The following is a 67,034-nucleotide window of genomic DNA, read 5'->3' as shown; positions in this document are numbered from 1 at the left end:
TACAACAGCCTGAACTTCCCGAGTGGAAGTGGGAATGCGTAACTATGGACTTCATAACCAAGTTACCCAAAACCAGGAAAGGAAACGATACAATATGGGTCATAGTTGATAGGCTGACTAAATCAGCTCATTTTCTACCCATCAAGGAGACGTATAGCTCCGATATATTAGCCCAACTTTATGTTGATAAGATTGTAGCCTTACACGGCATACCTGTGTCTATTATCTCCGACAGGGATACTAGATACACATCGCACTTCTGGAAGAGTTTCCAGCAATCTTTGGGCACGCGTTTAAACTTTAGTACGGCTTACCATCCACAGACGGACGGTCAAAGTGAGCGTACTATCCAAACGCTAGAAGACATGCTTCGTGCATGCGCGATCGATTTAGGTGGTAACTGGGATAAAAACCTACCCTGATCGAATTCTCCTACAATAATAGCTACCACACCAGCATAAAGGCTGCGCCTTTTGAGGCATTATATGGTAGGAAATGTAGATCGCCTGTTTGTTGGGCGGAAGTAGGAGAGGTCCAATTGTCGGGACCAGAGATTGTTTTCCAGACAACGGACAAGATTGTCCAGATACGGGAACGTCTCAAGGCTGCCCGCGATAGGCAGAAAAGCTACGCTGATCCAAAGCGTAAGGATTTTCACTTCGAAGTGGGTGAAAAGGTATTACTTAAGGTATCACCCTGGAAGGGGGTGATGCGTTTCGGCAAGAAGGGCAAGCTGAGTCCGAGATACATAGGGCCTTTTGAGGTCATTGAACGAGTCGGATCGGTTGCCTATAAACTGAACTTGCCTGAAGAGCTCAATGGAATTCACAATGTGTTCCACATCTGCAATCTCAAAAAGTGCTTCGCCGACGAATCGTTGGTGATTCCACACACAGATGTGCATATAGATGAGAGCTTAAAGTTTATAGAAAAACCTGTGTCGATTGAAGATCGACAGGTAAAGAAGCTTCGCAGAAAGCACGTACCGATTGTAAAAGTCAAATGGGATGCTCGTAGAGGTCCTGAATATACGTGGGAAGTCGAAGCTACAATGAAAGAAAAATACCCCTATTTATTTGAGTAAATCTCGGGTCGAGATTTATTTTAAGGGGGTGAGGATGTAACACCTCGAAATTTTGTGTCCAATGATGTGTTAACACGTGTCATTTGTTTACACGTGGCATCTATAATAAATAAAGGACTAATTTTGACAAACCTTGAAAGTATATGAAATTCGAGGGTTATAAATGTCAACAAGGGTAAATATACTGTATAGTATCCCTAAATAATGCTTAAACCTTCAAACGAATAAATTATAGATTGTACAAAAACAAAACGCGGAAGAAAGTGAGAGATTACAAACTACAGGGGTTAACTGTGTCAACATGTTTAATAATACCTCTGAGTGACCCTTTAACGTCCCAAAGACTTTGTAACGGTATTATACCCTCACTAAAATAATATATATGAATTTTGCGAAGTTTCGATATGAGACGAGAAAGTTATGATCGAATTCGTAGAAGAAGGGTTAAAAGCGTCAATAGTGAAAGTTAAGGCTTTCAGAATAATTAATAAATAAACCGGGGACTTAATAATGCGGGTAATTAACACGAGGCCCCTATCGGTAAATAACCGAGGGCCAAACCGCAAAGTTACCCCTTCAAATCCGAAAGGTCAGGCAAATCATTACGAAAGATTTCGTTAATAATGGCCCGATTCTGTAATCATTATAAAAGATTTGAAAAATTCAGAAAATATAACCTCACGCGACCCGCGTAAGGTTTAGACATAAGTCGAGGCGGGCCGCGAGCCTCCACACTAACTCGCCTGATTTCTTAACCTTTAGGCGACCCGCATTAGAAAGCATGGGAACTCCCATGCGGGCCGCGTAAAGTGCCCAGATGCAGAATGGTTGTAGTTTCTTGACTTTTGGAGCTTGTGAACGATCATGCACATAATTATGGGGCATGGGCACCCTATGCTCGACCCATAACACTTAGGGAACACCTACCATCACCTCTGGTCTGATTGTAAGAGTTGTAATGATCAAAGATGCTTGGCATTGGCTATAAATAGCCACCTTAAGCTCATATCATTCACACAACTCAAACAACTTCCATCTGATTATTCTAAGTGCTCCCAAGTGTTCTTCTTTGCTCCATATTCAAGTCCTAACTTCTGTAAGTTGCCTTGATCATTCATACTTCAGTTTATGCTTAGTATTTAGCTAAAAACCAAACCGTCGTAAGTACGGTTTGACTTTAAAGTAACTCAGTGATGGTTCAGTCTTATGACGAACCAAAAGTAGTTTTGAGTTGGTATTTATGTGGGTATTAAACCTCTAAAATGGTTCCCCCTGATCACCACTCTAACTATGTCAATTATCGAGTCAAACGTGCGGTTAAAAAGTCAACAGAAAGCTATTTTAGCGATTTAAGCATAATCTGTAATGTATACGTTATGGAACCTGTTTTGACAATCATAAAATATGATAATAAGCATATAAACTTGTTTGCGCTCGTTTGAATCGATCATTTACTATATAGAACCGGTTCGGAGCCGAAAGTCGCAAAAGTTTGACTTTTGCTTTGACTTCAGTTCTGACCCGTTTTAGTGAGGTATAAATATACCTTAGGACTCTCTTAGGACCAGGTCACATGTTGGTATAAGCCTCTGTGGTCGGTTCATGAGTTACCCGAGTCTTTTACGTATTTCCGTCATTCGCCTAAAAGTTGACCGTAACGGCCTTTTAAAATTAAAACGAGTATTTCGGACACGTGAACGGACCAAAACCTTGCTTATTAAATTATAAGCATGTCCTTAAAGTTTCACGTCAATCCGAGGCCTAGAATGAGAGTTATGCTAAAAGGCGCACTTTTAAGAAAGTTTTGTAATTAACGGCGCAATTAGCATAACGCCCATCTAACCCAAGTTTTCGTCACCAAAACTTTTACCCACTGTGGTAAAATAATATTTTGGGAATTTTAAAGATTTTTAATAATTTTTACCTTGCTCATAACCTGCGGTTATGGCTACGGTTCGGTAAATACCGAATATGCCCTTTTTGGCCAAAACGGGAGTTCTACAAGGTCTTTTGACCCGATTCCAGTTACCACTGGTTTTAAATAATAAATGAAGTATTTTAAGCTTTATAAGCTGTTCGGGAAACTCAGATTTCCTGTAGAACTCGAAAAGCCCTTTTTAAAGTCTTTAAAATGACCGAAAAGCCCCTACGGGGCATATTACCAACTTAAACTCGTTACGGGCGTCACGGAAGGTATCCCTCTGATACCACAACCCATTTAAGGCATATTGACTTAGGAAATAAGCGTACGACTCTCGTGGTTAACCGTTTCGCCTATTGCGCGCACGGTTCGGCCTATGAAACTAGTTTTCATACATTAGCCGATACGGGTCAAATTATATTATTTGAACCCCTAAAATCCAGAGTATGAACTATAAACCCATATAAAACAAGTCACTGAACTTGTTGGGTCCAAATCATACTCCATTCTCGGTTTTCGCCTTTCCGTGCGAATTAACCATATCTATATATCGGAATCAACCGGTTTAAGCTACGGCTAATATAAGGACCGTTAGGATTCTAAGAGGTTAATTAAAACCTTCGTTCCAGATTAGGAGCCCCAGTAAAAGCTATCGGTGACTTGATCTAAATTAAGGATTAATACTTGCAAAGGTAAATACTTTTGACTTATTTCCCCTATATGGGCTTGGGTTACGGTATACTAATACCGCTTGATTGAGCATTATATACTTCCATCGCTTAGGTGGTTAATTGATTAAATATGATTGGCTCATTTAAACAGTTTTGTTGCTTATAAGCCTTTGGGGGGTTTAATGACCGTTGTCCCGGATATCCTCGGCATCATTTTACGAAATGGCCACGACCATCGACATCCCGGTGTAGGCGTACACCCGGTATAAAGTGTCGACATTAAAACTAAAAGACGTAGCCGTTGGTTTCTGTACTACGGTTTTACGCAAACGTGGTGTGTCTATAAATCTTTAACCCGGCACGACCCGGGCTACTGAACGCATAAAAGAACATGTAAAACGTTCACAAGATCATTATGAATTTTCCCAAGTTATAAAAGAGTTTGTGCCTTGTGCATTCAAATCAATTTTAATAAACATTTTCAAATGTGTCAGTTGAATGTATTTACCAGTGTAAACTGACGTATTTTCCCCAAAAAGATTAAGTGCAGGTACCTAAACGTAATTGGCTGGTATTAGCTCCCTAGCGTCGGGATAAGCCTCGCAAGCTTGATTGCAGTATCTGATGGAACATTACTTTACCTTTATTTACGATCCACTGTGGATATTCAACTTCTGTAATACGTTGATATTATCACCAGAGGTTGAAATATATATATTTATCTTATGCTTCCGCTGTGCATTATATAATTGTGTGGTTTGACTATATTGTTGCCAACATCGTCACGGTAATCCCCCACCGGGCCCACCGGTGAGACACGTGGAAATCGGGGTGTGACACCTGTAATAATAGACTTCCGCTGCCGCATAAGTTAAATACTACGGGTATCACCGGGAACTGCCTCACGGCCCCCGACTCCGTCCAGGGTGGGTCGGGGAGCCGTGACACCTGGGCATTCCACCATGTCAGGGCACCATCCTCAAGCGTGCCCGTAGCATACTTCACTCTGTCTCCAGCAGGACAGTTACACATTGCAAATACCGATTCTGCCTTCTCAAACCATCGCAGGAGTCCTACAGCCCCTTCAGTCCCACTGAAGGTCTGTGGCTTACAATCCATGAACATCTTGAACGTACAAGCAGGTGGATTATTTTGGTTTTGCGCTTGCTGACCTAATGGACGAAAGAAAACACATTACAGGGGTAAGAGTCATGTACGCGACACAAGATTAAAGAGTGTTTGGCACATTTCGTACCATCTTGGTAGGCTGCCAAAGCCACAGCCACGCGTGTGTTGATTAAGTTTGTCAGCTCAGCTTGGGTCATCGCGATGTGACCACGTCCATGACCTCGTCCACTCATGATTCTATATAAGGAGAGGGAACAAATTTAAGAGTCGAGATAAGGTAAGAGTCAGGTATCATGTTGAAATCTACAAACTACCAAGTTTACACGCAATAGGGCAGAACCCTTCTCACACTCGTTAAGCCTCACTGGGACTTGCATGCACCTCACGTTATTATTATGTGTGCACCCATAATAATAAGGCAATTTGCATGCTCATCTCAGTGCGTCTTAACTTGCATTAAAAGTTTCCCCCACGTTCCAATAACAAAACGAAAAGCATGACAAGATCAATAATCACAAAAGTCGAAGAGTTGTGCCACACTGTCTAGCTTCACTAAGGCATGCAGCACAGGTAATCATATCAAGGCATCAGATATGTTGTTTCATGCAAGTCATGTGTGTGTAACTACCAAGCAAGCAATGCATAAAGTAAACAGAAGACGAACCTTGCAATCTGGAGCTAAGTGTCATGGTCGATTTTCGAAGTTGTTCGGTTATAGTCTGGTTTTATAAAAATGTTTTAAAACCTTGTTCACTATAACCAGTGGCTCTGATACCAAACTGTCACACCCCTAAAATATCACATGCGGATTCACCGCGGGACGTGTGACGTACCAGGATCCAAGCCACCAATCACATTGAACCAATAATAATTATTTAAATAAAACATTTGATTCATTGCATAATATAAATCCAAGTCATAAGTTTAAAACAAGGAAAACGTTCAGTGGAAGCATAAAGTAAATTGTTAAACCACTATTTCAAAATAAGTGTCCAAAACCAATGTATCAAATATCCAAGAGTCTCGATTCATGACCACTCCAGCACTCCCAGATAGCAAGTCCAAAATCAGAAATCTAACGACCTGCAAGCATGCAGACAAGTGTGTCAGGCGACGCTGGCGAGTTCAAAGTTTGTTACACGTTTTAGTTACCAGATATGAATATAAGACGCTTCAATGATTGATGTTGTAATAACTCGTTTAACGCTGATGGCCTAAAGTTGTTTTGCCCAAACCCCATTGCCTCTATCAAAGCAATGGTCAAGACTGGGATCATTAGTTCACTCCCGACCTCCCCGGTACGGTGTGAGGTTGTCAAACCTAAATAGCGCTATTAACTAATATCCTGTTGCCTCCCCGGCAACGATCGGTAGATGGGACTTAGGTGATAGACATGCGAGTATTAACGAACATCCCACTAACCCAGCATTCCTCCCCGGAACGTTTACCCTAGCAGTGAACTCACCTTGGTTTGCTCGGTATACAATGTTACCCGTTCCCGTTAGTCCAACAACCCTACCGTGATTAACAATCTTATCAGTTTCGTAATAAATCACTTTACGAAGTTACATAGTTTATGTTTAACACATAAATTCACATCTCAGGTGTATATATCACGCAATGACACAGTTATCACATGAATCTAATTTCACTCACAACTTATCCCAATGCAAGTTCTTGTTTGAATTAAATGTGCCTGTGATGTAATTGGACCTCTCAACTGTTATACATCAATGATCACATGCAATCACAATCTATTTTAATATATATTGATGTTAATAGTGCCGATTGTCTTAATGTCAATTTAATGAAATCAAATATAATGGCCGACAAATTCCATGATAAATGAATTCCATTGGACCAAAGATATCATGCAACAATTACAATTGTCAATTAATTTAACACATTATCCATTCTCTGTTACAACAAACTCCCACTCGGCGAAACTCAACCTTTCGTCGGAGCTCAGGCATGACGAATCCTCAGGTCTTTCGTCGAGGGTTCTAGTGGCGAAACTCTAAGGTGTTGTGACGAAACCTTGGAGTGTTTCGTCGGTGTGTGTGTGTGTGTCAAAACATCAGATCTTTCGCCGTGATTATCAACAACCCTAAACACTTCTGGTTCTGATTTGTTCAAGACTATACACAGCCAACATGATATTCATGTAGAAGCAGAATCATCAAAATCACATAGTGAGCATGACCGATTACAACATATTAGATCCCTATCATGTGTGTGTCTAAAACACCGATCCATATACAATATCTATCACAACGTAAATTCAGTAAACAGAATTGCAGAATCGCGTAGTGAATCGTGAATACATGCAAACCCTCAAATCCTCATTATGAATGTTCTAACCTATTTGAATAACAAGCAAGATATTCATATCTCAACTAATCATCACATACACTTACAGGTACTAGTAAAACCCTACACTCACAGTGGAACAAGAGCATCAAAAGCAATCATCAATCAACGCGGGTTGCGGAGGAATACTGACCGATCAATGGAATGATTACGAAAGTGCAAGAAGTCTTCGAAGGAACAAATGGGTGCTGCTGACAGTTCGTTGAGAGATAGAGAGCTAGGGTTTCGTTAAACTTTAACTCACGTAACGATATGCGAATATAAGGTCCTTGCAGCCGAGCCACATATGGGCCTCATCTGGCCCAAAAGCCCATCCCGGCGAAAGTAGTGTTTCGTCGGCCAAAGGTGTGACGAAACATTTGATGTTTCGTCGGGCAGGAGTGATGATGAAGGTCTGGTATTTCGCCATGCAAGGTTTCGTCGAGCCACATGCAATTCAAACTAATCCTAAGTTTCACAACAGTCTCACAATCATCACTTATAAATTGATATGGATTTATATTTACATGTCCCATCACTAACTCACCAAACACTAATTCATATTGAAATTATAAAATAATATACGCAGTACAACGTACAACGAAATGTAAAACGAGACTGTAAAACAGATGACGCGTAAAGGAAGGGTCTTGGAATCTCAGGTTGTCACAGAGCAGAGCCGAGCTAGCTCGAATTCTAATCGAGCCGAGCTCGAGCCTCAAATCTCAGCTCGATTTGAAATTCGAGCTCGAGCCGAGCCAGCTCGAATCGAGTTCGAGCTGAGCTCGAGCTGGGTCTAGCTTGGCTAGGCTCGTTTACAGCCCTAATTATCATTCTCATGATGATTTTAATAAAAAAATTCTATCTTAATTCATGTCTTATCTTTAACCCCATACTAGAATTTGACACATTCATGTTCATCATTTTACAACTTCACCAAATGAGAAATTGTGACTTACCTTATGATTGTAAAGTTAAGATGATTATAATTTAGAGTTCATGCATGGAATTTGCTATCATTTTTCTCTTCAATTTGCTGAATTTGGGTCACGCGCGCACACACATACATACATCTGCACATTTTTTTTTGTTTTAATTACTTTCTCAATTCTCACATTTAGCCCCCTTATGTTTAGTTGTAGATTAGTTTGGCCCCTTAAGTACTCACCAAATGACTACTAACATTCTAACATGACTAAGTTAATTGTTACTACTTTTAGTTCTCATACTAGAAACTTATGAAAATAGACATAAATATTGAAAGACGAGTTTTTGGGGTGTTATAATTAGTTGTTGATTTCAGGGTGAAAGTTTAGATGCACTTGCAAAGCTCTTGATGAAGGATATCATAACTCTTGAATTACTGGTATCTTTCTCGCAATCAATCAAGTCTATATGTTCATTCACTTGATAATGATATAAACAACAATGTACTCTCATCTCTGCAAAAGTTTGCTGGTCAAAATGGTTCAAAAAAAGAGTAAGTTTGTAACTTATTGTTGTTCAATAAGCTGGTTCAAATTAAGCACTTCAATTATTTAACTAAATGAAAAATAAACTTGAAATATAATTCTGTCAAAAATCTGCAATGAATGTCATGCATTTTGTTGGTGTTCCACTAAGTGGAAATAACAGATTTTATAAAACAATCTTTCTATAAAAGCCAAGGTAAACTTTAAAGAAGAAGTAACAAGCTTTTTACTTGCATTTTTGGTCCTTTTGGTTAAAACATGATTGAATTTTTGGCCTCTCGGCTAGGGGTGTTCAAAACCGGATATCCGAAAATTCGGATATCCGAAATTTCAGATAGTTATTTTTTACTATCCGAATCCGTATCCGAAATTTCGGATATCCGAACTTCGAATATCCGAAATTTCGCATACGGATTCGGATAATGAACCGGATATCCGTAACTCCAAAAAAGAAAATGTTACATTTATATCAATGGCTTCATCTGTTCATCAAATATACATCCGATCTTTCTATTCTTTTGCTTTTAATATTATAATATTATTTAAAAGGTGGAGATATGAAGAACCTAGATCCATAACCTTGTATTCTTTTAATCTCATCACTTGATTTGCGTTTGTAAATAACTAAAAAGTTTTAGATATAGACAAAATGGCACAGAATAGAAATCATCCAACACTAATGAAAGGGAAAAAAGTAGAGAGAGCACAATGTATTCTTAAAATTAACAGGTTGAAGAGCCGATGAACAGATCGACGAACCAAAGAACAGATCGAAGAGCCAAAGCCAAAGAACAGATCGAATGAGTCGTCGATCGAAGTCTTGAATGATGTCAAGATGATTTCTTGAACAGATCGAAGGATTCGTTGAGATGAACTCTTAAACAAATTGAATTAGTCATTGATTGAAGGAGAGTACAAGACTAAAATGGATGGAGATGGGGAAAATGAGAGCGACAGTGGAAAGGGGCGGTAGGGTTATCACAAAGAAACATAAGTGTATATATATAATAACTAGGTTATAACCCCGTGTATCACACGGGCTGAATAAATATAACTTTATATATTAGGTAATAAAAAGTTACATTTTTTAAAACATGTATTGCATGGGTTGAATAAACACGCGTATTACACGGGTTAATTAAATATAATATAATCGGTTAACACATATGGTCGTCAAGATATTTTTTGAAAAAAAAATAAACTTTGATGTATTATAACATTTTACTTTGTTATTTATTTATTTATTTATTTATTAGGTTAGAAACTTGTGTATTACACAAGTTAACATTTTACTTTTTTTTATTTATTTATTAATAGGTTAGAAACTTAAGTATTACACATGGTTAGAACAATGAAATTTTAAATTAAATAGTTATTAATAAGCGGAAAAAGTAATAGAAAAAATTAAAATAAAAAATATTATTTTTTTAAATTTTCATGTATGATGTTATAGTTTTACTTTCATATTTGATTAGGTTAGTATAGTAGTAGCAAGAGGAATTAACAACAAATATTTTTATTTTATTCCTTTTGAACTACTTGTGATTGATTGGAATTTGAAAATAATTTTTAATTGAGTGCAGTTCTTCATCAGTTTCATTACCTGTCGGTTATTAGATAGTAAATAAAGATAAAAATTATAAACTTTTATATAAACAACTAAAACTATCTTTATCTTTATCTTTATAAATAATAAAAACGTTAATATATATTTTTTAGTTTTATTAATTAATATATGGTTATCAGTTATCCTTTTTATTATCATCAAAATCTTTTAATTTTATAATTAATATATGGTTATCACTTATCTTTATCCTTATCATCAAAATCTCTTCTACAAATTTTAATTTGAGACCACCTATAAATATAAATATAATATTCAAACATAGATCATTGTGTAATTTTATCATCATACACGTGAATATTAGCCATAAACTATAAAAAAAAATTAATACCATAGTCCCATGTTAACATAAACATTGTGGATTGTCATTATTATTAATTTAGTTTTGAGAAAATGTAATGACATATAAATATAAAAAAAAATCAAGAAATATCCTTGCAAATACTCTATCTATGGTGTATCGAGTATATCCGTTAGTTTTTTTTTAAGATATAACTTTTTTTTATTATCATATCTGGTATATAAAATTAGATTTATTTAACACGTGTATACACAAGGTTTTTTTAAAGATATAACTTCTTTTATTATTTTACTATACAAAATTACATATATTCAACCCGTGTAATACATGGGGGTTTTAAAAATAATTTTTTTATAATTATTATTTGGTGTATAAAATTAGTTTTATTCAACTTGTGAAATATACGGTATTTTTAATTATTTAATATATAAAATTATATTTATTCAACCCATGATTTATTTCTTTTCTTTTTATCTTGAACAACATTATGAGCTTATAAATAATAAATACAAATACAAATTATAAATTAAATTTTGATAGTAATGACAATAAAACAACACCACCATAATAGTAATATAGAGATGGTCAAGTGGTAAATAACTAATTATCTGAGGATTTTGTAATGAGATCTCAAGTCCTGTTAATTTCAAATTTCTAGATGTGCTTGCATTTCAAATAAAATCTATTCATTTACGATTTCTGTTAGGTTAATATACATAAACATAAATAAGATAAGTAGGAAAGAGATATTAAATTAACAATTTAGATTTGAGGATAATATTTTATTAAAATATAATAAGAGTTAATATTAATTTATTATTTAATTATTAAGTTAATATAAGATAAATATAGATTTGAGAACACCTTCAATGAATGACAAGTGTCCAAAACTTGGTTTCTTTTATTATAGTAGATAGATTAAAAAATTATATTATTTAATGGATTTCGGATATCGGATATCCGAAATATCCGAAAATTTTTGATATTGATATCCGAATCCGAATCCGAATTTTCGGATATCCGAATTTTCGGATAATTCGGATTCGGAATTTCGGATAATTCGGATTCGGTTTCGGATTCGGATTTTTTTGAACACCCCTACTCTCGGCTACATTAAGTTGCACTTTGGGTTGTTTTATAGTAGCAAATTGGCTTTTTTTTTTTCTTTTTTTTTTTTTTGCTTTAGATCGCTTTTCAAACCTAGGGTTGTAAACAAGCCGAGCCGAACCATGGTGGGCTCAGGCTCGGCTTGTTTAAAAATCAAATCGAGCCGAGCTGACTCATTTTTCTTAACGAGCTGGAAAGTTAGGCTCGGCTCGTCAAAAGCTCGAGCCAGCTCGTGGCTCGTCGAGGCGGCTTGTTTGTTTAAAAAAGTTTCTATTTTTTATTTTTTTACAAATAATGATATATATAAAACAAAAAAAATAAAACATTATTTTGGCTAATAGAACAGTAATTTTGGGCAAATTATAAATAAAACGAACAAGAAAAGATTCTATGTTACTTACATAAATATATATTTTTTTAAATCAATATTACCCATTAAAATTATAGCTTAACAATCTATTTCTTTTGATAAAAAAATAACCATGTTATTTATTAAACAAAATTTCTTAAATACATTAAATTATACATGCACACATACATATATAATTTGGGGTTTAATTTAAACAAGCCAAACAAGCGAGCCAACTAACAATTGAGCCACAAATTGAACCTACCTTGGTTCGGGCTCGGCTCGTTTACAAACCGAGCCAACTCGTTTAAAACCGAGCCAACTTCGAACCGAACTTTTTTCAAGCGAGCCTCGAGCCACGGGCTTTTTGAACGGCCCTATTCAAACCTGGCCGAGTTGGCTTGGAATTTATTGTGTCCAGTTTGAGCTCAATATTTTTAGCTTGATTTTGTATTCAAGCTGAGCTGAGTAACTTGGGTTATGCCAAGCTTGATTTTGTATTCAAGAAGTAGTTGACAATTCGGCGAAGCATAATGCTTTATTAATTCATGTTATGTCATGACTAGCAGACGTTAATTGAGAAACATGATCAGATTAAGCTTCTCAGCAACGCGTAATAACTTAAACACCAGATTGAAGGTTGCATCTAAGATAGTGTTACCATGGTTGAAGAGGCGTTGAAGCAGTTCTAGAGACGTTTGGCCACCCTTGAGAGGGATTTATGTTCAGGTTTTTTATATATATTCACAAGGTTTAAAAGAACGAAATCAAGCCTCGAGGCGTTTCCCGTCTTCTCACGAGGCGTACGCCTCGAGGCGACCCAGGACGTAAGCCCAAGGCGGAATTAAAAAATAAATATAAAAATTATACATCATACAAAAATAATAATACTATCTAATTTCATCATCAAATTCATAAAAACACACATAAAAAGACATGAAATGCTTAACATAAAAAACAAGTTTCAAAAAACCCTGAGAGCGCCTCAGGCCCTCCGAGGCGCACATTTGTAGCGCGCCACAGAATCGTTTTTTGGCATTTCGCCTCGAGACGCATGGCTCAACCGTTTTTTAAAACCATCTATATTCAAACTTAGATGGAGCATTATTTATGCCTCCAAGTTTTGTCTTTGTTGACTAATGCTATTGGGGATTCTTTTTGTGTGGTGATGTATAGGTGACTGAATTTTAAGGAGGTGTTTGGTTTACATTTCTTAGACTAACTCCAACGCAAGATCTGTAAGTCCGCCTGAGATTAGGTGGAAAATATCCACAATTTCAGGCCCATTAAAGATCATCCAAAATGAAGAAATCCTTAACAAAGATCCGTCTGCAAGGGCTCTATTATTTGGGTTCTTGTGCCACTTTTGAGCCATTTTCCATTTTTCTTTTATTTTTTCCCAATGGTATTAACCAATTGATTTGTTTACCAGCTTTACTTAATAGCTCATTATCATGCAATTTATTTTATAGCTATTATTTAATAATTGATTTACCATCCTGATACAAAGCAAACCTTAAATCCAGTTTAATTAAGATTTTTATGTAAAGATATATATTTTTTTTATGTAAAGATATATCTATAAAAGATGTATATATGTTTTCTTAAATATTGTTTACTTTTTATTTTAAATATTTTTATTTACGTATATTGATTGTATAATCATTTAATTATAATACATTTATATTTTAATAATTTAGATAACTAAGTTTAAATAAAAAAAATAGGTGATGATGTGGAAAATGTAAGGATATGTAAGGATGTTTGTATGGTTGAAGATAAAATTATGATTTTTAAGGATTTTTAAGGATTTGTAAAGATATGATGTGGCAGCTGACTAGGCAGCTAAGTACGCCCTTAGCATTGGAGATAGTCTTAAAGGAATTGGAATTTGTAGAAAGTCATATGAGTCAAAGTTAGTCAACCTAAGTCAAGGCTGGTTAAAACTTGGTCAAACTCACTCACCAACCTATTTGGGTCAAAGATGGTTAATAACAGAAGTGGAGTGTTCAGTAAGGTATGCATGCACACCCAAGTAATCTAATTAGTTATGTATATTATTACAGTTTATAAGTGTATGAATTAAAAGATAAGTTGCTTAGTGATCCTAAAGCTATTTTTAAAACTGCAAAGGTAAATCAATGTGACAACTATGGTCATATTTTAAGCTATATCTGAATCAATACCGAGTCATTATATCTCTATTTATGTGCTTTCGGACGGTCGAGCGCCTTAAGAAGTATTTTGATATACGTGGTTGTCCAGCAACCTTTATACATGTAGGTTTGTTAAAAGTTAATTTAACTTACATGTATTACGTGAAGGTCAAAAAGTCACATGGTTATACTTAAGTTGACAACGGTTACTAGAATGTGAAGCAACTCAAATTGTTGAATAAATAATATCGAATTCAATAAGAAAGATTTCATCAGATGTTTGAAACTATTTAAGAAAGCTTCATTGAAGCGATTCATTGAGCAACTTGTAGGTGGCTACAGTGACATCTCTCCATGTTATGCTTTTAACAAGATGAAGTCTTTATTGCGGTTTGAGATTGAGACACGTATCTTCATCCTCACTCTAATTATTTTACTTCATTACTGGACGGGTCAAAGTGGGTAGGTTGGCTGACCCGAACACTCTTATCAAGAAAATAAATACCTCTTTACAAAATAATAGTTTTAGACGGGCGAGTGTCAATAGACCACGGTCCATGCATATATGTCTAAAGTTTAGACATATATGCATGGACCATTGACACTCGCCTGACTAAAACTTTAAAGTTTTAGGGACTATTTTTACAAGAATTATGTATCCTCGCTAATGTTTCATGTTTTTTTTGTTTAAGCTCAAATCACATATTTTGAGATAATTTCAACTTCATTTGTGTATTACTACAGGAAGAAGCAAGGTCCGCTTCAAAACCTTGCGTTGAGTTAAGCGAATTTTGGTATTTCTCATTAACGTAGCATATTTTGCAAATTGAATTAGTGGTCTTTGGATGGTGCTCGGAGTTTATCGAAGTACGTGCGGAGATGCTTGGCTTGTGGTCAAGCAGGTCAAACTATCTAACCAAACATGAAGTGAGGTATAAACACCCACACCCGAACTATTTAATAGTTATCTATCACAGATCCCATATTGGTCAAAACGAGCATAATCAAACTAACAGACTTTTGATGTACATCTGTTGCGAATCATAGTGCTGGGATCTTTCGAAGTGTTTACTTGATTTTTTTTGGTATCTGAGTTAGCATGCATTGATGTCATTGTTGTGTTGTTTCCTATGTAGTTAAAGACGAACACTCATAAGACGAGACCGGATGCCAAGACTCCTTAAACACACACAAGACAAGTTGTGTGATCAAGCATTCAGCTTGGTTCAGGCGTGACTAGGAATCGTTTCGACAAGGCGCCAAAAGCTAGAAACAAAGATGAAGACAAAACAAGGACAGGAAGCGTTAGCTGGAAACACCCCAGCTTAATAGTAGTTTTGCATAAGCCTTGGACATAAGGCATGTAGCTTATCAAAATGAAATTGATATATCTATTTCAAGTTGTTTTCTTATCATAATAGGATAATTTTAATTGCTTTCGAAACGAAGATTGAGTATTGACCATCTCTCTCAAAAATTAGAACTGAAATAAAATACTATTATGATTTAAACTTTTTGAATAATAATATGAATAACGTATACCATTTAAAATATTTTGTGCTAACCCAAACACCCTTATAAAATTGTTGAAGATTGAATTTAAAAGCTCTCAGAATAACTTTCCCCATAGTTTTCTTCATATATGTATCAAAGTGCAAGGATAACAAAGTGAAATGCATCATCATCGACCCTCTAATTTCAATCTTCCTTTAAAAAATTCATAAAAAAATATAAAATAATAAACTCGTAATGGATACAAAATCAGATCTCAGTAGGTTTTCATTATCTTCAAATCCTGTTGAGGAATTTACAGATAGATAACGCAGTAATATTTAAACATCATCGATACATATAAAAACTTAAAATTCCTGTTTCAAATTAAAAAAAAAAAAGGAAAAGAAATAATACTAGTTTTATAAAAAAAAAAAGAGTATGAAATAAAAAGAATGATAAGATCTCAGGAAGATAATATTATCATCAGATCCGGTAAAGGAATTAACAGATAGATAACGCAGTTTCTTCAAATACATCATCGATCCGCAAATTGTGAGAAAGGAGAAAAGAAATAAAAGAAAAAAAATTGGAAAATCGATTGAATTATAACGAATGATTTGAGGTATGGCATAGGCAATGACATATATATATATGATAAGCATGAACCCTAATGCTACACTTTTCAAAGGATGGAAATGGGCCGGTCTGGGCCGCGCAACTTCTTTTTTTTTTGTGTGAGCCGGATTACCTTGAAAAAAAGGTTGATGATTTGCGATCTGATTGTTGAATTCTAAAAAACCCTAATCGACCAGTAAAGGGGGATAAATATATCTTGTAGCCCATGAGAGTATGAGATTGGGCTTTCTCTATGGAAAGTTGGAAACATCAATTACTCGGCCCAATTGAATCGTTTTTAAGATGTTGAGTACCTTTTTTTTAACGGCGGGCCTAGTATAAACCTACACTGTTGAAATGAGTTTAATCGGAGTTTGTTTTATCTGGTTTTTACGTTTTTTGGAATACGGTACATTGTGTACCGAAACCAACCACTATATATCTAAACCACTACCTCGCAAGAAACAAAGCAAAAACATAAGCAATTGCAAATTTGCAATGTTAGTAATGGGTTTTGCAACCAATTAACCCATTTGATAGTAACATTCTTATTTCATTGACGAACAACAAAAAAAAAAAAAAGATAAATTACTCTTTGTGTTTAAATGACTAAATTGCCCTTGTAGTTAACAAACTTGGTAGATGGTGTTAGAAATTTGGACTCAAATGGTTAGAAAAAATGACTATAGGGACTCAGGGCGTTAAACATTTTGATTTTGGACTCAAGTGGTTAAAACACCTAAAACATAGGGACTCAAAAAGTAATTTACCCTAAATGATATACTCGTTTAGGCTAGCAAGACTAACTAAGCTATATGAAGCTTGGACTCTGACTTGTTTATTAGTCGAGCTTTGTTTTAGGCTCAAGCCCATGCTCGATCCCATTTAAGCACTAACTTCACTCGAGCTTTAAGCGAGCCGGTCTGAGGTAGCTTACGTGCAATTTGGCTCATTTACACCCTCTTCATGGCTAGAATTCTTGGTTTGAGCTCACATAACCAGTTTTATGGTTAAGAATCAAGAACCACATATTCATTTCTTCATCATATTAGGAAAGAAAAAAACTGTGATACACTTGTGCCTAATGCAGTAAAGATAATTAAAAGTAATGGAACAGAAAGAAAAGGACGATTATATAACCGTTTTGTGTATCAATTTAAAACAATACGTACAATCGTTCATACGATTCTCACAATTTTTGTATGGACAGCCTCTCTGTATATATCTATACAAGCAAAGCATATACTACACACTTGCATTTGTATTTTCATATAATTGCCTTTGCATGTAACATTTTACAGTAAGTGGCAGAAAAAAAAAGTAAAATATGGCTAATTTCATAATCAGTTATAGTGTAAAAAATACACAAAACCATTATTATTTCCCATCAAGACAAAAAGGCCAACTTTTGACCCATTCTATTTTGGTCTATACCTTTGAACTTTTATCACATGTTGTATGTCACACACATTTACAAAGACTGTTATTCACTATTGAACAATACATGAAAAAATCTTTACACACAACACTATTTATCACTCCTGTACTTGTATATCCATTGCTCCCATTATTTATCCAAACACACCTGCATTTGCTACAACTTCATTCTTAACTTTCAAAAACGCCTTTCTTGGCCCGTGTAACACGGGCTTTTTCATCTCCCACAACACTCTAGAACTCTTCATGCCACTTAGATTCTGCCACAACACAAAAAATGGTAAACATGTTTAAATCGGTTTCTGTAGAAACGGGCCTATCATGTACAGTTGTACACGTGTTAACTAAGATTGTGGGTCAACCTGTGCATAGCTTGTGTATTTCTTAGCTAGTGATCCTTCTGAGAAATAAGCTTTAAAGCTCTTAAACGGCTTCTGATCCTTATCATAGCTCGAGTTAACACCTTCCTAATCTCATTAATAAGTTTATTTCAGTCGTAAAAACTTCAAAAACAACTAGCAGAAACAAAAATGGTTTACGGTTATGCATACCTGATGACTCACTGGTTTAAAATTTGGAAAAACTTGCATACTTCTGTAAATGTTTGGCTGCCAGTATGGATTATAGACGGGTGCTTTACCGTATGGTTGCATAGCGTAATACGGACTGAAATTCAAATACGGGTTGGGACCGCTAATCTTTTCTGATGCAAAACGAGCTTGTGATCTTTGTGTGCATTCTTCTTTACTCATAGCAACACTAACGTTCATGTGTTTTCCATGGTAAAGTTTCCCTACACGAATTCGATAAAATCACGATCAAGTTAGGTAAGAAACGCAACGGATTAAAGTTTAGTGAATAAATAATACAAGATGCAGTTGAATTAAATAATCACCGTTAAGCGAATCACAAGATCTCTTTGCGTCTTCTGCGTTAGCGAAGCACACGAATCCAAACCCTTTGCTAATACCGGTTTCATGACGTACGACTTTCGTTAAAATCACCTTCCCAAAAGCACCAAAAGTTTCTTCAAGACACTTTTCATCTACAGATAACGCAAGATTTCTGACGAAAAGATTTAACGCGTTTATTTTGTCCTTTTGATGTGAACGTTTCAAGAACCCTTCTCGTTCAGCTTTCTTCATAGCCTTTCCGACAAACAACTCTTTAGAACCTGTTTTCATTCACCAAATTTGAATACTCAAAACCTATAAACAGCAACATATTGTGTACAAAGTTAAAAACTAAAACTGAACTAGTTATGAACTTATGATGCTTTGTTTACCGATTATTGCACCGTTTAACGCTTCAATGGCCTTCTTTGCACTATCGGGTGACTCAAAGTTTACAAACCCGAAACCTCTTGATCCCCCGTCAGCATCCTTCATGATCACAACGCTTGTGACATTCCCGTATTCAGAAAACTTATCTTTTAACTGATTCTCGGTGAAATCGGATTCAAGATTCTTCACGTACACGTTTGTGAATTCGGGTTCCTTCCTTTCGCTTTTCCTCATAAACTTGGCCACAGATCTGACACGAAATCACGTTTAAAATAATATTAAAACATTAAATCACAAAGTAATGAACAGGAGATTGAGTAGTTAAGAAGTATACATTATTTTGTCAACAAGAACGGATCCATCTAGGGTTTGAAGAGCGTTATTAGAGGATTCTTCTGAATCGAATTGAACAAATCCGAAACCCTTGCTTTTGCCATGAACATCTTTTGCAACTTTACACGAAAGAATCATCCCGAATTTTCCAAAAACCTCTTCCAACTTCACATCCGTGATGAACGGATTTAGATTCTTCACGAACAGATTTGCGATTCCAGTTCTTCTTGTTACCGGGTCTCGTTGACACCACATGATTCTCATCGGTTTTCCCCTTAATTCAGTGTGATTTAACCTCGCCAACGCAGTATCCGCTGTTCAAATTTCAGTCAAATCATGATTTCACAAATGAAAATGAACCAATCAAACAAATAACCACAAAAAAAACCTAATCAATTCAGTATGATTAAACCTCAATAAAGCCAAATTCACAGTTCAATTTCCAGTCAAATTACAATTTAATTATTGAAAACGATTCAATCAAACAAATAACCAAAGAAACCTAATCAATCCACTATGATTTAACGTCTACAACACCGAATTCACAGTTCAAATTTCAGTCAAATCACAATTTCACAAACAAATAACAAAAACAAACCTAATAAATCAAACTTAACTCAACAAATAATAAACAGTGATTACCGTGAGAAGGAAGGTAGAAGTTAACATAACCGTAGCCTAGGGATTTGAACGAGAACCGGTCTCTGCAAACACGAACTGAACTCACAGGTCCGATCATGGAGAAAAGCTGAAGGAGGTCGTTGTCGGTGGTGTAAGGGTGGAGGTCGCCGACGTAGAGGGCGGCGCGGTGGTGGCTGGTGGCCGGAAGAGACGGTAGTAGTGGTGGTGCTAGGGTTGTTTGAGATGCAGGCTTCATTGGCGTAATGGATCAAAGAAAATTGTGAGAGATTGTTGAAGAATGTGTGTTTATATAATCTGTATGTATAGATCGATATATATATAGAGAGAGATAGAGAGAGAGAGAGTCAGTTATGTCTGTTATTAACCGTTTTTAGTTATTCAAACAAATTCCCTCCTTTTTTTTGGTCAACAAAGTCCCTATATTTTGGTTATTATTTTAATAATAATAATTATGGATTACAAATAACCTGGATAAAATGGATTGTGGTTTACCTAAAAAGTGTATAACGAAATTATTTTAATAATAATAATAATTATGGATTACAAATAACCTGGATAAAATGGATTGTGGTTTACCTAAAAAGTGCATAGCGAATGTCACGTAAACAATGTGCTTTAATTAACCCACTCTTTAGCTAACAATTTTTATTGCTCCAGATCCGACGTCCTCATTAGAATTTCTTTCTCTGATTGCCTTGATGGAGACGGTTCAGATTAATAATACTATGGATGATTGGGTTGGACGAAAGAAAAGGATGGTAATTATACGAGGCGGCTAGCTCGGGCAGTTTAAATCCGACACTTTGGAATAATTGGGTGCCAAAAAAAATAAACTTCTTTTCATGGAGAGCCATTTTGGATCGAATACCAACCAGGGAGAATTTTGCCTTCAGGAATGTAAATGTGGATTTGCAATTATGTGGTCTTTGCAACTATGGCACCAAATCAACATCTCATCTACTTATCTCTTGTTCTTTGGCGACATATGTTTGGCAAGCAATCGCTAGTTGGTGTAAGGTGCCTCCCGGTTCGAATGTTATTAAAGATATTAAGTCCCTAGACCTTTTGTGGATAAAAAATAGGTTATCGTTTAAAGTTTTAAGGTGGAGTCAGTGGTGTAATTTCACTTTTTGATTGTATGTTTGTTTGGTTACTAGTTTCTTGCTAGTATGCTGTTTTATTAAAAGTTGGCCTTTCGAGAAAAAAAAAACTAACCATTTTTATTTAAAATATTTATATCAAATAGATAAAAACTAAATAAATCTCTTAGTGGGAGATGCCTGATTTTTTTATTTGGTTTGGAAATTATATGGGTAGGTGAGATGGGTGTGAGGGCGTGAAGGCTAACACCCAAAGGGGCAGTTGGTTATGGTTTGGCTGAGGGAACGGCGTTAAAGGTGTGGTGAAGTGGCGTACATGATGTTCAAACTAGTAGATGTAGTTCGGTATGGTACCGTAACAATATGATATATATTTAAAAAAAACAATAAAAAAAATCACTAAATATACACACTAATACATCAACTTATCTGATTATTAATAGAAATAAATGGATTAAACAAGTCTTTCATGAATAAATATACAGGTAATAATATAAATATTTGGATTTAACAATATGACCAGCTAATATACATATTGTACAGAGAATCTGCAAATGACATTTCTACTTAAGCTATAAAGGCCAAGAAACTAATCAAAACGAACTAAACGGTGTTGATCTTCTGCGATATCTGGTCGTTGGCTTCGGGTTCGAGCCTTTCAAAACTTCTGCATATTTCAAGAGCTCGGATTTTTGACCGTCCGATGAAGAAAGCGAGCCCGAAAAACTATGATCAACATCACCGCCTTCGGATATGGAATCAATCCTTTTATGCCTATGAAACGACATTCGAGAATCCATCGAGTGCTTAGACGAATTCGTTAAATACCCGAAAGGATAATCGCTATACGAATTCGTATCTAATGACGAGCTACATTGGCTGTGATTACGTCGGTGGTTGTGATCATCTACGACAGCTTCGTCTTTCCTTCTTAAGAACTTCACGAGCTTCCCGAAAAACTTATTGCTCGTACGAGACAGTGAATGATCAGGTTGACCGGAATCCATGAGACTAGATGATTGAGGACTTGACCATGGATCGAAATCGAGTTCTTGGTTAGCGTATTCGAGGATTAGTCTTTTAGCCTTTTCTTCTGATCTCGGGCTCAATGTTTTACTGAGGTCTCGGGCCATTGTTTTACTCGGTCCGGGCTGATAATTTCTAAGTTCGTATCTTAAACAAGCGTTAACCCATCTCATGTACACGAGTTCTTCGACGTCACTGCATCTATCGGCTTGTAGTTGCTCGATTTCCTTGGTTAATTCTTCGTTTTGTTTCTTTAAATGCTCACTTTCTTTTTTAAGCTTTTCTGTCTGCAAGAAAAAAAAAATAATAATTGTAAGAACCCAAACTTGAGAATAAGAATCATGTGAAACACACAAAACCGCGTAAACCGAAGGAAGTCGGCCAGTTTACCCGGTTTGTGAGTCAAACGGTTCGGTTTTAGTGGCTTGTTAGTTTAACGATTTGGTTCGGTTCAAAACTTGTAGTTATATATAGGGTTATTGGATTTTATCATCCCAAATTATTGGCTATTGGCCGTTGCCACCCCCAACTATCACTTTGACGTCTGTCACCCCCAACTTAACACTTAGTGTGTTCTGTCACCAAATCGTTAACTGATCACTAACTTTAGATTCTGTTACTATACTTTTGGGGGTGTTATAGGGATCTTAGGAAGGTTTTAGGGATCTTAGGACACCCCAAATGTATAGTAACAGAATCAAAAGTTAGTGATCAGTTAACGACGTGGTGACAGAACACACTAAGTTTTAAGTTGGGGGTGTCGAGCGTCAAAGTGATAGTTGGGGGTGACAGTGGCCAATAGCCAATAATTAGGGGTGATAAAATCCAATAACCCTTATATATATGTATTTTAATTATAAACCATCTTTATCATTTTAATTTTTATAATATAAACTAATGATTTTGAACAAATAAAAAATATAAAAAAAAATCGGTTCAAACAACTACAATCATCGGTAAAACGAGCTGACCTACCAATCAGTCCGGCTTGGTTTGTCATTTCTCAAAATCATAATTAGCGAAACGACCCTAAAATTTCGTCAAAAAGCGCCGAACCAGAACGTGAACACCCCTAGTGAAAGAAAGAGCTCTAAACAAGCTGAGTTGCTCGTGAGCTAATCAAAATCGGCTTGTTAAAAGCTCAAACCGAGCCGAGCTTAAACGAGTTCATGCCTCTATTAGAGCTAGTTTCATAAACGAGCTTGACTATGCTCACGAACCTAAACGAGTTTCTTACTTTTATATAAATATAGAAACTTTTATTTATTATAATAAGAGTAAACTGCTATTTTGGTCTGCTATTTTGGTCCCTGAGGTTTGGTCACTTTTGCCACTTTAGTCCAAAACTCAAACCTTTTGCATCTGGGCCCTGTGGTTTCAGTTTTATTGCCATTTTGGTCCAAAAATGAAAGCATGTCATACTTGTCTTATAAAATCCTGCAATTTTGTCATTTTCCTCAGCGGCAAATCAGGTCATATTAGTCTTATAAAATATGGTATTTAGTTATAAAAAAAATGATCATTTTGCCCCTGCGAAAAAGGACAAAATAGCAGGATTTTATAAGACAAATATGACCTGATTTCATTTTTGGACCAAAATGGCAATAAAACTGAAACCACAGGGACCCAGATGCAAAAAGTTTGAGTTTTGGACTAAAGTGGCAAAAGTGACCAAACCACAGGGACCAAAATGGCAGTTTACTCTTATAATAAATATATAACTGCAGCATGATGTTATTATATAAATAACTAAATAATATGTATATTAGGTTATATATAAAAGATTATATTTATAATATCTTACGTCTTGATCTTCTAACACCGATGCAGCCAGAATATGAACATGCTCCAATCTCTGAGTCAACTCGGATTTTTCAACCTGCAAGTCAAAGTTTGACTTTCTCAATTCATTGACTTCCTCTTCCAAATCCTTCAATCTACAAAGCTTTAACTCAATCTCCGAATCAATCCCGACACCACCCTTGCGTTCATCTTCCTGCATCTTTTCAACACGTTGTTGAAGATCCAAAATCCGCTCTTTGTTCTGTGCAGCTTCTGATCTTAGCTTCTTCTTAAGAACATTGATTTTGGCGCGTGCAGATTCAAGATCGGTTAACACTTTGTTATAATCCGCTGTTTGTGATTGTAATCTCTTGTTATCGTTCTCTAATGACTCGACTTTTAACGATAAAAGCTTAGCTTCCATGTTGTTTAATTTAAGACGGTTTTGAAGTTCTTTGACTGTAGTTTCTTGTTGTTTAAGACCGTGATATTCGAGTAGTTGAAGTTCTAATTTGCGCTCTCGTTCTTTGAGTACTTTGACCATGTTTCTTAGATTCTTGAGTTCTTGCTTGTGGCTGTCGGTTTTGACCACCGAGTTGACTTTTGACGGTGAGTTTGCATCTGATGTTGGGAGCTTGGGGTTCGTTTTCATGGTGGTTGAATCGAATTCTTTCATGAGGTCGTTAAATTCAGGTAGAAGGTAAGAATCTTTATCAGACAAGGAATTCTGCAACAGGAATACTTATTAAGATCATTATCAGGGGGCAAAAGTGAAAGTGCACTTATTATAACGTTATTTTACTAATTTCGTGAAAATAACGAAAAAAGTGGGGGGGGGGGGGGCGATTAATCTGCCTTTGTCCCAATTTCCGAGTGTTATGTGCCTTATGTCCAAGGCTTGATGCAAAACTACTATCGAGTCAGGGGTCTCAGTCTCACTGGAAGCAGCCTCTCTATTCCTATGGGGATGAGGTAAGGCTGTCTACATCTTACCCTCCTCAGACCGTACCTTAGCCTTGCTATTGGTGGGATCATAGTTATTAAAAGCGTTAAGCGCACTCAAGGCGCATAGGCCTCGCCTGGGGCCTAGGCGAAAAAAAAGCGCGGGCCTGAGAAAAAAAAAGCGTACAACCTAAGCAGTCAATAGCGGTGCTATAGCGGTTAGCGGACCTCAGGGTGTGTAGCGGTCCAAATAGCGGTGGCCTATAGCGGTTCCGCTATTAGCGGCGCTAAATACCGCTATAGCGGTACTATAGCAGTAACGGTGTTTGATTGTGTTAATTCTTAAATTAAATACTTCAAAGTTACTATTAGTATTTGATTTGCAACAGGTTTTTGATAATGGAATGATATTACTATGAATTTTGATATTAATATTAATATTTTTCAAAAATATATTTATATATATATAAAAATACATAAATTATGCATGATATAAAAATTACCGCTGTATCACCGCTATACCACCGCTATAACCTATATATCATATAGCGGACCTTGACCGCTATTCGATTTTGGACCGCTTTAACTGCATAGCGTACAACAAAAAAAACATAAAATATTTTTATATAATAGAAAATTAATACTATTCTTCAAATAAAATAAACTAAAGCTATTATGTAATATTTAATATCGTCTATTTAGTGCCAAAAGTTATAAAATGCTAATTTATTAGTGTAGAAAAGTAGTTTTGTTAGAAAGAAGTAAAAATCTAGCTAGAATCTTGCAAGAATTTAGAGAATTTGGCCGAAAACTCTCAAGAATCTAGGAATCTCGCCGGAACCTGCGCATGAACCATCACTTGGAGAATTAAAGCGCAATTGCCTCGCGTCGCTAGGAAATTGGGCCTAGGCGCAAGAGGCGATGGCTTTTAACAACTATGGGTGGGATATACCGAGTATGATGATGATGATCATGATCAACTGGGGGGCTTACAGAGACCCCCTTCTCTCCTCCACGTTAGTTTTTCTCCTCCCCACGGACCGCAAACCATTTCTCTCTCCTCACACCCTCACAAAAAATTAAAAAAAACGATATTCTTCCCATGCCTAACGCCCCGCGGACAAAGACTAGTGATTCTCTCTCTCGGCCCTCTCACCTCCACATCGATGTTTGTGGGACATCCATTGGAGTTGGTCTAAAAACGACTAGTTTCACCCTAAAATAAGTAAGGGGTTGTTTGGCAGAGGTCTGAACCATTAAGTGATGAACCAGTAAGAGGTCTGAACCATTAAATGCTGAACCAGTAAGAAGTCTGAACCATTAAGAGCTAGTACAATGCTTAACTGTTCAGAGGCAAATGTCTGACCAATTCAGATTAAATGTCTTAACCATTCAGACGCGGTATAAAATAATGCTTAACCATTTAGAGGCTATTGTCTAAACCATTCAGATATCTGCTTGTGAAACAAGCAGTCTGCAGTCTGAACCATTAAGTGCTGAACCAGTAAGAGGTCTGAACCATTAAGAGGTAAACAAACAGCCCCTAACTTTTCTTCATCCAAACACCCTTGTAATCACTTTTTTTTTTTTTTAATTTCCCAAAGACTAAAAACTATCTTAACAACATCAAATAGTTTAACTAATCCCACTTCCAAACACTCCCTAAATCAGTAACTAGATGCAATCATTAGTATAGAATCAACATCAAAACTCAAAAGCATAATCAACAAGAAAATCTTACATGTTTATCAGTTGCCAAAGGATCAAAACTCGGATTCTTCTTGTAATCTACACAAACAATATATTCATCAAACACACAACATAACCCAAAACTTTAAACCTCAAATTCAAACACAAACCTGCAGATTTAGAATCTTTGATCCTTTTGTTTGTTAAAAAAGTACAAAGCATCCCACCAAGAGAAAAAGCTAAAGCAAGCCCAAGTTTCAATATCACTGGGCTCACATCTCTCTTCTCCATTTTCAAATTCAAACCCTAATCGGTTTTACATCTTTAGAACAAATTATGGTGTTCTTCTGCATCCGCTTACGCCTGAATCGGGTTACTGATAAAGACCCGTTTGAGAATATGAACAGATTAAGAAAACCCGTGAGTGTTTTTGCATGAAAACGACGTCGGTTCGATAGAAATGACCTTTGATAATTGCGTGTTTGTGTTTGATGCCTTTTAGATTTGTATAATAATCATAGGTTAGGTTAGGTTGATTAATTGGTGAGATCCAATCAGTTATGGCCTTGGTGTTTGTCTTATGTCATTCTCTTTTTTAGACAAAAATATACATGTTTTTTTTATGTTTTTTTTTAATAACCATAAATTTGGATCACCAAAGTGGCAATAGATGTTTGGCACTTAAACATTGGCTCAAAGAAATTACGATTTTACCTTAGTTTATAACTACGATTTTGTCACAGGTTAAAAAATACGCTTTTGCCCTGAATAAAAAATACAGTTTTGTCATCGTTGTAGATGTAGACAAATTACGACTTTACCCAGTCAAATTTACGATTTTGCCCTAGTTCAAAACTAGGTTATAATGCATATACACTAATTCAGGAGTAAACCCAATAAATTTGAGAAAAAAACCCTCTTGTGGGAATCGAATCCGGACCTAATGGTCTCTAACCTTATCCCAACCTTTAAGATGCCACTAAGCTATGATGTTATGGACATGTTTTTTCTATTTTTTGTTAGACTTATCGGATTTTATCATTTTCACTTTGACTTTCACCACTCTCAATTTAACACTTTGTGTGTTGTGTCACTCCGCATGTAAACATTTTTTAGTGTTTGACTTGTGATATTGGTGATATTAAGCTAACACTTTGTGAATTACTAATAACTGTAGGTGAATATGCTCCTAAAAGATAAAAGCGAGCCAAAAACCACTCAACCGGAGTGATACAACACACAAAGTTTTAAGTTGAGAGTGATGAGAGTCAAAATAATAGTTTGAAGTAGCAGCGACCAATACCCAATAGTTAGGAGTGATAAAATCCAATAACACGTTTTTTTTTATTGTTGTGGTTTGAACTTTGCACCAAAAAGTTCTTTTAAAAAAGTAAAAATTGGGGGCCATCTATACAGATATTTTTATATATCTTTATAGATAAATACTAATAACATAACGATAAAATATAAAAAAGTAAAAAATTGGGGCCATGTTTTATATATCTTTATAGATAAATACTAATAACACAACAATAAAATAATATGATTAATCAATCTACGATCTAAAGTAAATCATACCAACCTATCTTCGTTTTAGGATGATAACTTACTATCATAACAAAATGTGAAGAGATGAATTAAAAAGTTTGTAATACAAGATGATTTGTTTATTTTTGTAATTATTTTGAACGTCTTACGAAAAGTTAAAAGATAATATATCTTATTCTCAAATACATTGTAATCGTATTGGTTTGTTGACAGTTTAAAAAGAAAAAAAAAATTCACAAAATAGTTTTGTGAGTTGATTTTACTATTTAATTTTGTATAAGTCAATATAGCTTTATGTACAACTAACTAAGTCACCCATTATTTTTCTTTTTTGTTCCATCCATCCATTTATGTATTTCTAACTTTATAACTTTAAGTTTGTAAGTAGGAGTTATTCAACTTTTTTACACTTTTCATCTTTTATAGTTTTTATCTTCTATAACTTTGTTATAAAACATTTTTCATTTTTTATTCAAACATTTTCCATTTTCAATTTTAGTCTCATCTACTTTCCATCTTTTATAAACTTTTGTTTTATGTTTCGGTCTAAATTTTGCGAATTAACACTCTACAAAACACGTGTTTGGTTCAAAGTTTTTACGTTATTTGGTTTTGTTGTTTAACGGCCCTGTCGCAATGAGCTGGCCATACGTCGACTTAGTTATTCTTTTATATGTTTTACGTTTCCATGTAATTTTTGCAAGTTAACATGCTCCAACGCGCGTGCATGTTTCGACATTTTTATGTCTACTTTTTGTTTGGTTTAACAGTTCCGCCGTAAAGCGCGAATCCTAAATACTAGTTTTATAAAACCTCCAATAAAAAAACATTGTGACACTAAAATTCTAATTTTAATGCTAATAAATGAACTCAAAATATAATCCATTGCTATAATAATCTTTACTCTTTAGCCTTCTTTTCCAAATTATTCCTAGAAGTACATTCATCACAATTCTTAATATAGCTCAGGTTACTTATCACAAAGAAAGAAAGAAATGCAACTTAGCTTAAGAGTCGATGAACAAATAAAATACAAGATGAAAACATAAAGTCCTTGTGAATGAGTCATAGTGGACAACACATTTGGTTTGTCTTTTAAATACAACAATAATAAATGTCGTTAAAAACAAATCATAAACTTTTTATAAGTCGTCAAAAGGCATTACAACACTTCAAATACTGTTTTTTTTATAATAATTAACTAGAACTATAAAAAACATCTTAATCTCCTTTTTTTCCAATATCCTTTTCTTGGGAACTTTTTATAGAAAAAACTTGCACCTCGATATGTGGTACCATTTTAGATTGTTGAGAGGATCGGAAAAGTGGCCTACAAACTTGAGCTACCTACTAAACTTGGGAACGTTCATCCAATATTCCACGTGTCCAATTTGAAAAAAAGTGTTTGACTGATGAAAACCTCCACATCCCTCTTGATGAAATTCGCGTTGATAACACAATGCACTTTGTCAAGAAACCTGTGGAAATATTGGACGGTGAAGTCAAAAAGCTCAAACGCAAATGTATACCGATTGTTAAAGTTCGCTGGTTGTCCAAACATGGCCCAAAGTTTACCTGTGAACGAGAGGATCAAATGAAGGCGAAATATCCACATCTTTTCCCATAAGTTTCATCTAATTAAATTTCAGAACGAAATTTCCTAAAGTAGGAGAGACTGTGACGTTTGCACATTTTTATTCCTTGTCCAATTCCGAACATTTTCGTAATCAATAAATCTTGTGTTTTATTTGCGAGAATGTATAATTATCAATCATTATACAATCCTGGACATTTTTACTCAATAAAATCTTGTATTTTATTGGTAAGAATGCAAAAATGTCAATCGTTGCGCAATTTGGGTCATTTTCCTGTTCAATAAAGTTTTATACTTTATTTGCGAAATACATAACCGTACGATCGAACGAACCGACATCCACGATATTTCCAGACAAAATCCAAGTTACACATGCCTTAATACCTTTATATAGTATAAATATTAGGTTAAAAGGGGTTAAAAGTGACAAAACACGACAATACAAGTCCAGAGACCAAATCTGCCAAAAAAGCAAAACTTGGCCCCTTGACCTGGATGCAGACCGTATCCACTTTTCCATACGGTTCATAACCACTACACTGGAAAAATAAAAATAGCTGTTAACAGCCTGCTTATTCCTTAGCCTCCAAGCTCGTGATTTTCCACCAATTCACCTCATTTGAACATGTATGATGACACTCATCAGTCCATAACATCTCATGGGACACTTGGCTTGATTTGGTGATTATTTGATCACTATAAATAGCCTTGTTCATCCACATTTCAACTTGGTCATTTCCATTTTCTTTCTCCCACTTTCTTGAAGCTTGCTTCTAGCTTTTGGAGGCCTCTTACTCTGAGTTCTTATAGCGTTCTTCAACACAAGTTCTTATAGTGTCTTCAAAACATGTATGTACTCTTCCTAGTTCTTTCATTTATTTTAGTTATTTTATGCCAAAAGTCAAACAATTTAACTTTCTGTTTGACTTTCGGTTCTGACCATTTTTGGTAAAGTCAAAGTTCAATTGAACTTAGCAACGTGATCGTAATCACGAAGGTTATAATTCCTTACGATTGCACCTTATGATTACCATGTTTACTAGGCGAAGTGACGAGTCAAAGTTTTACAAATTAAAACTGAAAAAATGCGCAAAAGTGCATTTTATGACGAAAACATTTTCGGGTTTTAAAACTTAAAGTTTTTACACCAAATCTGTTACACCCTCAACTTCCACAGGCGGAGTTCTATCGGGAGGCGTGTGACAAACCAGGATCACAGTCATTAGTCATACTGAACGACCACTATATGAGTTTAAAAAAAATTCTTGTTTGCTCATTCATGAGAATACTGTTTATACAATTTAGTTGCGGAAGCGTAACAATTATAAAGCCAAAATAATTAATGTAATTTAAAGTTGTGTCTAAAAATTTGATGAAATCAATGTGACTACGAAATGCATCCTTGTCCTGATGTGTGCTACCTTAGCAATCTGAGAAAGACATGCAAGAACAAGTGTCAACACATAATGATGAGTGAGTTCACAGGTTTTAGGTTACAGTTATAAAGTAAGTTGTTTCTCAAGTGTTTTCCAGTGTTTCAATCCCAAAACAGTAAGTTGAAGTGTTTAGCAGTTACTTGTTATATTTGTAGTTAGCTAACCTAAGTTACGTCAACAAAGTGTTCGATCCGAAGCTGACGTTGCTGCCCCTGTTGTGCCAGGTCTATCACCAACCAAGGCTAAGTGTTAGGCAAATTCTACACCCGTGACCATCAACGTTCGGTCTAGCTGGAGCGACCAGCTCGAGTGGGGCTTGTTGGGCCCAGTAGTACTACTAAAAATTCCCTCGCTATAATCCAATACTAACGGCATCGTAAATTTTAAGGGGACTGACATGTGATAAATGTTACTTAGTGACCATAACTAATATAACAAAAACTCTAACAGTTGTGTCGTTACCTTAGCGTAACGTTGTGACATTACTTTATCGCAATGTAGTGCATGCTTTCTCCCTCTGTGTTTTAAAAACATTTAAAAGGGTAGGGGCCGGGAACTCACCTTAGTGTGCGTGTTATATCCAAAAGTGCTATGTATCAATGACACGAACTAGCATAGCATGCAAATAATCACCAAGACATCCCTAATAATATTAGCACATCGTAAGTAACTAATACTAGGGTAAAGTTATTTCATGTGTGCTCGAGCTCTACCGAATCGCTAAACGTGCGACCCGATGGTAAGGTTATTACTATGATGCAATAGTAAAAACAGATTTGCTTAACCCCACATATATCCCATATATGTATTAAGCCTTAAGAACAACTTAGTTCTCATACGATTAAATATATATGTATATATATATATATATATATAAGTATATTCACAAAATCGTGTTAACGCGTATGTAGGTGTGTGTTTATATTAGAACAGCACGGTTGTAAACCGGGTAATATATTAATACGGTTTTCCAAATAATCGTCATTCACACCAATAACTAAATCTAAATAAAGCAAACTTATCAGAGTTCCCGTAAAGTATATACATATAAATATTAAGTGTATGATGCATAGCCAAATAATAAGGTAAGAACGCTCTTGCGTATTATTTACGATTGCTTAAATAAATATTATTATTTGTTCATTTTATCTGATTTAGATAATATCGAAATACCCCAAATAATATTATCAAATATACTATTATCATTATGTTTCGGATCTCGTCTGAACATACAATCGAAATGAATATGGGATATTATATGTATTTAAAAAAATCATCCGATATAAACTAAAAGCCAAGTTTAATATTAAGAGCTCGCTTCATCAGTTGCAAGCGTCCACCAAAACAGACATATACTTTATATTTCTCTTTACAAAATCATTCGAATCACGACATGCTTTTGTCTGCTTTAAAACACATAAGATATATTATAAATTCTTAAGAAAATCGGGCAGAGTTTCCTCTGTTTTGTAACAACCTGACAACCCAAGTTGTTGTACGTTTCCCAAATATCAAGTTACAACACAAATATATTAAACACAAAATATAGCTCGATGCGTTGTCGTGTCCGACTAATACCATGTCGTCTCAATACAAAGTTGTATACTTTTATTAGTCTATATTATATACATATTTGTGTAAAAGTTCAACTCGCGAATGCCACGCCTAATATTCATAGTTTCTACAAGTCTTATTCGTTCATTGGGTCGGGTTCGGGAGCTCGGTTTTTCACACGCGTTTGATATATTTTCACAACAATTATATACAATAAATTATTGTGTGAGCGTTACCATCACGAGCCGAAACTGACTTTGATACTAAGACCCGAGCATAGACTAGAGCTGGTGAGTTGACTAGGGTTGACCAGTTGACCGACTTTGACCCGCTGACCCGACATTTGACTGACCCGAACCTTGACCACATTCATAACCAACGAAATCACCGTTGTCCCACAGCTCGGCTGCCAAAACGAACCCGCACAATAATCACACCATCATCCTCGCTAGACAAGCTCCAACCAACACCACAACCACAAATGACACAAACTCGTCAGATTGAAGCTTGAAAGAATGGATCAAAACATAATGAGTGTAAAAGAAACTGAGAACTAACCGGAGTTCGTTGAATCTCACTGGAAAAACAAGATCAGAGAAAAGAAATGTTATGGGACCCTAACCGTCGGACCTGAAAACGTAGCCTCCCGATCTGAGTTTGTCGGACGTTGCCCTAGTCGACTCCGCCCCTTTCGGCCATAGCATCACCGCCGCCATCCGTGGTGGTTCACAACACCACCACTAAACCCGACGCCAAATTCCGTCGCCGCATGACACCAACAACCACCCCGCGTCGCCGTCAGCTTCAAAGGAGGGGGTCGTGCTGCCACTATTGTTGCCTTGCGCTGCCGCGTGGGACCATCAGTGAGTGGGTGGCCAGTCGCCGGTCTTCGGGAACCACCAGGGGCACACCTTTATCTCCATCTCTCTCTCTCTCAATCTATACATCATCTACACACACAAGTGTGTATTTTGTGCAGGTTGGTGTGTTTGAGAGAAACAAGTGGGGCAAGAAATGTTTGCTTATGTATTTCTGAGAAAATTGCAGAACTTGATTTCAATCAAGAAATAGAGGTTGATAAAGATTGAGATGCTGTTAGTTGCTGACAAAGCATAAAGCGTCACAACAACAAGATGTACCTGAGTCAGAAGAACCAGATACGAGTCATCGTCTGACAATGATATTACTCTCGAAGAAGTACCTGTGAACCTGCTTGAAAGTGAAAGATCGAAGAAGAAAAAAGCTGTTGAGAATCCTCCTCTCACATTCTTTTTGACAAAAATGTTTCAAGCAAAGCTGATCGAGATCCTGATATGAAGCTAACCCCATGAGAAGAAGAAAAATACCTAGTGCTAAGAGTCTAGGGGGAGATTGTTAGGTCCTAGAAGTGTGAGACTAACATATCAAATATACGTTAGGCCATGTGGGCTAGGCAAGCCCAAGGGGAGCCCATGTGGGGAGTGGGACACGTGAAGTAAAGCCCTTAAAAACCCCTGTCCACGACAGGTGCTGAGTCCAAACTATAGTACTATCGTTGCTAAGGTGTCAGGCAACAATCACTGTGTTAACATAACATACAAGCATTCATTGAATAACACGTAGCATGCAATAACGGTTAGCGTATAAATAATGTTTGAGTTGTGTGTCGATTGTGATTTAGAATAAGTAACGTATGTAACACCCAAAAGTGCGTAAAGCAAAAAGGGTTCGAGTATAATCACAGATAGCGTTTAACAAGTAAACACTCTCTTGGATTGAAGGGAGCGCTAAGAGAGATTACCTGAACAGTTAACGATAGCATAAGCGATGAATGACGCGTAAATTGGTGAAAGTGACTAAGTGTCGAGTGGCAATCCGATCGGATGGCCATCCGATCGGTTGACCATTCGATCGGATGGCCATTCCATTGGATTGACATTCGTTTGGTAAGGATGTGTTTGTGTATGATGGTTTTGAAGTTTTTGTTGTAGCATTTTGAAAACAGAGAAGTATCTCTACCTTTCAGGTCGTCGATCGAACGGTCGCTCGATCGGATAGCGATCCGATTGGAAGGACACTTAGTGAGAACAAGTTCCCAGCAGGATTGTCACTCGATCGGATAGCAATCCGATCAGATAGCAATCCATTAGAACTGATGTTCTTTGAAACTATGAAAATCATTAAGTATCGAAGTTCCAAATGTCACATGATCGGATGGTCTTTCGATCGGATGGCTATCCGATTGGACAGCAATCCGTTCGACGTTCAGATACTTTGAAAAGTTTGAAGTGAAAGTTTAAGTGTTGAACCAAGTGCGGTCTGATCGGATTGTTGTTCGATCCGATGGCTATCCGATCCCAACGAACCCAATCGTCTTGAACTTGATTATTTTTGAAAGTTTTGCAATTTGATTGAGACGGTATGATAACGTACTAAACAACGGAACCTCGTCAAGTCCCAAGTCGTTCGACCGAACAGGAATCACCCTAGTCCGATCAGTTGACTGTCCCTTGTCGGTTGTTCATGTTTATCCCGAAATCGATGTCTCGTTGGTAGAATCCAGATCTCAAACCGACCTATCACTAGAGAAGAGTAGAAGGCCTAAATGGACTCTGTTTCTATCGGTTTTGAGTGCATTGAGTGTAAAAGAGTTGAAAGAAAGTTAGAAAAGTTCCTTTCAATCCTTTTAACTTTAATATGTTTAGATCTATGCGAAAACATTGTTTAATCATGTGGAAATCCTTCAGATCTGAGTTGTTCTTGGTGGAATGAGGCCAAAACTTGAAGTTCATAAGAACTCCATGATGACATCATCCTAGAACACCTCAAATCCACTGATTTCACGGTTAAAAGTTAAGATTCAAAAGAGAAAATGATGAAGAGGTGTGTGTAGATCATATAAGTACAAGATTTGAGTTGAAAACTTACAAGAATCGCGAGAAATCGAGAGAAATGAGGGCTTGAGCGCGACTGGTCGAGTGAGGGAGCTGTCACATCAAGTGATGTGACAGGAGGGGTATTTATAGGTTGCCAAAAAGGGAAGGAGGGCAAGTGTCGAACAGGATGCACCTCGGTCGGATGACACTCCGATCGGATGGCAATCCGATCGGATGGTCACTCGATCGAGTGGCTCCGACGAGTTGCGTTCCCACGTTTTGATTTGCGTGTTGAGCGTTGCGGTGCGTTTGAGCGAGGTTCGATTACGTGATGAGATAGATTAATAATAACCACACAAATACTATATCTAACATACAATCATTATAATTAACTTGCGTTTAGCGCTTGCGATTAAATTGTGATGCGATAGAGTTGCGATTACGTTTCGATTAATCACCACAAACATAAAGTAAACATGCACAAGTAACACATAAATAACACACACACACGCACACACACACACACACGTAAAAACAATATTCAGAATCTACCCATCAAGGCGCGAATGCGATTGCGATGCGATTAGCGATAAAGCGATAAAACATGCGATAAACATCGATTAAATCTCGATTATTAATAGATACTCCACATAATACAACTAAGGCGATTAAAATAAAAGATTCGATGACAAGTCAAAGAAGTCAAAACAGTAGTTTAGTAAGGAGTGACAGATCGCAATTAGCAATCTTTTCTTCCTTTGACTTCAATCTTGACTTTGACTTTCGTAACACGGGGTGTTACAAAACACATGTTGCTTTCTATATCGAGTGCATGTATGGTACAAGAATTGTAACCATCATAATATCAAATGCATGTGATAACATACCATCGCAACGCACAGACATTTGTTGATTCTATATATATCCAGAAGTAACAATAAGAATCAATGATATTAAAGGCATCATAACACAAACATAAGGACATATTTCTAAGTTTAAGAGAAAACTAAACTACCGATTAAAAATACTAAATTTAAGCCAACTTGATATCCTTAAGAGGGTTCTTTTCATCAAGGGATGTATAATTAAGTTGTAAAATGCAGGAAAGTAAATTATGAATTTGAACATTCTGTACAAAATTTAAAGCAAAAATTTATAATGTAATAAACAATGTTGTTACGAGAGATGTTAAAATAAAACAACCACATTTTGATTCTTACAATCATAAACCTAACTTGCAACAACCATATTTACTTCCCTCCATTATTATATAGCAACATAACTAATATAACTCACAATGATTAAAAATATTTTTATTGTGCATTATTTTAATTGTAACATGTAAAAATTTTGTTTATTCTAAAAAATCATAACATATATGTGGGTATAAATACATAAATGATATAAAAAACTGATGTACACGTACAACTCATACACATAAACCAACATGTACATATTTGTAAGTAGTTGGCACATACATGAATGATGCACGTAACAAACTAGTAGTTTGTTGAGTTCACCTAATTCCCATGTGCAATTCTAGTAGTTTGTTGAGCTCACCTAATTCCCATGTGCAATTATAGTAGTTTGTTGAGTTCACATAATTATCATGTGCAATGTTCAAATGGGTAAACTAGACTACCAACCAGCTATTCAAATGTTCATATAAATACATGATGTATCTCCACTAAAGCCCTCCACATCTTTAAGATTCATAGAAGTAATACAACCTTATAGTTAAAAAACAAAATGATGAAGCACGTTAAATCATATGCGATGGTAGTTCTCCTGTTGATGATTTGTTACACAGGTAAGCTCTGGTTATGATAATATTTTTGCATGTCACATGTTTTAAATAAACATCCTAATCAACATCCTGGCTTTTGGATTTTAAGGTGGGAAAAGGGATCTCAATGACATCAAACCCTTTGAGGGTCCATCACCAAAACAGTGTAGTCTACAATGTTATCCAAACAGATCTGAAAATATGTTTTGTTGTTCAAAGGGAATGCTGCAGCACAGATGAAGATTTTTTTTCTCTAAAATGTCCAAGATTAAAAAATTATAATTCACAATGATTAAAAATATTTTTATTTTTAATTGTAACTTGTAAAAATTTTGTTTATTCTAAAAAGCATAACATATATGTGGGTATAAATACAAAATGATATAAAAAACTGATGTACACGTACAACTCATACACATAAACCAACATGTACATATTTGTAAGTAGTTGGCACATACATAAATGATGCACGTAAGAAACTAGTAGTTTGTTGAGTTCACCTAATTATCATGTGCAATACTAGTACTAGAATTGTAACCATCATAATATCGAATGCATGCGATAACATACCACCGCAACGCACGGGCATTTGTTGATTCTATATATATCCAGAAGCAATAATAAGAATCAATCATATTAAGAGCATCATAACACAAACATATTTTTGCTTCTGGATATATATAGAATCAACAAATGCCCGTGCGTTGCGGTGGTATGTTATCGCATGCATTCGATATTATGATGGTTACAATTCTAGTACTAGTATTGCACATGATAATTATGTGAACTCAACAAACTACTATTATTGCACATGATAATTTGGTGAACTCAACAAACTACTAGTTTCTTACGTGCATCATTCATGTATGTGCCAACTACTTACAAATATGTACATGTTGGTTTATGTGTATGAGTTGTACGTGTACATTAGTTTTTTTATATCATTTATGTATTTATACCCACATATATGTTATGCTTTTTTAGAATAAACAATATTTTTACAAGTTATAATTAAATTAATGCACAATAAAAATATTTTTAATCATTGTGAATTATAATTTTTTTATCTTGGACATTTTAGAGAACAAAATTCTTCATATGTTGCAGCATTCATTAGTTTTTACCTTTGAACAACAAAACATATTTTCATATCTGTTTGGATAACATTGTAGACTACATTGTTTTGGTGATGGACTCTCAAAGGGTTTGATGTCATTGATATCCCTTTTCCCACCTTAAAATCCAAAAGCCAGGATGTTGATTAGCATGTTTATTTAAAACATGTGACATGCAAAAATATTATCATAACCATAGCTTACCCGTGTAACAAATCATCAACAAGAGAACTACCATCACATGTGATTTAACATGCTGCATCATTTTGTTGTTTAACTATAAGGTTGTATTACTTCTATGAATCTTAAATATGTGGAGGGTTTTAATGGAGAAAAATATGTATTTATATGCACATTTGAATAGCTGGTTGGTGGTTTAGTTTACCCATTTGAACATTGCCTATGATAATTAGGTGAACTCAACAAACTACTAGAATTGCACATGGGAATTAGGTGAACTCAACAAACTACTAGTTTCTTATGTGCATCATTCATGTATGTGCCAACTACTTACAAATATGTACATGTTGGCTTATGTGTATGAGTTGTACGTGTACATCAGTTTTTTATATCATTTATGTATTTATACCCACATGTATGTTATGCTTTTTTAGAATAAACAAAATTTTTACAAGTTACAATTAAAATAATGCACAACAAAAAATATTTTTAATCATTGTGAATTATATTAGTTATGTTGCTATATAATAATGGAGGGAAATAAATATGGTTGTTGCAAGTTAGGTTTATGGTTGTAAGAATCAAAATGTGGTTGTTTTATTTTAACATCTCTAGTAACAACATAGTTTATTACATTATACATTTTTGCTTTAACTTTTGTACAGAATGTTCAAATTCATGATTTACTTTCCTGCATTTTACAACTTCATTATACATACCTTGATGAAAAGAACCCTCTTAAGGATGTCAAGTTGGCTTAAATTTAATATTTTTAATCGATAGTTTAGTTTTCTCTTAAACTTAGAAATATGTCTTTATGTTTGTGTTATGATGCCATTGATATGATTGATTCTGATTGTTGCTTCTGGATATATATAGAATCAACAAATGCCCGTGTGTTGCGGTGGTATGTTATCGCATGCATTTGATATTATGATGGTTACAATTCTAGTACCATACATGCACTCGATATAGAAATCAACATGTGTTTTTCATCGATCGAAGATCAAAGACCACAAAAACGAACACATCTACCGGCACCAATTTTGTTCAAACGTTTTCGATCAGTTTAGATTGTCACGGTAGTAGAACAGATAATCATCTATCTTCACCGAAAAATTTGTAGATATGAATAATTATGGAAAGCGGTTACCATAAAATTGAATACAAATACCAGTACTGGTGTTGTTCGGTTTTGTACGGCAGAGCCGGCTTTTGGGCCGGCAACCCGTGCCGTCGCTCGAGGCCCAAATTTTCAAAGGGCCCAAAAGGTTATTATAAGCTTTTATATATATAGTAAATGATGTACTTATTATATGCATTCGTTTATTGCACATAAAAGTCTTGGTGGTGGAGTGGAATAAAAACATTCTCAAGATAATGTTGAGGTCTCAAGTTCAAGCCTTGGTTCCTTAGCAAGGTTTTATTTTTTTAATTCATTTCCTCTTATTACAATTTTGGGCCCGATTTTTTATTTTGCCCGAGGCCTAAATTATTTTAAGAGTTCTCGCAGACGTCTCTGTTGTACGGTAGCAATATCATCTATGTTTTTAAAAAATAAAAGAGCAATAAAAAACATTTTCAATAAAAAATGTATCATAATGTTGCCAAAAAATAATACAAATACCGGTAATGATGTTGTTCTGTATGGTACCGTAGCAATATTATGTATGTTTATTAAGAAACCAATAAAAACATTTTCAATAAAAAAAATATAACAGAATGTTGCAAAAAAAAATAACATAAATATCGGTACTGATGTTGTTCGGTATGGTACGGTAAGGTAGCATTATGATGTATGTTTATAAAAAAACAACAAAAACATTTTCAATAAAAATCATACCACAATGCATTTATCCTTGTTGAATGTTAAATCTTTCTACACTTTCGATAAAAGAATATCATTTGCAACAACTCTTGGTGCATATTTCGTACATCTGTCACTGTGCGAATAGTTAGATAAAGCGTGTGTTGAATATTGTATAGAATAGAGAAAGTTGGACACGATTTTGTAAATGTAAAAGTCCATCCGGACGGATTGCCATCCGGACGGATGACCATCCAGACGGAGGACAATCCGGATGGATGGACACATAGGTAGTTGTCTATAAATAGGGAGTTGGAGTTCCCATTTGGACAAGCTTTGGTTCCCAGAGGGGAAATGTTGTCCAACTGGTCTCGTGGTGCGGTAACATTGTATAATCAATAGAGACCAGACTGTAAGTGACTGCTCGGTGTCGTATCTATCTTCTATTCCTTTATTAGTCGTAACAAACACACCGAACATGTCGTTTTCGTGACCGAGGCTCCGTCAAACTCGCCGGTTCCTGGATTAGCACATTTTATTTTTTTTGTTTTTGAAGTAACTTTTTTGTCGCGGTGTGGAAGCACAAAGTGTGACATCAGCCTCCTTTTCTTGAAGATTTGTCCATCTCATGCAACAAAATGTTATTGATTTACACCCCTCAGCTAACAATCCATTAGACGAAACTTCGCGTAGAACAATATTGAATATCCAAGGAATGATGTTTAATTTTTTTAACTTTTTGGCATTTTACCGAGAAAAAGAACGCCACTAAGTAAAAGTACCTTAAACCTCTAAATTTGGTCATGCTAAACTCAATAATGTTTTGTTGTATGAGATGGACAACATTGTTAATCCTCACTTAGGAAAGATGTCTAACAATGTTGTCCACCCCATGCAGCTAAACTTTATTAAGAACAAAACTGAATCTCCAAGAAATGACGTTTTTGCAATTTTGTGGTTTTTGTATGTTTTGGCGTTTATAAATTGGATGGAAGTTGAGGATAAAGTCAATAAGATTTTACTCAATAAGATGGACAATATCCTCACTTAAGGATTTTGTCCATCACATTGAGTGAAACCCTACCGACAACCAAACTGAATTTCAAAAAAACGTTTTGTTTTAGGAATCTTTGATGTTTGGGTTTTTTTGGCGTTTCTAAGACGAATGGTATATATTAAATATGGCGTTTTGGGTTTGGTGTGTTTAATGGAAGGTCTGAGATGTTGTATATATAGGATGTTTTTGGCGGTTGTTTTAGGCGGGATTTTATTAAAATAAATGCTAGTAATTAAGTCCCGTCGTTTCAGTTACTGTTTGTTTAACTTTATCGTTTAAAAACAAAGTTTGGCATTTTATATCTAATGGCGTTTATATTAGGATGGTGTGTGCTATGTAGGTTAAGGCAGGAATTTAATGGTGTTTTATTCATGAGTTGGCATTTTGTGTAGAGAAGTCAAAAGACTTTTTTTACCCTTAATGAAGCACGCCACACTGATAAAAGTGATGTTATTTACGAAAACGCCACCGTGTCATCTAGTCCATAGATTGTTTTGATCTGACGATCCATAACCGTTTTCTCCGTTCTCACACTTTTCACCGTTTTCTTTAAATCCTGGCCCATATATATTGTGGAGAGTTCAAATAAGAAGAAATTACAAATTAAGAATCCGTTAGGAACCACCCTTTATTGCGAGAACCGCGAGAACCTATGTGAACACAACCAAAAATACCTAAAAAAATCTAAAAAACACATAATTTTTTTTTGATATTTTTTCATCAGAAAATCGCTACATTTCGTTATTAAAAAGAATTTAATTTTTTTTAAATTAAAAAAATTAAGAAATTTTTTTGCTACTAAAAGTAGCGATTTTTTCATACAAAATATTTAAAAAAAATTATGTGTTTTTTAGATTTTTTAAGGTTTTTTGAAGGTTTAGTTTTTAGCATTTAGCTTGGGTGGGGGTGGGGGTGGGGGGGGGGGTTAGGTTTTTGGGAGGTTTAGTTTTTAGCATTTAGCTTGGGGGGGGGGTAAGGATTTTTTAGGTTTTTGGTGGTGTAGTGGGTTTATTTTGTTGTGTTCACATTGGTTCTCGCAATAAAGGTGGTTCTTGTTGGAACGGTTGCGACCCTAAATAGTCAGTAGAGATCGTTCATCTTTGCGTATAAAAGCGGAATCAATGTACACAAAGTAACAACAGCTTTTCCTCTTTAATTCCTTCTATATTGATGCTTTCTGAATCGATTTTGACAGAGTTTCGTTACAAAGCATATGACCAGGTTTCGCTCCAAGTTACAAATGAAATCACACACTAGGATTTATATAGATCAGCTGATTTCGCTCATATGACAGACCATATGAGCGAAACCCCATGTGACTTATCAGCGAAACCCCCTACTAACCTCAAGAGCGAAACCCTAATGTTCTATAAGCGAAATCCCTAACCTATATGTACACATGAGCGAAATAGTCAAGTTAAACCCTAATTTTGACTTTCAAGCTCCAATCTAACCTAACTTGACCTAAGACTCAATGCAAACGTAGTCAACAGACATTTCATGTACCAACAGACTCCCCCTTGGATGTTGACGAAGTCTTCGGCTCCGAGTCTTCAGTCTTGGTCTTTTCTCCAACTCTGTCTTTTCATCGTAAACAGCTATATCTTCACAGGTTCACAATCTTGTCCTGGCTTCATCTTCAGACTCCCCTTTGACTGTTGATCCAGACTCCCCCTTTCACAAACTCCCCCTCTCAGTATGCTAAAATCTGAGGTTTTGATCTGGTTCAAGCTTTGTCATTTAGCTTCCGTGGGAATGATGAAGTCCAAAACCTGTGTCTCAAACATCAAACATTACAAACTTATCTTTTAACACTAACACACAGTCTATCAGTACTAGAAATCCACTCAAGTATTCAGATCCAAGTTAATGACCCTGATCACTCGATTAATCTACCAAGTTCAATTTAATGACCTTGGTTGATCTTTTGACGAATCAAACTAATTTTAAAAACAACACTTTTTCACTTTTTCTGAAAATAACAAGTATCAAGTTAATGAACTCATTTAATCTTGTAAATAACTCAAACTTCAACAAGATAAGCTCTCCTCATTCTTCAGTCCAGAATCTCCTGCATCTGCTTCAACATCTGAGAATCCAACAATCAACTCTCCTCTTTGGTTTGTCGGAAAATAAAGCAAAAATAAAATCTTTTTGAATTTTTAATAAAGTTTCTAAACAAAGAAATGAAATATAGAAACTTAAATTGCAGAAAATAAACAAAGTAAACTATTTACAAACTTATTTTTGGCGAGCGTGTCAGGGAATCATATCAGCTTTTCAGACAAATTACTAGTACCGTTAAGCTTCATTTCATACTCAGACTTAAACAATTCACCTCGATTGTCGATATATTGATCCATCTTAAATTCTCACACAAATTTCAATTTACTCAGGATACGAATTAGATGTCTTATGAACTTAGCTCATTCATGTGTCCAGAATCCCAGATATTCAGTTTTACAGGTGAGTATACCACAGATGATATCTGTAAGGGGTTAAATGCGAGGGCCGTGAGAGCTCAGGTCGATACTTCCGTATACGTAGAGAGATGGCGGTTTCGACTTTCTGGTGTGTCCCCTTTAAAGGATATTTTAGTTACAACAGCAGCGACTATCAACTTTATTGTTTCATCAGCTTGCTGAGGGCGATGCTATGTTTCAAGCATATTGCGAAAAGTATTATTCGGGGACTAGGTCAGAACTTCCATTCAGCAGAAGTCCCAGAATAATACCCCAGATATCACTGAGTATAAAGACCTAGTATCTCAGAATATGGGACCTTTCAAACGAGATTTCAGGGGTTACCTATATATCCAAGTAGTGTTCCCCACGAATTACGCAAGTTTGAAATTTTAGGTTTATATCCTGAATAAATCTACTAAATGTGCGAAAACCTATCGACACATCATTAGTGAAACTGTTTAACTCATTTTATCTTTACAATTCTTTAGCATACTGTAATTGTCTAGCCGATGTACTATCATTTTCCCTATATACACAAGCTCTTTTTCAGTTTTCTATTGTTTTTGGATTTCGAAATTTTTTACTGTTTCTGTATTTTTGCAATTTTTACTGTTTTTGTATTTTCTGAAAATATATCTATATACATCTACTCCCCCTAAATACCAAAACAGGTAAAAAATCGACAAACCATTGCAGATTGTTTCTCGTCTTCATCCGCAACAGTACTCTCATCAACGCCCACAATTCCATCCGACACCGAAAGAAGCTTCATACCATTTAGTTTTAACAAATATTTAAACCGATTTTCATCAAAAGCTTTGGTATGTAAATCAGCTTTCTGTTCGTCAGTGTGGATTTTCTCAATTCGTATCAACTTTTTCTCGAAACAATCGCGAATAAAGTGATGATGAATTTCAATGTGTTTAGTTTTAGCGTGATGTACTGGATTCTTTGTTATATTTATAGCGGCCTCATTATCAACAAAAAGAGGCGTGTTAAGAAACTGCAAATCGTAGTCGCGCATCTGTTGCTGTATCCACGGGATCTGAGAGCAGCAACTACTAGCAGACACGTACTCCGCTTCACATGTAGATAGCGCCACAGACGTTTGTTTCTTACACTGCCAGGTAACCAATCTAGGTCCAAAGAACTGGCATCCTGCAGTTGTTGATTTGGTATTGACTTTGCAGCATCCGAAATCCGAATCGGAATACCCTTCAAGCGTAAAGTCGCCTTTCGTAGGATACCACAACCCCAATGAAGGAGTTCCTTTCAGGTAGCATAATATCCTCTTCACAATAATCATGTGCGAAGGTCTCGGGTTAGATTGATATCTTGCTGCGAGGCACGTTGGGTACATGATATCAGGACGTGAAGCAGTTAAGTACATCAATGAACCTATCATGGATTGGTAGAACGTTTCATCAGCGCTATCTCCGGTGAGATCTGGATGAATCCCATGATTTGTTGCAAGTGGGGTAGCAGTTGGAGTAGAACTTGACATCCCAAACTTCTCTAGAATATCATGAACGTACTTCGTCTGGTGAATGAAAATTCCCTCAGGTAGTTGTTCAACTTGAAGATCCAAAAAGAATTTCATCTCCCCCATTGATGACATTTTGAATTTTTGCTTCATCACCTGTTCGAAATCTTTACACAAAATTTCATTCGTCGACCCAAAGATTATATCATCCACATAAATCTGTACTATCAGAAGATGACCGTCGACCTCTTTAGTGAAGAGAGTGGCATCCACTTTTTCACGTATGAAACTGTTGGCTAGTAGGTGTTGAGACAAAGTCTCGTACCAAGCTCTCGGGGCCTGGTGTAAACCATACAGCGCTTTGTCCAATAAGTAGACCTTGTTTTTGTGAATTGGATCGGTGAAGCCCGGCGACTGTCTGACATAAACCTCCTCTTTGACCTTCCCATAAAGAAACGCCGATTTTACATCTAGCTGATATACTTTGAAGTTTTTCCAAGATGAAAATGCCAGGAAAATTCTGATTGCCTCTAGTCGTGCCACAGGAGCATAGACTTCAGTAAAATCAATCCCTTCCTGTTGACTAAATCCCTGAACAACGAGTCGAGCTTTGTTCCTTACAACAACTCCTCTGTCGTCTCTCTTACACTTAAATACCCATTTTGTATTGATTTTTCTATGACCATTCGGCAAATCCACTAGCTTCCACACTCCCAACTTTTCAAACTGACTTAACTCTTCTTGCATTGCAATGAACCAAGAGTCTTCAGTAAGCGCCTCTTTGTAAGTTCGCGGTTCGATCTGCGAAATGAAACAACTTAGTAAAAATTTAGTTTGTAAAGGTGCTACTGTAGAATAAAAACATGTAAGGCCCTGGTCAATTTGACGTCTCATGCGAACGCCTGCTTGCAACTCTCCAATGATTAACTCCTCTGGATGGTATGAAAGAGTTCGCGGCATTACTTCGCTTGGAACATCTACATTTCCTTCCAGATTAGTAACATTCTGATCTGCATCTTGTTCACCAACTTGGTTTGTTTGACTTGAAATTTGAATTTGCTCCCCCTCAGAATCTGAATCCCCATGATCAAATATCGGCATGTTTTCAGCTTCCTGATTATCATTCTCACCCGACTGATTATCTTGAGCAACTTCATTCTGTTGGACATCATCGTGTTCACCGGCCTTACTAGGACCTGGTTCATCATCATTTGAAGTTTCCCATGGTCGCCTCGAATACTCTGCTGGGAATCTTTGCTGTGACTCGTATTCACGCAAAATATCCAACTCATCAAAGAAATCTTCATCATCCTCTGATTCTTCTCTCATGTCAAACGAATCCCACAGTTTGTCATAATGATAATGCCATGAATCTCCAGGATTCTGCGGCGGCATAGTATAACCTTGACATTCAACATTTCCAGCTTCAATAATCCGCTTCTCACTTGGAACGAAGACACGTCGCATCGGATTTGCATAACCAACAAATATTCCCTCAATGCACTTCGGACCAAACTTTCCATGAGGCTCTATAACAGTACAGGGTGACCCGAACGGTTCTAGATACTTCAAATTCGGTTTGGGGTTATTGATCAACTCAAAGCATGTTTTGTTGAACTTCTTAACAGTGAGAACCCTGTTGAGCGTATAGCATGTGGCGGAAACAACTTCAGCCCAAAAACTTATCGGTAACTTTGAATCTGCGAGCATAGTTCTAGCCGTCTCGATTAGTGTCCAATTTTTGCGTTCTGCTACTCCATTCTGCTGCGGAGTGTACGGAGCACTACACTCATACAAAATACCTCTTTCATCACAAAATTCTTCCATCTTGCTGTTCTTGAATTCAGTACCATTATCACTTCGAATTCTTTTGATACGCCTTTGGTACAGATTCTCAATCTTTTTGAACAATTCCATCAAACTGTCAAACGTTTCGTCTTTGGTCTTCAAGAAAGAAACCCACGAAAATCTGGAATAATCATCAGTAACCACAAGACAATATTTGTCTCCCGTAATACTCTTGACATTCACCGGACCAAACATATCCATGTGAAGTCTCTCCAGGGGTCTTGAGACTGAATTGACTTGCTTTGTAGGGTGTGACTTTTCTTCTGCTTTCCTTTTACACAGCTAATGCACTCTCCTTCCAGATGAAAACCTTTGACATGAACTCCAAGAACTAAATCATTGTGCACCAAGTGATTCATTTTTCTAAGATGTATATGTCCCATCTTCTGGTGCTACAATCTCGATTATTTTTCAGTTGCTCTGGACACGAAACAATGAGCTTGACCCGTGGTTGTAGTAGCTACGCTCATATCCAACAAGTACAGATCATTAACTCTCGGTGCCCTCATGATAATCCATTCCTCAGGGATTACAAATCCTGGTTTCAAGATCAAACATTCTTTATCAGTGAAGTGAGTGGTATACATCCTGTCACAGATCTGCGAAATACTCAGCAGATTTTTCTCCAGCTCAACAATGTAGTTAACTCTTTCAAACGTCACAATCCCGTTGGATAACGTTCCTTCACCAATAATCCTTCCTCCTTGATTACCCGCAAAACCAACATAACCTCCATTGATATTCTTCACATCATACAACAATGTGGTTTTCCGTGTCATATGTCGAGACGCTCCACTGTCCATAATACAGCGTGAGACCAATCTCGGAAGATCCTGCACATATAACAACATGATTTAAACACTTCAATAAAGATGCCGATTCATGCTTCGCGATCAAGGAAGCTCCGGAAATTCAAACTGTTTAGTCAAACATTGTGTCCACCCAGGCCTCATCAGCCTTGGGTGTAACCTTGACTCTCGCAATTTGAATTTTGAAGTTTTCAGCCTTAAGAGGTGGAAAATTTGCATTATAATCAATTGGAATTGAATCCTCAGAAGGTGAAATCTTTTTCTCAGTTTTTGGTTTCCAAACTTGTTGAGATAATGCAACCCGTTTATAAAATTTGTCGTTTTTAGTTACCACTTTCTTTACGGGTCCATTTTTCACTTTGATGTTGTCATTTTTTACACTCTTTCTCTCAACAACGATTGGTGCTTTACCCTTCAGATCAACTTTCTTCTGTTGAACCTTCACAGTTTCAGTCTTAGGCTTCAAATTGGTACACTTTCGTGCAATGTGACCAACTTGATTACATTTGAAACATGTTCGAGTATCTGCAACTCGACTTGTGCCTTTAGACTGAGACTGTGAAACTCTTTTCTCAAAGAACTCTTCATTTGATTTTGAAGAAATCTCTTTCTCTTCATCAGCAAGTGAACTCGAACTGTTCACAAACACCTTCTTCTCAACAAACCTCTTGTTTTGAACATTTCTCTTGTGATAATTCTTACCACCCTGATAACCTCCCGACCAGTTGTTTTGATTGTTATTATAAAAACGTGGTGGATTAACGGGTTTCTTGTAGTAAATTTTATCTTTCTCAAAACTCATTTTTCTCTTTGTTTGACTCAGATTGTTCACTTCTGACAATTCAACTTCGACCAATTATATATCTATACAAAAAGTAACTTAGGTTAGGTTGCCTTTACACACCATCACATCCTTTCATTTCATTCCAAGGCATCCTTTTGATTTTAAACCCAACCCTTTATTAACGTGCTTTGAAGTCGGTTCGTTTCCCGTACGTGCCCTTTCACTTTTTATTTTCCCACCTTGCTTTTTCTTTTTTTTACCTATTCCCTACGTAATCTATTTACATTGCTTCTTCAAATGAACCGACGCATCCCTTGATGCTTCGCAAGCAAATAAAACAGGGTGTCGTTTTGCATCATGCTCCGCATGAACCAACGCATCGGCTAAATAAACGGATTGCGGCCAAAGGGTAACACCATTTCGAAGGGGTTTTACATTGCCTGTATATACCAACCCTTCATTTGTTGTCATACCAATTTTACACACTACAGTCTTTTTCCTACATCCCAGTCACCCAATCTTATCATCCCCATATCTCTTTCTCAGGCCTTCAATTCGATTAAGAAGAAGACACTGGCGCACCCGTTTTCACGCAAGCATTATTTGATTGATTAACTATTGGAACCAAGAACAAGCCGATCAATGTTGATTTTTAATTCGAAACCGTCGTGTGACCGTTTCAAGAACCTTCGTGTCACCGTTTCAAGTAAACCTTTGTTTTACTCAATCAATTTCAAAAAATATAATTGGAAGCAAATCGATAAAACAGAACGTGATCATTGATTTAGAAAGACGCCAACATGAAACATCAAGCATTCAGACACGATTATTGATCAAAAGCCTGAAACATGTTTCACAACGTGACTGAGTCAGAAACAAAACTTATAATCATAAAACATGAATTAACGGTTTAATCTCATTCCCCTTAACGTTTATTGACAGTTGACTTAAAAGGACGAAATTAACATTGGTTGAAACCCGAAAATTACAGTTTTGTTTAACCGCTGTTTCCAAACCAAAAACTTTAGTGAGAAAAAAATTCATCACTTTTGCTACGATACAATTAAACAATCATTTTGATTTGAAATCGGACAAATCTCTAAATACCAATAGATCAGGATTTCTCAATTCAAATAAGATTAGTTTTTATTCTCACGTATTCGATCTTTTAAAGTAAACTGCTCTATAAATGAATCTGAATAAGGAAATCAGAATAAAAACAATAGTGCAAGAATGAATAATATTGAAACCGTTCTATCAGAACATAAGAGGCTGTTTAAGGCAAACAAATTGATTTGGAATTTTGACTTTCTTGAAAGTCATAGATCGTTCAAAAGATAAAAAAAAATCAGCTTTAACTTTAATTCTTTGGAGGGAAACGTTTTTAAAAATTCAGTTTGTACTTTAAAGAGGGTTTGAACGATGAGGGTTTGAACGATGTGTATGAATCACGCTCTAATATTAAGTCTTGATTATAGGAAAATAAAAAATAATCAAATATAAACATTAGTTTTTGACTTTTTTAATTAAAAGTAAAAATTAGTCAAGAGGAAAGCATTTTTTTATAATTTTGATTTCTTTTTTCAACAATCAAAATTTATTTTATTTTATTTTATATAACACTCAAATATTAATTTTTGATTAAAAGAATATCAATAATTAAAATTAATTTTTGATTTTTTAATTTAATAGCAAAATGTAATTAAGTTTGACGACAGAACTCAAACATTATTCCTGTAATACCTTTGAAAGTTCCTATGAGACCGTACCATAAAGAGACATAAAAAGACATCGGCTAAGCTTCTTACTTTTACTACATCATATCTCCTTCATCTTCTTCGTTCAAAGCCACATCTCAAAATAAAATTAAAAAAAAAAAACTACATACATTGATTTTGCTTTAAACATGTGACCCCAAATTCTCCAAGTTCCCGTATACTAAGAATAATTCCCCCAATTTTCACCAAGATTATTAACATGCCTTCAATTTACCCATATTCCCGTTCCTGTTCTCCCTTTTTGAAACTTAATCTTTGTTCAACCAAAACCAAATCAACAACCCATTTAATATCTTCATATCCTGTTCTCCTTTCTTCAAACGTCATTCATATATATCGCAACCAAAACATCTTTCACATTTTATACTAAATACTTTCATAATTAACACCCCGCCGCAACGCGCGGGGTGGCGTCTACTTGTAATAAATATAAAAAGCAACTTTAATGAATTTGAAATATACCATTTAATAGAGGACACATGTAAGTTTTTTAATAATGTCCGGCGATCGTACTCGATTAGTCTTTGTAGCGCTCAATTCATCTTCTCCGATGGTTATCTGTGTTGGTGGTGAAGATATGACGGATGAGGGTTCCTTCAACTATGTGATTTGTTAGCGGTTTGTTCATTTTCTGCATATTAGATTAATTTCCTTCACCTACATAAACCTCGTCGTGAAGCATGTGTAACAATACTTGGCGTATATATCTTTAAGAAGCAACTAGTATTTTGCCCGCTGCACGTTGCTGCGGCGCGTGACGGATGGAAACGCATAGCAAGACAATACACGATTTATAAAACGCAGAGTGTAAAAGACAATTACAAAAAAATGCAAAGACAATGCGTACAAACAAAGTGTAAAACACAAAGGTAGACACGAAGTGTAAAACCCAATGCTTAAGACATTTCGTAAAACACAATGCAATGACATTTGCAAAAGTAGGAGTAGTAGTCTAGGGTTTACAATTGTAATTTTTTAAAGTTGTGCGGATGTAAAAATGGAATAATAGTGCAAGGGATAAAAACGCAAAGTCTAAAAAAGGCAAATTGTAAAAGCAGACGGATGGTGGCGAAAATGTGTAAGTGCAATAGGTAAAAACGCAAAGTCTAAAAAAGGCAAATTGTAAAAGCAGATGGATGGTGGCGAAAATGTGTAAAAGACGAGTGAATGGTGGTGAAAATGTAAAAGTAGAGGAGTGGTGGCGTAAATGTGTAAAAGTTGAGAGGTGATGGTGAAAAGGCAAAGTAGAGGGGTTGTGCTGGCAAGGTTTGAAAGATGAGGGTGTGGTTATGGAATTTCAAAATAAAGGGGGTTGTGGTGTCTAAGTTTGAAAGTTAGGGTATCGGTGACGTAAAAGTCACCGACTTTGTCTTTTAAGATGTTATAGAATATGGTTGCTCTCTTTGTTCATGGTAGACATCCAGAGTTTGCCACGTGGTAGTCTCCATATTTTTTTTTTCTTTTTTTAAGTTTTGTGTATTTTTTTACCCCTTAACTTTACTTTGCTAATATATATGTTTAGTCCCTCTATTTTTATATCTTTTATAGTAATTCGCCTTTAGTGTTTTTCCTTGCTAACATGACGAACCAAATTGACTTACGCCACAACACGCATCTCACTATTCATTATACTTACTAAGAAGCCGCCACATAGCGACCTCCTTTTGTTTTCTTTTTTGTCTTTTTTCGTTTGCACCCTTAACTTTACTAATATATATGTTTAGTCTTCTTTCTGCTTTAACTTTCATAACATACATGTTAGTCTCTTTACTTTAATAAAGTATTTTTTAGAGTAAATTACTTTTTGAGTTCTTGTGTTTTAGTGATTTTAATCAATTGAGTCCAAAATCAAAAAGTTTAACGCTCTGAGTCCCTAACAGCTCATTTTATAACGTTTTGAGTCCCTGTGTTTTAGTAGTTTTAACCACTTGAGTCCAAAATCAAATGCACAAGTGTTTAAAATTGGACTCAAAACGTTATAAAATGAGCAGTTAGGGACTCGGGGCGTTAAACTTTCTGATTTTGGACCCAAGTGGTTATAACCACTAAAACACAGGGACTAAAAAGGTAATTTACACTATTTTTTATTAGTTAACTTGGTTATATACATGTCTAATCCCTCTACTTTTATTCCTTTTAGTATTTCGCCTTTTAGTGTTTTTTCTTGCTAAACGCGACGAGTCAACCCAACTCCCATGCAAACCTTATGAAGGGTTAGGGGGTTGTCTGAAACACGCATCACCATCATCTTTTTATAGCCTCATTTGCCTGATGATCGCCAACACTCGTTTGAAAACATTTGTCAATTTGTTCATATTAATATTCTCAATCGGAAACTCAGAATCCGAAAACAACTTATCTGAACCCAACATCTTGTACATGACAAGATTTGATTCTTCATTTAAGTTGTTCTTGGACTTTTGTTTCGGAATGTAATTGTCCAAGAAACATCCATCTTCCTCAGTAGTGTCACTATCCGTTTTTAGCACTTTTTCAACAACACTTTTTACAACATCATTTTGGACACTATCGTCATTGGAAGATGTGAACGTGACATCAATGCTTTCCAGAAGATTAACTTCACTTTCTTCTCCAATTTCAACCAACCCTGATTGCTTTTTCGTGTAATTTTCAAGAATCGGCGGTGGAACTCTATGAAAACCCACCCCAGTTCCATCAGAATAAACATCTTCGCCAGCTTTGTTTTTACCAATGGGTTTTGGAACAATGTGTTGCAAAACAAAGCTTGCGGAGTTGTAACTATTAAGCTTCAACTGGATTCGCTCATTTTCAATTTCGGCCTCTTGAAATTTAAGTTTTAGTTTAGCGATTTCATCCAGTTGTTGGTTGATTGATTCTTTTTTTACTCTAAGCACTGCTTTTAATTGAATGTTTTCTTTATAAGTTTTACCATTTCGATCATCATTATCTTTCATTGTGCTTTTGAGTTTTTCAAACTTTTCAGAAATCTGACGGTTTTCAAGAATTAACTTTTCATTTTCTTGTTTAATTCTTTCATGATCAGTTTTATCATTTTCAATTTTGTTAGTTAACTCTTTTATCCGTTCAGTTGAAGCTTTAACCAACTTGTCACGATCCAGAATTTGATTCTCAACACTTCTGACTTTTGCTGTCAGATCATCAACTTTCTTTCCGTTGAGATACGTGACTGTATTACAAAATTTGCACTCTTTGATGCAATTTTTGTAATCAACATTTCCATCAATTTTCTTACCTAACACATTTGTTGACAAGTTTGAACTGACCTGGCTTTTTTACTCAGACACGGAGTTAGAGTCTACCTCAAGTGCCTTAGCAGCCAGCACTTTGTCAGCCATTTTTCCAAGGTTTTCAGCAGTTAACTCCTGTGTTGTGTCAATAACCCCAGTATCAATTTTCTTTGACTTCTCTTTCTCTTCTTTCTGCTTCTTCTCTTTCTCTTCTTTCTCTTTCTCATCTCCAGTTCCCCACCATTTATTCTGCCAATAATCATCCTCATCTTTGAACTCCTTGATTATGGCTTCCAGATCCAGAGTTTTGTCATCAATCGCAATATTTCCATCTTGATCAAGATAACACTCCCTGTCCGGATCCCATCTTCTTGCTCTTTTCGCTTCCAAATAGATACCAGATATTCTAATTATTCTGTTTTCAGCCAGCATTTTTCTGTATTTATACTTCTGCTCTTCAGTTCTATTGTCTTTCCATGGAACAGGTTCATTCTTTGCCATGAAAGCGTAACCAACTGCATCTTCCTCCGGTAGAACCTCTTCACTCCAATCATACCCTTCGTCATCGTAAATTACTGCAAGAGCTCTAGATTTCTCTCTGTTGTCTTCAACCTGCTTCAATCTAGGCGGCTCAGATTTATTCTGGTGATAAATTGCCTTCTTGTAGTAATCCTCTCTGAATGGGTTCTCGGAGTCATCAGCATATGCGTTTCTGCATTCTCACTTGAAGTGACCTTTCTGCTTACACTTGAAGCATGTCACCTTGGACTTATCAAACCCCAGCTTGGTAGATGGACCACCAATTGTCTTCCTGCCAGTTATTTCCATGAAACGCTGTGCTCGACGAACAGCACTGGCCATGCACCAACGAATGTTGACCAGCTCCATTTCTTCAGGATCAATCTGATCATAATCTTCTTTCATCAGGTTGGTGTTGCCTATCTTCCCCGCTACAAGGCTTTCATAAGATTCTAACACCGACGCCAAGAAAACCATCTGCTGCTTAGCCGACTCCTCATCAAAATTCTGAGCATTCTTTAAGTCTATTGCGATGTTACATTGAAAACGATTCTTTGCATCAGAATGACTTGCAGATGATGAAGATCCACTATGATAACCACTGTGATTTCCACTGCTTTGACTTTCTTTGCTAGTTGTGGACACATTCTCAGCAGAAAACGCAGTCTTGGGAGAAGTTGCTTTTGGCATCATGCTTTTCGGATAATACAAATCCAAATTCTGCTGGTAGGATGAGTGATTGACTTTAAATGTCTTCTTTAGTTCCAGCTCGTGACTTTCAATTCTCTCAATCAACAAATCGACAGTAAGATCTTTCGGCAAGATAGTGTTTTTTAGCATGAGAGCATAATATCTCCAATCCATCTCGTCTGGCAATGAATCGAACAACTTGTCTACTAGCTCATCGTTAGAATACGTAATTTCATGTCTAGCTAGCTCTAGTTTCAAATGCCCAAACCTCTCGATCATCGTTGACACTGATTCATTCTTTAGACATCCAATAAATCAAATTCTTTCCTAAGAAATTTCTTTTTACTTTTCACAATTTCAGCACTCCTAGACATTTTGTTTCTAGCTTTTTCCAGAGATCTTTTGCATTTGAATAATCGATCAATGAGATTATGTCCTCTCGGACAGACTGAAATAACAATGCCACACATTTTTGCTCAGCCACAAATGATTCAATCTCCTCAGCTGATGTTAAAGTTTCACCATTTTTGTTTCCATTGTTATAACCGTTTTTCAGACTCTTCCAGCTGGGAAATGCAAATGCCATCAACCAATCTTCAAACTTTCTTGACCACCGACTGTATTCCTCGATAGCCATTAGCTTTGGAGGTTTATTGAAGGTTCCAAAGGCACTTTCAGATTCCCAAGCTTTCGTTAACTTTTTCTTCGCATTCGACGGATTCTCATTCGCATTGCTTGACGAAGTATCATCGTTTCCAGAATTTCCAGAGAATGCGTACATGTCACTAAACGGGTTCAAGAATATGTCATCAATCTTGAATGTACCTGCAAAATCAGCAAACACTTAGAAAAATTTTCGAAATTTTGAAAAACAGTGTCTGATAAGCGAAATCAGTAAGATGTCCTTATCAGCGAAATCAGTTGTGACCTTAAGAGCGAAATTAAACAATTTTGTCCCTAAGAGCGAAATCTGATTGTCTATATGAGCGAAATCTGATTTTCAAATGTTCGAAATCAGATGTTCAAATAAGCGAAATCTGATTTTAATGGTACTATGAGCGAAATCAAGCATTTATGAGCGAAATCCTTCGATTACCGTAAAAGCGAAATCAGATTTTTAGTGTATTTTCACCTTTTTTAAGCCGTATTTTAACCTGATTCTTTCTAGGGTTTGTTATTACTATGTATTACACGTTATATTCAAAATTCAGGCCATTTCAACCGTAGGAACCAGTTCAAATCGAAAAAGTATGAGAGAAAGTGAGTAGAAGTAAGAGAATTTGGTAGAATCAAGCTGTAGTAGTATGAACTCCTCGTCCTGAGCTCTGATACCACTTGTTGGACCGGTTGCGACCCTAAATAGTCAGTAGAGATCGTTCATCTTTGCGTATAAAAGCGGAATCAATGTACACAAAGTAACAACAGCTTTTCCTCCTTAATTCCTTCTATATTGATGCTTTCTGAATCAATTTTGACAGAGTTTCGTTACAAAGCATATGACCAGGTTTCGCTCCAAGTTACAAATGAAATCACACACTAGGGTTTATATAGATCAGCTGATTTCGCTCATATGACAGACCATATGAGCGAAACCCCATGTGACTTATCAGCGAAACCCCCTGCTAACCTCAAGAGCGAAACCCTAATGTTCTATAAGCGAAATCCCTAACCTATATGTACACATGAGCGAAATAGTCAAGTTAAACCCTAATTTTGACTTTCAAGCTCCAATCTAACCTAACTTGACCTAAGACTCAATGCAAACGTAGTTAACAGACATTTCGTGTACCAACAGTTCTCACATGAATGCTACCCTATATATATATACGTGTATATACGTATATACATGTATATACGTATATACGTATATACGTATATATGTATATATATACGTATATATACGTAGGGAGCCGCTAAAATGAAAACCACCCCCAGTTGTAAGAACCATTAGAACCAGTCTCCACCAATCATAATCAGCCAACGAAAAGGGTAGTTTGGCCATTTACCCTAAATGTCTAATCTCACCCCTCTCTCTTCATTTAATTAACACCCTCTCTCCTCTCTCCTATCTCTTTCTTTTCAATTTATAAGATGCAGACAACTCTCATTCATTTTTAAAAATCATCTCATTCATCTCTCTCTCTCTCTTTGAAACACCCATACGGTTCCCCTTTGCCGGCGACCTCGCTTTGTCGGCGACCACCACTGTTAATCAGTGGATGATGATGATGATGATTGATGATGTAGGTGTCCCGATCTTTTAATGTCGGTGTCCCGATCTATGATTTGGTCGGCGACCACCACTGTTAATCAGTGGATGATGATGATGATGATTGATGATGTTGGTGTCCCGATCTTTGATGTTGGTGTCCCGATCTATGATGGTGTTTCCGGCGAGAACCACCAGCCAAACACTCCCCCCTCCGCCTCTACAGTAATCGCCGGCCACCCCCACCAGCCTTCGATGATGATGATGATGATGATGATGATCCTTTAAACTGTTGTCGATTTATTGTTTTTTCTAGATCTAGGGTTTGGTTACGGCATGCGATTGGTGATTTTGTTCGGTGGCAGTTCGACGGTGGTGGCGGTGGTGGCGGTGGTGGCGGTGGCGGTTCGACGGCTGGGTGGTGGGCCAAAGGTTCGATTTGTTTCTGTTTCTGTTTATGTTTTGAAATTTGGTGGGTTTTGATTATTTTGGTGGGTTTGGTGGTCTGTTCATGTTCATGTTTGGTGGGTTTGGTGGTCTGTTCATGTTTATGTTTTGAAATTTGGTGGGTTTTCGATTTGTTTCTGTTTATGTTTTGAAATTTGGTGGGTTTGGTGGTCTGTTCATGTTCATGTCCCTTTTTGGGTTTGAACCCGGTTGAATAATTTTATCTGCTACAATCATGTGTTTTGATTCTGTTGAATGATGTTCATTATTTGTTGCTGGGGTTTCACTTGATTTGCTTTTGGGTATGTACAACATGTATGGTTGTTATTTTTGCTGGGTTTTCTTTTGATTTATGATTTTGGGTATGTACAGCATGTTCATAGGGGTGCTTATGAATGTTTGAATATGTGGGTTTTGATCCGTTTTGGATTTGGGGCGATGATGATGCAAAAAAAAAAAAAAAACCCGTATATTTTGATGACGAGGGCGCGACAAGGATGGTGGAGGGTAGGTTTTTGAACCTGCAACCCTACTTTTGCAGCCTCTGATTATCGGAAAATCTGAGCCAAAACATCGTTTTTTTTAGATTCCACTCGTTTTTTTATTTTTGTTTGTTGGGTTTTTATGTTTTTTTTTGAGGCGTCGATGATGATAACAATATATCTGAGACACCTCCCGAGTTTGCGATTTCTGAGTGCGTTTGTCTTTGCGTAAAAAAAATTTTGTAAAAAAAAAAAATTAAACCGTAAACTTTTTAATGCCAACCGTAAACTTTTTTAACGCAAACCGTAACCTTTTTTAACGTAAAACGTAAAAAAACGTGAAGCGTAAAAAGCTTTACGTAAAACGTAAAAAGTTTTATGTAAAACGTAAAAAGTTTTACGTAGAACGTAAAAAGTTTTACGTAGAACGTAAAAAAACTGGCGCATAAAACGTAAAAAAACCGGCGCGTAAAACGTAAAAAACCGGCGCGTAAAATGTAAAAAACCGGCGCGTAAAACGTAAAAACCGGCGCGTGAAACGTAAAAACGTAAAAAACGTTAACGTAAAACTTTTTTACGTTCCATAAAAAAACGTAAAAAAAATCGGCACCTAAAACGTAAAAAACCGGCGCGTAAAATGTAAAAAATCGGCGCGTAAAACGTAAAAACGTAAAAAAATGTTAACGTAAAACTTTTTTACGTTCCGTAAAAAAACGCTAACGTAAAAAAAACGGCACCTAAAACGTAAAAAACCGGCGCGTAAAATGTAAAAAACCGGCGCGTAAAACGAAAAAAACCGGCGCGTAAAACGTAAAAACGTAAAAAACGTTAACGTAAAACTTTTTTTACGTTTCAAAAAAAACGCTCGTAAAAAATGGTGGGTTAAAAAAACGGCGCGTAAAAAACGGCGCGGTAAAAAACGGCGTTAAAAACGGCGCGTCAAAAACATGACGCGTAAAAAAGTCGGACGTAAAAACGGCGTGTAAAAAACCGGCGCGCAAAATTAATTGTTTTTGTCAAAAAATCTGAATTTAAAATTGTTTTTAATAAAAAAATCTTTTAAAAAAATAAAAAGTAATATAAATAAACTAAAAAGTAATATAATAAAACAAAAAAGTAATTAAAAATAATAAAGAGAAAAAGATAAAATAGTGTTATTTTACAAAACTACCCCTTTGGATTAAAAAAATTAAAGACATAATAAGACAAATTCTATTTAATATTAATTTTTCTTACTTTTAATCTCATCCATTAATCTTGTTGATCTAAATGCTAGAAAGTGGTTCCCTATGGTTCTTACAACAAGAGGTGGTTTTCATTTTAGCGATCCACTATATACGTATATACGTATATATATATACGTATATATATATATATACGTATATATATCTATATATATATATATATACAGGGTGGGGTTCGGCTACAAAGTTTATTTTCATACAAAGTGTACAAAGTCATAAAACACCACAATTTCAGCTATAAAACACACTCAAAACCCACGAATAACAAAGTGAAGATCACTAAAACACAATATCTAAACCCTATCAGTCCATAAAAACTTCAAACACACCATCGTAGAACTATGAATATAAAACGCAACATGATAATCAATATAAAACACACTAATGTTACTCATTCGATAATCAAAGCCTTATCATCCAAAACACAACACAAAATCCACAAATATGGCGTTTTAGTAATCTCCACTTTGTTATTCGTGGGTTTTATAGCTGAAATTGTGGTGTTTTATGACTTTGTATACTTTGTAGGAAAAATGGACTTTGTAGCCAACTCCCACCCTATACACACACACACACACACATACACACACACATTTACATATATATAGTGGGGTGTAGTTTTTTACACCACAAGTTTGGTGTTTTTAATTTTTTTTCTTTTTTCTTTTTTTTTTTTCACCAAACTTGTGGTGTAAAAAACTACACCCCACGGAGCGCCATTCGCCATGATTTTTTACGGATGTGTTTATAATACACACATCTACTTGTAAAAAAAATCATGGCGAACGGCGCTCCGTGGGGTGTAGTTCTCGCGGTTCTTACAACTCGAGGTGGTTTTCATTCTAGCGGCCCCCTATATATATATATATATATAGGGTCGGGATTTGGAGAAAACGGTAGAAAGTGTGAGAACGATGAGAACTCTTATGGATCGTCTGATTAAAACAATCTATGGACTAGATTGGCGCGGTGGCATTTTCGTAAATAACATCAATTTTATTACGTGGACACGCCTCATTAAGGGTAAAAGCGTCTTTACACCTCCATACCAAAAAGCCATAATGATGAATAAAACGCCAATACGGACCAAATCACATCGCTATATAAACAAAAAAACATCAAAGACATAAAAACACATCCCTCAGAACCTGAAACTCCATATTTTCTACTATATACCATTCAACTTACAAATGCCAAAATCCCCAAAACATCAAACACAACTACTAAAAACGCCATATTTTCTACTATATACCATTCATCTTAGAAAACACCAAAACACTCAAACATCAAAAGATTCCAAAAGATCGACGGTTCTTTCAGATACACTATTTCCTCAGTAAAACGCCAAAAAATGCCAAATATCGTCTCTTGTATATTCAAAATATTGTTCTACGCCAAATTGTCAGATAATGCACTCTTCCATGAGGTGTTGTGACTCAAATAACATTTTGCTCCATGAGATTGACAAATCATAAACAAAAAGATGTTGGGGTCAGACTTATGTCTTTTTCTGTGTTTTGTTCTTGATGAATATTTTAATGGCATGAAAAGACGAATGACACTACTGAGTTGTTTGAAGATACATATTAAAAAAAACTCATGTCATTTTGTATTTCCAAACGGCCACAAAAACACAAGCATGGCTAAGCCAAACCACCAGCGAACATGATTCAAAGTAGAAAGAGACTGATGACAGTGAAGATTTGGAAGATGAATTGTTTTTATTTTTTAAATTTTCTTTTTCTGTTGTTTGCTATGTATTTTTCAACTTAGAATAAAAAAATATATTATCTTAATTAAACGTCAAACGGTCATAATGCATATGAAAACGTCATAAATGGAGTAAAAACGCCAAAAACTCCCAAACTATAATGAAAGTAATTTGCATAAGTATTAATTAAAAAAAAGCTAAAAATGGAAAAAAAAACCCGCCAAAAACTACTTAAACCCATTCAAAAACGGCAAACCTGAAAAGTTGAACAAAAAAACAGTAAAAATACACAGTAAACTGAAAAGACGGCTACTTTATTAATATCATTTATTATAAATAAAATCCCGCCTAAATTACGTGCCAAAAACATCCTATAAAGAGTGACTTCTCTGCACAAACAACTTATCACAAAACCAGAAACAAACGCCATATTCCCTAGAAACCATTCACTTTAAAAACGCCAAAAAAAAAACTTAAAAAAGCCACAGATGCAGAACCTCGATTCTGCTATATTGAGTATTGATCTGAATGAAGTTTCACTGAATGGATTCTTCTCTGAGTTGGGTATCTCTATAAACTTTTGCTGAATGAGATGGACAAATATTCAAGGCAAAGAGACTGATGACACTGATATGACATCATGTCACTTTGTTCTTGATGGATATATGGATGGCATGAAGGGATCAATACATTAGAGCAGGCGTTGGTCTTCAACCTGTCATCAAACAAGTATATATCCACCCACCATAAAGGATGCCACAAAAAATAAGCATCTTCTAAAGACGGTCGTTATGTAGGAAAATAAGGATCTACATAAGGCATTCAAAAACAGGTTCAAAACGCCAAAAATGTTAAAGTAGAAGAGGCTGATGACAGTGAAGATTTGAATGAGAAATTAGATTATAATTTTTAAATTTTTTTCATTTTCTATTGTTTGATATGTAATTCTTTGTTGTTTATCATTTAATTCTCGGCTATTTAAAAAAAATTGAGTATAAAACGCCAAAAACTACAAACACCAAAACGCCTGATAGTTTGAAAACTGTGAGAACGAATGCTAGCAAAATACGAGGTTGCTATATTGTAAGACCCTCAATCCATTTTAATCGGTTAACCAATAAATTTCGATTATAATAGTGTATTATGATTTAATATACACTTAAAAATACGAGCTTGTTTAAACATTTTATTAAATAAAACATTCCAACATTTTATAATTTAAGTCGCCATTTTAAACGACGAAACTATTCGCGAAAGCTTTGATCTCGATCGTGTTCGGTTCTTCATCGGGCTCGGTCGTCATCCGGTACTACTAGGCAACCTACATTCCATAAACATGAAATGATTTTAGTCATACGTGGTTGAAAACATGATCAAACGGATTCGCGAAACAAAACTTAACAAAAATAACCGGGCGCCACCGTAACTTACGATAACCACCGTAAGTTACAGTAGCCACTGGGCTTTCAGGGGTTGCCGTAAGGCAGTATAATACCACCGTAACAACTTTCGTTGCTACCGTAAGTTATTGCATGTTCTTCACATTTTGCTGTTTTGACCCGTGTCACACCCCCAGAATCCACTCGCGGAGTATCACCGCTTGGAGGCGTGACTGACCAGGATCAAGCCTCAATCATATTGAACATATCGTATAAATAAATGCAAAACCCAAACACAATATAATTGGTGTCCAAACAAAAGCATAGTTTAAGTAATCAGCGGAAGCATAATGTTTAAAACCAAAATAAAAGTTCAAATGTTTGACATGGTATATGACTATCCATGTCCCACAACGACCACGCCTCCTCGTGCAAGCTCCATGAGTACCTAACGACCTGCAAGGCATGTAACAACGAGTCAACAACAGAGTTGAGCGAGTTCACAGTTGGTTGATTAGATATTGAGTTCGTTTCAGTAATCGTAAGTTCGTTTTGTAAACCAAGTTTTAATAAGTAACCGTGTTTCCGAAGCCTTCTCAATAATTAGTGAGGGCTTCCCATGTGAATTACCAGATCGTACCATATCGACTACTAACGAAAGTAAGTTGTGCTCTAAGTCAATGTCTATCATCATTGACCCTTTGCCTTAGTCCATTAGTACACGCCCGTCCTACCGGCACGGTGTGAGGTTTGTTAAACCTAATAGCGCTATTAACTAATGACCCGCTCGCCATCGGCCTCGGCGATTAAGTCGATATAAAATGAGGGACTTATGATAGAGTTTTGGTCCAGTATGTTTAATCTTGTTGTCCTACCCAAGGAGGACTAATGTACGTATCCTACCCAAGGAGAATACGCGAGGTTTAATCTTGGCATCCTACCCATGGAGGATGGCCGTACATATCCTACCCAAGGAGAATATGTAGTTTCCATTTAAGTCGTCGTTTTAAAATGTGACGACGAAACTATTCGCGGAAGCTTTGATCTCGATCGTGTTCGGTTCTTCATCGGGCTGGTCGTCATCCGGTACTACTAGGCAACCTACATTCCATAAACATGAAATGATTTTAGTCATACGTGGTTTAAAACGTGATCAAACGGATTCGCGAAACAAAACTTAACAAAAATAACCGGGCACCACCGTAACTTACGGTAGCCACCGTAAGTTACAGTAGCCACTGGGCTTTCAGGGGCTGCCGTAAGGCAGTATAATACCACCGTAACAACTTTCGTTGCTACCGTAAGTTACGGTAGCTACCGTAACTTACGGTAGCTACTGCATGTTCTTCACATTTTGCTGTTTTGACCCGTGTCACACCCCCAGAATCCACTCGCGGAGTATCATCGCTTGGAGGCGTGACTGACCAGGATCAGGCCTCAATCATATTGAACATAGCGTATAAATAAATGCAAAACCCAAACACAATATAATTGGTGTCTAAACAAAAGCATAGTTTAAGTAATCAGCGGAAGCTTAATGTTTAAAACCAAAATAAAAGTTCAAATGTATCAAATGTTTGACATGGTATATGACTATCCATGTCCCACAACGACCACGCCTCCTCGTGCAAGCTCCATGAGTACCTAACGACCTGCAAGGCATGTAACAACGAGTCAACAACAGAGTTGAGCGAGTTCACAGTTGGTTGATTAAATATTGAGTTCGTTTCAGTAATTGTAAGTTCGTTTTGTAAACCACGTTTTAATCAGTAACCCTGTTTCCGAAGCCTTCTCAATAATTAGTGGGGGCTTCCCATGTGAATTACCAGACCGTACCATATCGACTACTAACGAAAGTAAGTTGTGCTCTAAGTCAATGTCTATCATCATTGACCCTTTGCCTTAGTCCATTAGTACACGCCCGTCCTACTGGCACGGTGTGAGGTTTGTTAACCCTAATAGCGCTATTAACTAATGACCCGCTCGCCATCGACCTCGGCGATTAAGTCGATATAAAATGAGGGACTTATGATAGAGTTTTGGTCCAGTATGTTTAAACTTGTTGTCCTACCCAAGGAGGACGAATGTACGTATCCTACCCAAGGAGAATACGCGAGGTTTAATCTTGGCATCCTACCCATGGAGGATGGCCGTACATATCCTACCCAAGGAGAATATGTAGTTTCCATTTAAGTCGTCGTTTTAAAATGTGACGACGAAACTATTCGCGGAAGCTTTGATCTCGATCGTGTTCGGTTCTTCATCGGGCTCGGTAATCATCCGGTACTACTAGGCAACCTACATTCCATAAACATGAAATGATTTTAGTCATACGTGGTTTAAAACGTGCTAAAACGGATTCGCGAAACAAAACTTAACAAAAATAACCGGGTGCCACCGTAACTTACGGTAGCCACCGTAAGTTACGGTAGCCACGGGGCTTTCAGGGGCCGCCGTAAGGAAGTATAATACCACCGTAACAACTTTCGTTGCTATCGTAAGTTACGGTAGTTACCGTAACTTACGGTAGCTACTGCATGTTCTTCACATTTTGCTGTTTTGACCCGTGTCACACCCCCAGAATCCACTCGCGGAGTATCACCGCTTGGAGGCGTGACTGACCAGGATCAAGCCTCAATCATATTGAACATAGCGTATAAATAAATGCAAAACCCAAACACAATATAATTGGTGTCCAAACAAGTGATCAGTCAAGTCCTATGGGATGCACGTATTCTCAATCAGTTCAAGATCGTAAAGATTCACATGCAAATCTATGTCACAAAGTGTGTTTGGCAGTTAACATCATGCATCATGTAAGCAGTTAATCATTTCCATGCAATGCATGCTCCACATAGATGTCCTTCACAGTTTATTCTATCATGGGTATTCTTTAACATACTTAACAAGATTAACAAACTTAACAGGATTAACGTACATAACAGGAATAATAAGCTAACAGTGTTAGTTAACTAACAGAGTTATCAAACTAATAGAGTTATATACTTAACAGAGTTGCATACATAATTTAACAAAGTTAATAAACTTAACACAGTTACTAAACTAACTGGGTTTACATTCTTAACATGCATAACAGAGTTAACATACCTAACAGAGTTAACATACTAACATAGTTAACATACTAACAGAGTTATCACACTAACAGAGTTAACATACGAACAGAGTTATCACACTAACAGAGTTAACATACTTACTGTTACTTATAAGTTTCACGAGGAACCTTAAGGTTCGTCGACATAGGGTATGACGAAGGTTCACGGGGAACCTTAACCTTCCTCACGAGGAACCTTAACCTTCCTCGTGCCTTAACCTTCCTCATCAGTTACGAACACAGAACCCTAATCACCAGCTAATAGATGATCAACAACATCATCCAACCATTCAATCAGACCAGAACATGCAGTCACATAAATTACTAATCATCGAGCGATCAAGATCATCATTTAATCATCAGGTTAATCATGGACAGGCACACACAATCGATCATATCATCAGATTATAAGGATCCCTAACATACAATCAATTCAAACCACAAACAAAATCACAAAACAGTCGATCTACTTACATGTGCACTTCATCCAATATACATAACAGTTTGCAGACTACACAAACAGTAACACGTAAATCAAATCGACCATCGTGACTAACCGGTTATGAGATGAAACACAGGGACTTCTAGAAAGATGGTGGTTGCCGTCGGGTGTCAAGAGAGAAAGAGAGAGTCTAGGGTTTGTGAAAACTTCGCGTAACTGACAAACAATAAACTTAAAAGGAAGGAGTTGGGCCGGTGGAACCGTCTTGGGCCAAAGCCCATGCTCGATGAAGGTTACAAGTTCCCGGCGAAGGTTACAAGTTCATCGAGATGGTGGGTGTGACGAAGGCTCCAACCTTCGTCAGGTGGGTGGTTCGGCGAAGGTTCCAAGTTCGTCGCGTGTGTGGGTGGCGAAGGTTAATAATTATATCCCACAATTAAATTTCACAATCTTTACTAACCAACACACAACACATAGATTACAGCTCAATGTTTAAAATAACTATATCCATACGTGCCAACCACGAGCAAGTTAAAGTGCATTGAATTACAAAAACAAATCACGAAACGAGTAATGTGTCAAGTAAAGACCTTGGAAACTCGGGTTGTCACATTATCCCCAACTTGAAAGAAATTTCGTCCCGAAATTCCGCAGTAGCTTCAGCCTCAGTAGTGGTTGCACTGTTCCCGAACAACTGGGGATACTTGAGTTTCATTTGGTCTTCTCGTTCCCAGGTGAACTCTGGGCCACGACGGGAGTTCCAACGAATTCGAACAAGAGGTATTCTGGTGTGCTTGAGAACCTTGACGTCTCTGTCTGTGATTTCAACTGGTTCCTCGACAAATCGCAACTGATCGTCGATAGTGAGCTCCTTCAGAGGAACTATGAGGGTCTCATCTGACAGACACTTCTTCAGATTTGACACGTGAAAAACATTGTGAACTCCACTGAGTTCTGCGGGTAGG

At 36.3% G+C, this 67,034-nt stretch overlaps 2 protein-coding genes, 2 long non-coding RNA genes and 3 other non-coding genes across 7 annotated transcripts; 2 read left to right on the top strand and 5 right to left on the bottom strand.

The window, feature by feature from the left end:
- The first annotated feature begins 12,582 nt into the window (after positions 1 to 12,582).
- On the top strand, positions 12,583 to 13,441 carry LOC110901680. Its single transcript, XR_002570988.1, has 2 exons — positions 12,583 to 12,735; positions 13,183 to 13,441. It is a non-coding gene; the product is annotated as an uncharacterized LOC110901680 (long non-coding RNA).
- A 2,323-nt stretch (positions 13,442 to 15,764) lies between these two features.
- On the bottom strand, positions 15,765 to 15,856 carry LOC118490058. Its single transcript, XR_004888064.1, has one exon. It is a non-coding gene; the product is annotated as a small nucleolar RNA snoR26 (small nucleolar RNA).
- A 66-nt stretch (positions 15,857 to 15,922) lies between these two features.
- LOC118490060 lies at positions 15,923 to 16,013 on the bottom strand. Its single transcript, XR_004888066.1, has one exon. It is a non-coding gene; the product is annotated as a small nucleolar RNA snoR27 (small nucleolar RNA).
- A 98-nt stretch (positions 16,014 to 16,111) lies between these two features.
- LOC118490059 lies at positions 16,112 to 16,204 on the bottom strand. Its single transcript, XR_004888065.1, has one exon. It is a non-coding gene; the product is annotated as a small nucleolar RNA snoR27 (small nucleolar RNA).
- Positions 16,205 to 17,613: 1,409 nt separating this feature from the next.
- LOC110909028 (polyadenylate-binding protein 4-like) lies at positions 17,614 to 20,262 on the bottom strand. The gene is made up of 7 exons (XM_022154039.2): positions 19,967 to 20,262; positions 19,326 to 19,638; positions 18,994 to 19,241; positions 18,604 to 18,882; positions 18,260 to 18,501; positions 18,071 to 18,175; positions 17,614 to 17,968 (listed from the first exon to the last, which is right to left on the bottom strand). Exons 1-7 carry the CDS (start codon positions 20,199 to 20,201, stop codon positions 17,843 to 17,845), a joined length of 1,548 nt encoding a protein of 515 aa, XP_022009731.1. The 5' UTR covers positions 20,202 to 20,262; the 3' UTR covers positions 17,614 to 17,842.
- Positions 20,263 to 21,516: 1,254 nt separating this feature from the next.
- Positions 21,517 to 27,010, bottom strand: LOC110909033 (protein CHUP1, chloroplastic). The gene is made up of 4 exons (XM_022154045.2): positions 26,676 to 27,010; positions 26,558 to 26,604; positions 23,897 to 24,601; positions 21,517 to 22,379 (listed from the first exon to the last, which is right to left on the bottom strand). Exons 1-4 carry the CDS (start codon positions 26,794 to 26,796, stop codon positions 21,660 to 21,662), a joined length of 1,593 nt encoding a protein of 530 aa, XP_022009737.1. The 5' UTR covers positions 26,797 to 27,010; the 3' UTR covers positions 21,517 to 21,659.
- Positions 27,011 to 36,688: 9,678 nt separating this feature from the next.
- On the top strand, positions 36,689 to 39,771 carry LOC110909041. Its single transcript, XR_002575092.2, has 2 exons — positions 36,689 to 37,302; positions 37,388 to 39,771. It is a non-coding gene; the product is annotated as an uncharacterized LOC110909041 (long non-coding RNA).
- The last annotated feature ends 27,263 nt before the right edge of the window (positions 39,772 to 67,034 follow it).

This window comes from Helianthus annuus, chromosome 2, assembly GCF_002127325.2.
Source record: "Helianthus annuus cultivar XRQ/B chromosome 2, HanXRQr2.0-SUNRISE, whole genome shotgun sequence".
In the NCBI taxonomy this organism is placed as follows: Eukaryota; Viridiplantae; Streptophyta; class Magnoliopsida; order Asterales; family Asteraceae; genus Helianthus; species Helianthus annuus.
Note: the sequence above shows the minus strand (reverse complement) of the source record. Positions and strands in the feature narration are given on the sequence as shown.

What these genes read in the sequence shown, in the direction of transcription:
- LOC110909033 (XM_022154045.2), bottom strand. Translation starts at nt 26,796, where the DNA reads ATGGAGAAGAGAGATGTGAGCCCAGTGATATTGAAACTTGGGCTTGCT. An exon ending in CAAAGATTCTAAATCTGCAG is followed by an intron (nt 26,605 to 26,675) that starts GTTTGTGTTTGA and finishes TTGTTTGTGTAG; the next exon opens with ATTACAAGAAGAATCCGAGT. An exon ending in CGGTGTTAGAAGATCAAGAC is followed by an intron (nt 22,380 to 23,896) that starts GTAAGATATTAT and finishes TTTTTCTTGCAG; the next exon opens with ACAGAAAAGCTTAAAAAAGA.
- LOC110909028 (XM_022154039.2), bottom strand. Translation starts at nt 20,201, where the DNA reads ATGAAGCCTGCATCTCAAACAACCCTAGCACCACCACTACTACCGTCT. An exon ending in GTTAAACGGTGCAATAATCG is followed by an intron (nt 18,883 to 18,993) that starts GTAAACAAAGCA and finishes GAATGAAAACAG; the next exon opens with GTTCTAAAGAGTTGTTTGTC. An exon ending in TTAAACCAGTGAGTCATCAG is followed by an intron (nt 18,176 to 18,259) that starts GTATGCATAACC and finishes TAATGAGATTAG; the next exon opens with GAAGGTGTTAACTCGAGCTA.